At 40.4% G+C, this 72,089-nt stretch overlaps 2 pseudogenes; one reads left to right on the top strand and one right to left on the bottom strand.

Moving 5' to 3' along the window:
- Positions 1 to 7,495: 7,495 nt before the first annotated feature.
- Positions 7,496 to 8,356, bottom strand: LOC117721081 (ADP-ribosylation factor 1 pseudogene; annotated as a pseudogene).
- A 21,006-nt stretch (positions 8,357 to 29,362) lies between these two features.
- Positions 29,363 to 29,750, top strand: LOC117720458 (large ribosomal subunit protein eL42-like; annotated as a pseudogene).
- Positions 29,751 to 72,089: the final 42,339 nt, after the last annotated feature.

Genomic DNA, 72,089 nt, shown 5'->3' with positions numbered 1-72,089 from the left:
GACCAGATACATCCAAAATACCTCTGTCTTAAATTCCATTTTTTTTTCTAGGTAAGTCTTAATTGAAGAGAAGAATTCCTTGATTAAAACAGAACAAAACAAAAACTAACAACTTTGAAAACCAGTGGATTAGAAGATCCATCCCATTTGAATCTTCCCCTATTCTAGGCATTTGTTAGTAGAGGAGAATTGTGAACCTGAGCAAGCAGAGTTCTAATGGAAAAAAAAAAGCAGAAAGCTTGATAAGATCTTCCAGCAAATAGCTAGGGCCAGCTGCGTCTGCATTCTTTGATTGGCCAGTGACCCCACTGGGTCACAGCTGTAGAAGGACCTGACGTCATTCATTCACATGCAGATGCAATCCAACTGGATTAGTAGCCAGGGCTGAAAAAGTCTCCCTCAGGCTTCAGCCCCCATAGGATGAAGGAGCCCTTTAGGCTTGAGTTTTCTAATTGCTGTTTTGTACAGGTTTGGAGTATGGGGTTAATATTATTATTTTTTTAAAAAATGCTTTGAAATGCAAATGTGCTGTCAGTTATAGACTGTGTAGCCTGGCTCTAAATCTAAATCCTACTGTAGGAGAGAGTCTCATAAGTATACCTTTGTTGCAAAGAGCTCTGGGCAAACGAAAACCAAAACATTAAAAAAAAAAAAAAAGTGCAACACGAGGACCTATAGCAATTCTCTCTTGGAGAGTTGAAAGTCTTTCCTGAAAGTAGATAATTACCTGCTTACTGCTTCATCTGTTTGTATTGTGTTTTCTAAAGTGGTGGATGACCATATTACCTGTAGAAGTGAATGCACAGCTGGGTTACCCTTTGCATAATCCATTTCCAGCAGACCATCTCAAGGGAAAATTTTCTCAAGGAAAAAAATATGCAACGTCAGAAAAGAATCAGGAAGTAGTCTTAGATACACAAAAAATAATCAAAGAAAAATTGATTTATCTACTGTATACTCTGTCCTGATGTTTTCTTTATAATTCTCAGTATAGGACATAAATGATCATAAAGTCCCTGTCTTAGTTAGGGTCTTACTGCTGTGAACAGACACCATGACCACCAAGACCACCAAGTCTTATAAAGAACAATGTTTAATTGGGGCTGGCTTCCAGGTCCAGAGGTTCAGTCCACTATCATCAAGGTGGGAGCATGGTAGCATCTAAGCAGAGCTGAGAGTTCTACATCTTCATCTGAAGGATGCTAGTGGAAGACTGACATCCACGAAGCTAAGGTGAGAGTCTTAAACCCACGCCCACAATGACACACCTACTCCAACAAGGCCACACCTCCAAATAGTTCCACTCCCTGAGCCAAGCATATACAAACCATCACAGTCCTCAAAGAGTGATCATACCTACTCCGTCTCTTGCCTCTCTCGATCATGACTGTGAAAGAGGAAGTCTATAGGCAAGCCTTCAAAATTCAGAATCAGTGCTTTTAACTCTATTAGTTTGTATTTAATGAAAGGGTCTGACTATGTAGCCCCGGCTTGCCTAGAACTCATAGATATCTGCCTATATTTGCCTCTTGACAATTGGGAGAGTTGGTGTCTTTAAAGAAGACTTTACGTATGGTTCTCTTGAGGACAAGGGAGGGATGTGCAGTATAAAATGGTGTCCCTTTAAAAAATCCTAATGGGATATATGATTTGGCACATAGAAGGGATTGGAAACAACATTATAATTTAGCATTTAGGAATAGCCTGATAAGCTTCAAAGTAATTCTGAGTAACTTCAGAGTGTCCATAGCCAAGCCTGAGCTCCATCATGGTGGTACATTTTACAGATATAGTTCCATGGCTAAAGTGAATACTTATAAAGATGTTGGACCTTATGCACTACCTTATTGTCCAGGTCCATCTTCAGCCCCAAAAGCATGCATGGGGGAGGTTGGGAGAGGGGGGAGTGGCTACACTCTGAATTTACAGAATGGTCACTAATGACTTTCATGACTCCTACAGCACCAAGCCAGATGTTAAGTGGAACCCATGGCCCTGGCTGCAAAGCCCAGGACATCTCATCTATCATCTTGTCTTCAGGTCTGAACAGATTCAAGCTCCTTTGGCTTATGGGATGGTTGTGACTTGTCATCTAGGAGCGTGTGAGGGTCAGTCAGATCATCCAAGGTTTTTCCCTCTTCAAGGGCTTCAGTGTTTGACCTTTCACAACCTAATATTGACAGGCTAAAGAATTGAACAGATTACTAATATTCTAATTGTTTATGAAGACTCAGGACAGCATATACACCTCTCTCCCTGGGCCATACTCTCTGTCCCAGAGAACCTTGAAATGGGCTCAAGTCAGTAGCTGCACTTTCATGTGGGTGGGAAACCACTCTGCAACCCTTCCTTCCTTCAGTCTCTGGAGACGGGTGGCCCATGATACTATATGAACAGTGCCACAGCCTTTTCTACTTAAGTCTATTTGCTGTAAAAATAAAGCAGCTTGAGGAAATGATTACAAATCCTAACAAGGGAAGAGAGAACATGTACAGACTTGACTCTATTGGGATGGCATGTTTCTCATTTATACCTCGGCAAACACGACACTCTTTCTTGTTAAAGCAGGTATCCACTTGATTCTCGGCCTCTCTGGTCTCTGGTCTCTGTCTCTGTCTCTGTCTCTGTCTCTGTCTGCTACTCTCTTGCACACATACATTCATTAAATGTTGCTGATGGGCTATTCAGCACATGGTTGGAGTCCCTTCTCATCACAATATTCTCTGAATCCACAGGAGATACTCTGGCATTGTTTCGGGAGGAAAGGATCCGAAAGGTAAATTAAATAAATAAATAAATAAAACAAAACAAACCATCAAAAACCCCCATTGTTTTGGCCTTCAGGAGAGTGACTGTGGTTGCCTCATACCTTCCAGCTGTGGTTCATACATTCTAGCTGTGGAATATGTGTTCTGGACTCCTAAGATGTTGAGTGGGCTGGAAATCACTGAGAGAAGTTGAGGACTGGGAACTCTGAATGAACATTTTGACTTCGGTAGTACGTTTTCAGATTTATTTATGTGACATGATTCAAAAAATTATACTTATGCTACTAATTGTATGGAAATATTTGTACGGCTTAACAATTCAGTTGATTTGGTTTTAATGGAATACACACCCCCCTATCTTGGGGAACCTGTTTTCTCAGCAGGAGTGTGGCTGACATATAGTACCAAAAGTACTGCCAGAGAAGCTCAAACTTACAATAGAGGATGCTAAATACTGTGTGTGCGTTTGTGTGTGTGTGTGTGATGGTTAAAATTTTCTCTCAATACATTCCCAGTTGCCACAAATAGATACATGCATATGCAGATACACACTTACCTCTTGGGTTAATTTACCTCATTTAGATCTTGGCTTTTCACCATTTCTTGCTGCCACTGTTGGGTTGGTCCCTTGAACCTGTGTGATTCCCATTAGCTGCATCCCCATAGCGTCTACCCAGCAGGAGCATCTATTATTTTATCAGCCGTATTCAACTTTACAAAAAGATCTGTTTCGATGTGGGCTGATACTCCATGTACTGATTTCAGACCAAACCCCGCTGCTCTCCCAGCTTTTTCTTTCCTTATGCCTGAATGCAGAACCCCAGAAAGCAGGAGATGAATGGAAATGCAAGGAGCCTCTCAGCTCCAGTAAATGCAACAATTGCTTCACAAATCTCATTTGTACGGAGGTTGGGAAGAAACAGTGACAGTAGGCCCCTGGTGTGGAAATGTGAATGTATTGTAGCAAATGCCTTTTCTATGACAAGGGAGCTGGACTGGGGCTGCTGGGTGTGGCAGCCTGCCTGTTCAACTGCTTCAGTGTCTGCCCCTCTCAGGTCCTAGTATGGGTGTGTTGCGAAGTTGAGCTGTTAACTCATGTTCTAATTCTTTATGCAGGGCTCAGAGGAGCACACAGAGTTTTCCATTCTTCATTGTTTACATTTCATGTTTACATCTTGTCAGAGAGCAGAACATGCTTGGCTACATCATGTTTTCCAATTGATCAGTGGCTTTAAAATGAAATAATAAATTAGCTAAAAAAAATTTTTTTTGAGGTAGACTATCATACATCCCATGATAGCTTCCAACTCCAATGTGGCTAAAAGATGATCTTGAACTCCTAACTCTCTGCCTCACCTCTCCAGTGTTGGGATTTACAGATGTGCACTGTCATTCTTGTTTTTGTGGCAGTAGTATACCTAGTTTCTGTGGTAGTAGAGATTGACCACAGGGCTTTGTGCATGCTGGGCACATGTTCTAACAACTAAGGTATGTCCATAGCCCTCAAATAATTTGAACAATTAAATGAAAAAACTCTGTTCACTGCTTCTTAGTTACCTAATGATGACTCTTGGCCAGAAGTTGTAATTGACTATTACAGATCCCCGCCATAGGAGCTTACAGGCTAGATTTCAACCATGTGCGTTCTTAATTGTTTTAAGTCTAAGTCTGCTTAGTTCTCTCTATCTCTCAGACAATCCTAAGATGTAGGTTTCTGGAAAGCGTTCTGGGATGAAAGTGGAGAAAGCTTAGCTGTTTTTGTTTGTTTGTTTGTTTGTTTTTGTTTTTTTTTCCCACCTTCTTCTTCTGTGTTCGAGAGTCCCAGAGTGGAGAGAAGCAGGGCTAGTTCAGCTCCTTCATCTAAGCCCACGTGGCACACTGCCTGCAGGCTTGTTTGGAGTCTAGGTATCTGCACTTCTTCATTTTGGTAAATTTAAAACTTACCAACATTTAAAATGAATTAAATATATTGCTACTGTGGGATTTTCTAGGACTCACCTTCAGCAGGTTTCAGTTCAATCTTGTACATTTTATGAAGGACAAGCTTATTCTTGGTCTGATTTCCCCTCTCTCTTTCAGTTATGCCCTTTAATTCATTTGTCATCATTTAAAGCCATTTTAAAAACTTCACATAAGGTAAAAATGTCAAGATCTTAAGCATACATGCAATTCAATGTTTTTACATACGTCTAAACACATGTAACTATGATATAGAACAAGAAACAGACATTTCCACTTTCCTAGTAAATTCTGACATTCTTATCCTCAAAGTTACAGCTATTCTGGCCTTTATCAGCTATTCTATTTTGTTTGTTTTTGAATTTCTGTGGGTAAAGTCATACAGTCATTTATATCTAGTTTCTTTTATCCAATGAATCCTGAGATATAACAACTGGTTGTTTTGTTTTCTTTGATTTGTTTTTTTTTTTTTTTTTGTTTTTGTTTGGCAAATATCCCAAGATTTATTGAGTATGTTATGTATCTATCAACTAAGGAGAATGTTTGAGAAAAACTATAGCCAAAATGAAATTCATTGAAAAATTCAAGATAAGATGAAGAAAGAAAAGAGGGCTAGAAAGATGACTCAATTGTTAAAGTGCTTGCCACACAAGCATTAAGACCTAAGCTTGGGGGGAAAAAAGACCAGCTGGCGTTGGTGGTGTGTATGCAGATACTTGAACTGCACCTTGCTGGCCAAAGTTTATGAATTGCATTTTCAATGAGTAACCCTACCTCAAAAAGAGATGAAGCCACAAGACAAGAATACCTGCTGTGGGATAGTGTCTTGTATGCATAGCAGGGACACCACATCCACGAAATCTCAATGGTATGGCTTCCTAGACAAGTTTTGAATAATGGCACCACCAGTCATCATGCTAGTATACATGCCAGAAATTTTACAGGCCTCCACTCCTTTGATGAAGAGCTTCAGATAACCAAAGGTTGGAGAGAGAGAGAGAGAGAGAGAGAGAGAGAGAGAGAGAGAGAGAGAGAAGAGAGAAGAGAGAGAGAGAGAGAGAGAGGGAGAGAGAGAGAGAGAGAGAGAGAGAGAGAGAGAATTTGCTCTGGGAAAGAGCCCCTAGAGAAGTTATCTAGTCCTGAGTGGTCATCTCTAAATACATGTACAGATGTGCAACACTATCTGAACTCAGAAGGGTGTGTGTATGTAGCAATAATATTTATACAAGAGGCCATAGGTTTGAGAGGGAGCTGCAGTGAGGGATGGAAATGGTTTAAATAGAGTTTTCATGTATAAAATTCTCAAAATTTTAAATAAAATATATGAATAAGTAAGGTGAAAAATACTCGAGGTAGCCAACCAACAATCGTTTATGGCTTGCACTCTCAGGTGCATATATGTGCACATCTTGCATGCACACACATGCACATGTACCAAACATAAATATACACATCATATGCATAAACATCTGATGTATGCAGTGGCAGGCCTAACACAATGAATCTGGAAGAGAGGACATATACAGACATATTCTGTGATGTTGCTCAAACTTTACTGTACATATGTGTCACCTGCGGATCTTTTAGTTTTAGTTTTTCAGCCAACTGTGGATGGCACCATCCCTTGGCAGGTGGCCCAGGGCTGTATAAGAAAGTTGGCTAGGTATGAGTCCAAGAGAGAAAGGCAGAGAATGTGCCAGCAAATAGTGTTCCTCCATGGCTCCTGCCCTGACTTCCTTCGATGATGGATTGTGATCTGAAAGGATAAGTCTTTTGTTCCAAATTGTTTTGGCCAGAGTGTTTTATGTTTGCAACACACAGGAGGAAAACTAAACATAACTCAACATGTTAGGGATGTTTGGAGGACAGTCCAGTTGCATGTCTTTTAACTTCGATATCAGAATCCAGTGATTTGATCACCACTATTCCAGTGTGTTATTTACATTTCCCTATTCATTTACTTTTTTTTTTTTGATTACTAATTGTGTATTGAAAGCAGTAAGAGGTTCCACGACACCAAATAAACCAGTTCTGAGATTTCCCCAAGATAAATTTAACAGCTCCAGCTTCTTCAGTGTTTATCAAAATACAAAAGAAAAAAGTAGAGGTCGTCTTTCGATGGCAAATCGGACCCTTGCAGGCTGAGGGAGGAAGCTACTTCACACATGGAGATGGGGGTGCTCCAGGATGTGGGTCTGTAATGGGCCGACCCTCCCACCTTGCACGCACTCCTGCTGATGAGACCCAGGCCTCCTGCCGATGTGTCCAAGTGGGCCCAAGAGTAAGCTGGGTATGCAGGCTGCCACTGGGCCCGACCACACACCAAGTACAAGCCAGGCCCTGCAGCCCACAATGGCTCCCAGCCCACCCCTAGATGACCGTGTGAGCACAAGTACAAGCACAATGCTATGGAATGCAGGTGACCCAAAGACAGCGAGTCATGGGGTCTCTACTGTGACCATGCAGCGGATGGTGGTTTGTTCGTTACCTTCTCTCCTGTTCCCTCAGGGAAACAGGTGATCTGATAACTAGCATTCAGACCATTAACTGCAAAACCTACACTAGGCATAGTCTCCGTTCTGTGTGTTCAAGTGTTCTTGTCCTGTATTTTTAACTATTTTTAAAAAATGCACTGAGTTTGGGTTAAAAACCAACCACCAAATGGATACCGACACCAGTCTATAGCCCAATGGCTCCCGGAGGCCAGGTGCCCCTACACCCAAAGCCCTTCTCAGTACTGACAGTGAGTTGATTCTCTTTTTACAATAAAAAAGCTAAGTAATATTGCATAGGAGTACCAGAAACTGCCTCAGTGGAAACAGAAACTATTTACATTAAATAAAAACCTGGCTGCAGGCTGCGTCTGCACATGTACAGCACGGTGCGATGCACACTGTGACCAACCCATGGAGACAGCTTCTGGCACTCAGGACCACAGAGTCGCACCTTTGCCACATGAGAGGAAAGCTGAGGGCGGAGAAGAGGAAGTGAGGGGGAGGGAGGGATCTGGTTCACTTCTGGTTCCAGAGCTGATTAGACAGCCAGTCTAGTTCTTCATAGAGCCCGTCCCCGCTGGTGGCACAGGTACCCTGAATGTACCAGTTCCTGTGGCACAGAGAGTGCAGCCCCAGCTTGTCTGTGATTTCGGCCACATTCATGGCATTGGGGAGGTCCTGCTTGTTGGCAAACACCAAGAGAACGGCATCTCGGAGTTCATCTTCAGCTAACATCCTCATGAGCTCTTCACGGGCCTCGTTCACACGCTCTTTGTCATTGCTGTCCACTACGAAGATCAAGCCTTGGGTATACTGGAAGTAGTGGCGCCACAGAGGCCGGATCTTGTCCTGGCCACCCACATCCCACACAATAAAGCTGATATTCTTGTATCCAACAGTCTCCACGTTGAAACCAATGGTGGGAATGGTGGTCACAATTTCGCCCAGCTTCAGTTTGTATAGAATTGTTGTCTTCCCTGCAGCATCCAGGCCCACCATGAGAATGCGCATTTCTTTTTTGCCAAAAAGGCCCTTGAAGAGGTTTGCAAAGATATTCCCCATGCTTGTGGACAGGTGGAAGCGATACTGGCCAAAGACCTCCAGCGGCTGCTCCCAGCCAGGCGTTGGTTTCGCTCCCACCTTCATTTACTTTCATCAATACATTTAAGGTCTTTCTAAGTTTTCAAGTTGCTGTCTTGAGTATTTTTTTTTAAGTTTTAATAATTCCCATTTCCACTTTCACATGTAAAGTATTTATTTTCTTATAAGGTTTAGTTTATATGAGGCATAGTCATGTTGCAATCCTTCTGCTATTATTTCTCTAGAAAAAAACCCTTCACCTCACCTTCATCCTTAAAGAACAGTTTTGTTGGGTATAATACTTAGGTTGGTAGAATTTTTCTTTTTTTTTCCCCTAGCACCTAGGATCTATCATCTCATTGCTTTATAGTCTGTACAATTTCTACTCAGGGATCTGATGATAGTCTTATGGTTCTCTCTGTGTTTTCCTCTACCTCTTTGCCTGGCTTTCTGTTTCTCTTCTCTCCCCCTCTCTTCCTAACTCTCTCCACTTTCAGAGTCCCAAAATAGATGTATCATTCTAGTGAATGGTGTCCAACAAACCTTTAAGTCTTTATCTTTTAAAACCATACTGGGCTTAATATTTACCAATAGCCTAGCTTTGAATTCCCTGAACCTTTTTTCTGTTTGATCCTGTCTGTTATTAAACACCTCTACTAAGTTTTTCATTTTACTTATTGCATTTTTGGGCTAATTATTTCAGTTCAACACTTTTAAAGTTTTTCTGTTTCATTGCTTAAATGTTCGCTTTGTCTCTGGATTATAATCTTGACCAAAGTGCATTTCTAGGAGCTTTTGAATTCATCATCAGATAAGTTATTTACTTCTGGTCCACTAGGGTTAGTTTTTAGGGATATATTTTGTATTTTTATGGAACATTCTTTACTGATTCTTCATTTTGTTTGTTCTTCGTATTGTGTTTCTGTATTAAACAACCATTTCTCTTAGTCCACATGGACTGTTTGGGACTAGAAAGATGTCACCTATCAGTTGTGAGGAATCTATTAAACATTTGCACAAGTCCCACACATTTTATTTGTCATTTGTGACTCGTAGGCCTTTAGAGTATGCTCTGTCACAGTTATGTTCTTATAAGTAAGACTGACACTATTCTTTAAGAAGCCTCCCAATGAGTTGGATCATTGAATATGTGGAATATATTTTTATACGTCCAAAGTAGAAGCTGAGAACTGGGGTTTTCACCCAATCACTTAAATGAGCTCAGGAGTGAAATCATTATGATGATTGATAGCCTAGTTTGTCATTTTCATCCTCATTTGTTTGAGGCAGTTAGACATGCCATGCCATGTAAGTGCTCCAAGACAAGCTAGGCAGAAGCTAGACCTCAGGCAGACCTTGGAGGAGTTGGAACATTGGGCATATAGTAGGTTTTGTTTCCTTTTGTCTTAGTTAGGTGATAAGACATCATTGCAGCAGAATATTTTCCCCACTACATTTTACATTAAGCTCAGCATTTTGAGAGGAGCTAATGTGGGAAGAGGAAGGAGAGGAAGAGGAGAAGGAAGAGGAGGAACTAGGAGGAACAGGAGAGATGGAGCAGCCATGGAGAACCACGCATGCATCAAGAACAGTCCTGGGTAACAAATTTTATCTAAGGTTAGATATTGGAAAACAACTCTAACTAATTGTGTGGGCAAATTGTTAATTGAGCATTTCTAAATACATAAAGCCTTTGGATAATCTTTAACCATTAGAGTCTCATTTCTACCAGGTACTGTGTGGATGGCAGGCATTGTCTGGGGTTCAGCCAAGCTTTGAGGAGACAGCGTGGTGAATTGGCAGAGCCAGCCACCATGATGGCTTCTCATGGGTGCCAGGGCCAGCGCTTCTGGCCGGTCTGAGCCACAGCAGCAGCAAGAGCACTCCGCTGCTCTTGGCCTCAGGCTTTGTCTAGTCGGGAACATGGCGGCCCTATAAGAACAAGCCAGATAGGGTGCTGCTATTTATTAAATATTACCTTCAACACATCATGACCAAAGTAACTTATAGAAGGAAGGGTTTACTTTGGTTCTGTGGTTCCAACATGGCAGGGAGGCATTGCAACAAACACTGGGCATGGTTGCAGGAACAAGTGAGAGCTCAACATCTTGAGCCACAGGCAGAGAGAGCATACTCTCTCTTTAAATTCTCAAATCCTGTCCCAAGTGAGGTATACTTCAAGCAAGGTGACATCTCTCAAACACAGCCACCAACTGGGATTAAGCATTACAAATGCTAGAGTCTGTAGGGAACCACCACATTCCATTCTCTGGCCCCCATAGACTTGTGGAATATCACAATATATTTAGTTCAGCTTCGGCACCCTCATAGACTTTTAGACTCCTTAAAAGTCTAAAGCCCAATATCTCTTCTGAGATTCATGGCAATCTTTAATTGTAACTCCCTGTAAAATTAAATTACACACATCCAACATATAGTTGGCTCTGCCTTTCCAGATCTTTACCTGTGATACACTTTTTTTCTTCTTGGGATGGTTTTACCCCTGTGTACAGGTCTCCTTGGCATATATCTCAGGGTTCTGGCAGCTCCAATACCCTGGTGTCTCCAACACAACTCAGGCTTTATTTTTTGAGCTTCACAAACCAGGACCTCTGAGGACCTCCAGGCAGGGAGTCCCTGCCACATGTCTTGCCTCGGCTGCTCACTTGAATCTCAGAGAAAAATCCCATGAACTATTTACTCTTGTACTCTTCATTGCCAGGTCCAGCATGGCCACAGAAGGGACAGTGTTCCAGGAAGGAAGAACATGTCTTGTGTTCTTCTGCAAAATGGTAATGCTGTAACCTTCAGGACAACCCTTAAGGCCATGGGAAAGAATTCTGACAACATGAGTTCAAGAATATATAAATCAGTCTAAGGACATACAACCACTATATTTACTATGCCTTAAGTAGCTCAATGGTTGGGTACTTCCAAACCTCCCCATGGCACACACTCCCCTCCTCTCCCTTCTGCTATTCCTAAGTTAACACTTTCTAAATCTATATTTTATCTTTGCTACCCTGTTTCCTTCTGGGTAGCTCTCCCATGGGACTGATTTCCCTTTGCACCCACATTTGACTGTCTCATCCTCCTGCTCCTTCACAGCATGGTCTGTCCTGCACCCCTCTCATGGTGGACTTCTTTCTTCCTCTCCCCTGATTCTTGCCCAAGAATCCTAAAAGTTTCCCCTCTGTCTCCCTGCCCAACCATTGGCCATTGGCAACTCTATTTCCCAAACAGAGCCAACTGGGGGCAGGCTTCCTTTAGCCTACATGTGGGACATTGTAAACAGGTTTTTGGGTAACAATTAGCATGAGAACACAAGCCACACCAAGAGGCAGCTGCACTAATGAGCCAACTTTGTCAGAAAGAAATTAAGGAAAGAGATAAAGAGATTTAGGGAGTGGCAATCACAGGGCAAGATCTCACCCAGCTAAGTTTATTGTTTGTGTTTACAATTGAACAAAGAATAGTTTGGATTTTTAATCTGGAATGAACTACAATCCAGAAATGGAGGACACACTTGTGATCCAGATCTTGAGGCTGGAAGACATAAGCTTTTGATCTGGACCTTGAGGAACAGTGGCCATGGAACACTTAGGCCCAGGCATGGTGGTACATACATTTAATCCCAGGAGTCAAAGGAAGCAGATTTTTCTGTTCCAGGCTAGCCTGGGACAGAGCAAGTTCTGGGGAAAAAGAAAAAAAAAAAAAAAAAAAAGCATAAATCTAGGCGTGTTGGTACTTGCCTTTAATCCCAGAATTCAGAAGACAGAGCCACGAAGATCTGAGTTTAAGGTCTGTTTACAGTGAGGGTTCCAGGATAGTCAAGCTTAGGCAGTGAAGGAGTTGGAAAACAGAAAGCTGGTGGTAATAGAACGATGGGGAAATGTTCCAAATCCAGCAAACAGCAGAATTTGGCAGCTTTGGCCACAAGGCTCTGTCTTTGGAGTCAAGGAGCTAAGGTCATAAAATGTTGATTTGTGAGATAATCAAAAGGGAACCTGGGGTAAATGATTAAATTGACATGCAATTCCTAAAGAATTCCTAAGGAAGTAGTTTATGCAAAAGAAAAGACTGGGCTTTGGTCTGAGAGAGAGAGAGAGAGAGAGAGAGAGAGAGAGAGAGAGAGAGAGAGAGAGAGAGAGATCTCAAGCAGAGAGCTACCTGGAACAGAACACAGAGCTGTCAGCTTGCATCTTCACTGATTTTAAGTTGTTTATCCACTGCTCCCAAACAGTCCTTCCTCAAGTCCTTGGCACATCATGACTCTAAACACCAAGCAGAAGACGCTGCTAGGTTCCACTGTCCACTTGGGATGAACCCTGAACCCCCTGGATCACATTTGTGGTAACTTTTGATTTTTTTTTGTTCCTTTCTTGGAGCAGGACATCCATTAGGCCTTTTCCTTTACAAGTTGGAAGCTTAGCTGCGTGAGGTCTTGACTGAGGGTGTCCTTCCCTTTATTCCACTGCACTTTAGACCTCATTTTGTAAGAAAAACACCCTCCTAGGGAGAGGGACTCCCTACTGCCCCTTTGCACACCAAAGCCTCCTTTCTGCCCCTTTGTGCACCAAAGACCTCTTCCTACGGAAGAGAGGGCCATCAATGAATTCAAAGGTATCTTCGTGCCAAAGAGAGGGTGTAAGGAGCAGGCCCTTAACAGGACCGACTCCATCTTGTAATAGGAAAGAGAACAAGTTTTGAAGTGAAGTTGTTTTGAAGTGCTGAGATAACCAGAAGTTGTTTTGAAACCTTATGAAGGAGGGCAATGAGCGTTCATGGTTTTATATCATAAGTCTGAGCATAAGCCCATGGATGTTGGGCAGTTGACTGACAAAAAGCCTTCATTGGCTCAAGGAGATTGGGTACGTTTCAGGTGAGAAGGGAATTGTCTATCTTTTTGAACTATGGAAAATGAAGGTTTTTTTTTTTTTTTTTTTTAATGCTAGAATTTATCTGGGATGCATGAGATAAAACTGATATTGAGGAACACAGAGCAGAGAGAAGGAAAAACCTGGATCATGATGCATCTTTGTTTAGATTGTCTTAAGCCGTTTCTACCTTTGGTGTTCTAGTTGTATGAGGCCATTAGCCAGGGTTGGTGGGTATCAAAAAGGCTTGGTACCTGGGGGGGTTCTCAAAGGCTGTTTTTCTTCTAAAGAATAATGAATGAATGGGTAATGGCAGTAGTAGTTATAATTAACTAACACATTATCTAACTTTTGGTTGCGGCGTTTCACTTACATATCCTGGTGTTGATACTATGATAACTTGAGACAAATATTATTTTTATATTCATGTACAGATGAACTAAATATTTTTTTGTCCTTTCACCAAACATGCCAAAGGGAAAAGAACTGCATTTTCTAAGTCTCTATAGGAGAACAGAGTTGAGGAGTATTAGTGAAATGGTTTAATACCCTGAGCTAACCATCTGTGAATTTTTGCTTTTTGTTCTCAATCAAATGTTAGAAATTGAACTACACATGTTTCCATCCCAAACACTACAAACCATTCAAACAAAATGCTCTCTATTATCCTGGGTCCAGATGCAAGAGGTCCATGGTAGTCAATGCTCTGTAATTAAATGAGATTTCAGGCCGAGCTTCTAATCCCCTGAGACACAGAATACGCAGCTGTACTAATAACTCGGCTGATTATATGGAAGGCCAGCCGAGTCCTTATTCCTTTATGTACATGTGTGCATACACATGCGCACATGCGTTCCCGTTTATGTTTTTAAAGCCAACAACAATCGAAACACACGGTTCTCATTCTGTCTTTAAATATGGGAAATAATATTAGATTAAGTTAATGTAATCACTAACATCATGTTCTGTAAATTGAAAACTAATGCGGCTTTGTCCCCCAGACTGCTGGAGAAACCAGTATTTGCAGAACACCCAGATCTATACTTTTCAATGATAAAAATATATGTAGCCCACTCAGAACAAGGTGTATGAGTTATGATTTTATTGTGTTTGATTTATAGGCTTCCTCAATCCTTATTAAATTTAAGATTTTACAATTGAGGAAAGGCCTTAAAGAAAACAGATTCTGTGGTTAAAGATGCATCCCACATGTGCTGGCTTGGCAATTTAAAAGGCAGGAACACGCCTCCGTGTGCCTCCATGGCACGGCCAAACACTCTAATCACATGGCTGAGGTTAGTAGGGCTGAAATGGAAGGTACCAGCATTTGGAAGACATGCTGAGAGAAATGACATTTTTTTTTTTTGAAGTCTGATGTTAATGTCAAAGTCTACTCCAGGATGAAAATCCAATTCAGAAAAGCCTCGAAGCATTATATGAAAGTTTGTCTTTTCCATAATTTTTTTGAGGTACTGAGGATTCAACCAAGAGGCTGACACATATTGAATACCCCTAGCTTGTGTCTGCACTGAAAATATATTCAGAGCACCATGCCCAAACCTCTCAAGAGATGGGCGGAGCCTTGATGAGGTGCAGCTAGAGAAAGATGGTGCAGAGGCAGACACTGTCAGCCTAGAATTAGAGGAGAACAACTTTGTCCTCGGGCCTCTGGTCACCAACAAGTATCCATGTTCTAGCTCTGGTACACTGAAGGATGGAAACACCCCTTCAGCTTGTTCAAGCATCCCCCACAAATCTTTATCCGAGTCTAGGCCTTGTCTACTTGGGTGATGTTTCTGGGGACCCTAAGGGATTGTCTCCACACACTTCTGCATCTTTGTTTTTGTTCAATCAGTGATTGCGTTCCATCCTGCCTTCTATACTGCACAGCCAGGGACAGGCAGCTTCAATCTCTATTTCTTTTTCTTTTTTTCTTTTTTTGGTCTTTTCTCTCATCTTAAATTGTCTTCGGTTCTTCATTTTCCCCACCTACTTTACCACAGTCGCCAGACCTTGTTGAGTCTCCCTTTTCAATATCTCTTGAAACCATTGTGCCTTTCTATTCCAACAGTTTTCTATGAGCCTAGGTCAAGTCCAGGCCTTGCTAACTGAATTATTTCTCCGACTCAAGTCTTGTCCCACCATCTCCTAACTTATCTAGTTTTTACTCTGCAGCCAGAATGATGGTTTTACAATGCTGAGAACCATACTCCCTGCCCAACCCTTTAGTACCTTCTCCGTTCTAAGCACTTTAGCATGGCTCACTGTGTTCTGTGAGCATCTTTCCCCTTCTGTCTTGCCCCATGCTTTACACACCAGACATCATTCCTGCTTCCTCCAGGGATGAAAGCCCTCTTGGGGCTTTGTCTATGCCTCCTAGTAGTCTGCTTAAACCTTCTCTATGTTAATTCCTCCTGATGCTATGTTCAACTTAGATACCGTTTTGGCCTGGATCTCTTCCTCTCTTCACCTCGTCTTGCCCTTCTCTTGCTTCAAATTTTATCTTTTCTTTGTACAGCTCTTAGCCATTGTTATAATGAATCCCCCCCCCCCCAACAGTCTTCTTTCCATTCTGAGATTAGAAACTCCTCAAGAATAAAGACTTTTCTTATCTCCTCTCTTTTACAACATTATTACCTTGTTCCAGGCCTGACATAGCAAAGGTCACTTAACAATCAGTGAATAAACCTTTATTCTTGTGTCTTCCATACATCTTGACTCAGTGCCTTGCACACAGGAGACATCCAGTACCATTTTGATGAGTCTGACTTAACCGACATACTGTCCAAATTGTTGAATAGAAAGCCAAGGTCTTTCATGGGAGAATAACACAGTTGGCTGGTTTATTTACTGAAATAAATCCGACTGACTGGTCTGTGACATTTGACCATGGAGATGATAGAATCAGCAGATCACGTTATGGTTGCTATTATCATTTTTTTTTTTCAGGCAATGATGTAGAACCTCTATGTGGCAACTTCATCAATTGCCTCAAAACTGTCTGTTAACGAATTTCTCAAGAATAAGTGACCGTATGATAATTATATTAACAGCAAGTGTTATATTCTTTGCGTTGCCAGTTATTTACTCCTCACAGTGGCCCTGTGAAGAAGCTACTTCACTTCAGTTTTCCTGTGCAGTAGCTAAGGCAAAGCGACGTTAAATACTGCTCAAAGTCACACAACTGGAGAGTGGCAGAGCTAGAATCTGAACCTCTGTGGACTTTCTTCGGGTCCTTCTTGTTTCACTGCGATTCTGCAGTGGAGATTGTGAATTTCTGAGCTACACAAGAGCCTCGGAAGTCTTGTGAGGGCAGTGTGTATAGTGCTACAGAAACAAGGTCAGCCTCCTGTCATACCTGCTGGACTTGATTTTAATAAAGCGCTGTGAGCAAGGCATGAGAGAAGTGGGAGCAATTTGGAAATAAATTACTTCCATTATGCTGCAGGATCTCCTATGTACTGTGGCATTTAGGAATTATTCACAGATGTATGTTTACAGTTAAAAAATCAACTATACTGTGCTCAATTATATGAGGGGAAAACTCTAGTAAACAGTTTATAATTGGATTGAAATTAAGATAAATTTAGGATAATGAAGGAAAATGTCTTAACAGCAAGATTTATAGACTGTGTGCAAAACTCCCATTGGAAGTGAAAGAAACCCAGTATTTTGAGATGCAAAATTTACATGCGCATGAGGAAAATAGATTATGTGTTCAATCAATTTCCATGTAGTCATGAAATTCTTTTGAAATCACTTAGGGTATAGACGTGGGTTATTCAGGAGACAGATAGGAATGTTTGCTCTTATAATGTCCTAAGCTAGTTGCTAAAAAGAGATTTAAAATTCTATGAAATTCAGTTAGAGGCTTCAGTAACTTATAGTCTACTTGACTGTAGGTCAGATCTGTTAAAAGAATATTAGATGTGGGCATACTATGTTCATAAATTGAGAGAACTGGTTACAACATATTCTTCTGGAAAGATAGAAGACTTAGTAAAGGAAGGCATGGGGTCCCAGAAGCTTATAGATTTTCAAAGAAGAGAGACATGGTGTATTTTTCTCCTCCTCCAATCCTAGGTTTTAAATGTAACCACACATTTATGGGACATAATATATGAAACTTTAAATTAGATTGTTTTAAATATTAGCAAGATGGAGTAAGTATTTTCTTCTTTCTGCTCTTTTGTTTTAATTGAAAATAGATTTTTTCATAAAACATATTCTGATTATGGTTTCCCCTTCTCCTTCTCCCTCCATTTCCTCCTCACTTTCTCTCCCATCTGTATCCACACCCTTTCTTTAGAAAACAAACAGGCATCTAAAAATAATAATAAGGGGCTGGAGAGAGGGCTCAGTGATTAAGGGCACTGACTGCTCTTCCAGAGGTCCTGAGTTCGATTCTCGGCAAGCACATGATGGTTCACAACCATCTGTAATGGGATCTGATTCCCTCTGGTATGTCTGAAGAGAGTGACGGTATACTCACATACATAAAATAAATAAATCTTTAAAAAATAATAAGATATGATGAGGTCGTTTGAAAATATTAATTTAATATTTAAGGTAAAATACTATTTGAAAATATTAACAAGAAGGAGTAGGTATTTTCTTAAACATTCTACCCGTAAAATCACATAAATGATTTGAGTTAGACCTTGCAATAGTCTCAGCTCCTGCTTCTTAGTGTGGTTTGTGAAATACCAGGTGTAAAAATAATTCTTGGGGGTTTTATATGTTCCCTTTGCTCCCAAATAACCACAAGGTATTTCTATGCTCGCGTTAGCCTGTTTTAGCTCTCAAGTAAGTGACACAGAGAGCTTCAAGCACTAATCACTGGGCAGATTCTGATGTATTCTAACCCTTTAGGCTCCTTACCCGACCAAGTGGCCCTTTGCCTGCATCTCAGTCTTGTTGTGGTTTTCTCTGGTCCATGTGTGTCATCATGGCTGCCTTCTCAGTTGAGATCTTGTGGCAAATCCTCTTGGTGTTTCCATGGGTTTCTCCATGCCTTCTCCTCCCCACTCTCCCTCTCATCTGATCTCTCTAGGATGCCATGACTGGGATCAAAGTCTGCTGTATTTCTTCTGCCTAGCTAATTGTCTGATCAGCTCTTTTATTGACCGATCAGAAGTGATGGAAAACAATTTTTACATAACACTGAGACCAGAGATGCTTGGCTATGCTGTCATCCAGACTATAACCAGATGTCTGAGCATAGAAATCAGTATGGAAATACACAGTGCACAAAACCATCCCCTAAGAACCAGGATCAGCATCCCTTACATCAAGGTGCAACTCCTTTATGAAAGCTTCTTCATCTGTAACCTACATATTCCCCACTTATGGATACAGTATTAGTAATGACAACTGAGGATATCATAGTAATATGTGTATATGAATGTTTTATGATTTTTCTAAAACCTGTCGAGTCGTTCTTTGTGTCAACAAGACCGCAGGCTAATTTGGAAAATTAGGAGCATAGGATTTAATAATAAATCAATGGAACAGGAGATTTTGTGTCTTTACAACAAACTGGTACTGTGGTGTCCACCTATTTCTCTAGCACATTTTCCCCATCTGCTTCCCTCCCCAGACTATCTTCTGATGAATTGGTTTTCTTGCCATTTAACTAAAATGTAAGCTTTTCTGTCTCTACTGATTTCTATGAGACATTTTTTAAAATCCTTTTAGATTTATTTATTTTTATTATATGTGTAGAAGTATTTTGCCTGTAAGTAGGTATGTGTAGGACCATCCTTGGGCTGGTGGTCCTGAGTTTTATAAGAAAGCAGGCTGACCAAGCTATGTGAAGCAAACCAGTAGTAAGCAGCATCCCTCTATGGCTTCTGCATCAGCTCCTGCCTCCAGGTTTCTGCCCTGTTTGAGTTTCTGTCCTGAATCCCTTTGATGATGAGCATCAATGTGGAAGTGGAAGCTTCCATTGTAAGGAAATAAACACCTTTCCTCCCCAGTTTGCTTTTTTTTGGTAATGGTGTTTTGTTGCTGCAATAGAAACCATAAGACACTGTAACTATATCAAGAGAATAAATGTTTTAACACCTCTTGGAGTTCGTGTGCTTGCAAAACAATTGCTGAATGGATGCAGTATTTGCAAATATAGTCATATTGTTTATTTAATCTACACTACATAGTGAAGTAAATGCTAAGAGAGAAACAAGTCTTAGACTGTTGTCTGTAAGGCATACAAAAGGTTTATACATGAGCTCGAAAACATGCACAGAAGGGGTGGAGGAGGAGAGAGGCCACATAACCCTCATGTATTTAACATGACTTCTCCATAAAATGAGTTTGTTCAGGTGTCAGATGGTCTCTTTGCTGAGTACTGCTCAGACAGTTATGAAATATGATCAAGACTAACACAATGTGGGTATGTTTTAAGGTGACTTTCTAGTCTCTGTGGGAATCTATGACAGTGGGTTTTGTGTGTGTGTGTGTGTCAAGGTTGAACTCTGTATTGTAATGCCTTTATTTATTCTGTGTTTCTTCTCTCTATATTCATGTGCTACTGATAACATCTGAAGACTCATTTGTGATGTGGGTTCTATGAGTGTGAAGATCTTTTTCTTAGCTCTTGGTGGACTTGGGAGCAGATACCAAGGTCATATCACCAAAGCAATCCAAGCCACTGGCTTCCAAATTTGATTTCTTAATCAGAAGAAGAAGAAGAAGAAGAAGAAGGAAGAGGAGGAGGAGGAGGAAGAGGAGGAGGAGGAGGAGGAGGAGGAGGAGGAGGAGGAGGAGGAAATGCAGATGAGGAATAAGCAGAGTTAATATAGCTTTATTAAAGAACAGTGAGAAAGAAATGCTGAGAGTAGAAGGGGACTACAGGGAAGGAAGACCTCCATGCTGCACTGTCCAGTGGGCGTTTCATGGACCTTAAGTAGGAATTGGATGGAGAATGAGGTAGTCTTTATTGCAACTAGTTATTTTGGGGACCATCCAAGTGGAGTCAATAAAGACCCACCTGAGTAAAGATGTTCTTCACTCAGGATCCTTCATCCCAACCAAAGAGTTTACTCATTCATTCATGGGAGATGCTATGTGTGCCACAGGACTAGATTGTGATCCTTTTCAGGCCCTGCTCTTACTGCCTAGAGAAGGCTTCACTCTCATCTCTGTAAAAAGGCCCCTATGTATTGTTACAGATTTTTTTTTATCAAAGACTCCTCAATTTGGGGGCAAATGGATCGACGGGTAAAATTAATTCTACCAAGTCTTACTGGGAATTATTAGTTAACTCTTTTCAATTGTTACAAGTATTCGTTGAGTTTTTAACAGACTAATATTGATCTAGAGAAATAAAATTTGAAAAAAAAAAAAACTTGCAGGAAAAAGAAGTTTAAGGAGATAGAAACTAGATTCAATATGATGTGTGGCCAGATTTTTTTCTTTTGTGTTAATGAACTTTTGAACAAGTAAGAGAGAAGACCATTAAAAATATCTCTATGTGTATAATTTAAGTCTTGACTCTTTCAGATGCAAGAAACTTATTTTATACAATTAAAATTGTTGTAATGTCACTTAGGTTGACTTTAGTTGGCTGGACTGTTTCATATACTACAAATTTGTAAAATAATATTATAAGTTGAAATGTATACACCCAATGTGTTGACATATACTTGAAATACTAGCATGTTTGAGGTGGTCACAAAGGGCAATCAGGAGTTCAAGGCCAGCCTTAGCTACACAGTGAGTTTGAAGCCAGCCTGGGCTACATGAAACCTTTCAAAAGAACCAAAACAATAAAAAAAATTTAAGTGTGCCTATGATAATGTCTGAACCTGAGTTTAAGAAATGTGATATTATAAAGCTAGCACTTGTGACACTTCTACTAGCTAGGTGTGTGACCCTGGGCAGGCCACTCTACCTGCTAGGTGTGTGACCCTGGGCAGGCCATTTCACCCGCTAGTCTGTGCCATTCTGGTAAGATGAAGGGATGCATTGGACTAGACAAAATTATGTACAAGTTTCCTTCTTATTATAAATTTTATGATTTTATTATCTGTGCTTTAAAATTATTTGGAATATTACCAGATTATTTCCTTATGTAAATATAGGTAAAATACTGCTTAAAAATGTTTCCCTCACAAAATTACTATCAGCAAGATCTGCCATAAATTCTTCCTAAGTTCTTTGCTCACTAATCCTTAGACCACCGTGTATCGTGGCTTATTAGTAAGCTGAGTGCTAATGACAGACTGCTGTTCTAAGAGAGTCAGGGCTCTGAGAGCCAAAGATGCAACCAGAGTCCTGAGCAAGCATAGCTGAGTCAGTTATTATTATAAAGGCATAATTGTTTTTTATTTGGATCATTTTTTTTTTTACTGTGGGTGAAGGGGGAGGGAAGTTGCATACAAAGGTACCATATATCCAAGTTTCTGAAGCAGAGTTTTTAGATTACTTTTTCAATGTAAACAGTGTACATTAAACATCACAAGAAATTGTTTTCTGCAAATTCTCTAGTATAGAAAGTTTTGTAGAAGAAAAATTATTGTGTTTAGAGGTCTAAAAGTTTATGTTTTCATATTATAAAATGAATTTGTATTTAAACAAAAATTTAAAGTTTGGAATCCTCTAAACATTTTTGTATCTTTAATTGTTATTGTTAAATCGTGTAAAAGTTCTCAATAAAAAAATCTCTATGCATGTAAGTTTTATTTGCACGTGAACTGTAGAAAATGGACAAAATGATAATAAGCTACCGAACAAAAAGCAGCGACAAGAGGAACAGCATGTACTCTGTTCTGTTGATGATAAAATTATGGACATAAGCTATAACAATGACTGAAAATGATATATACACGTTAAAAATGACTTTAAATGCATAATTGAGCTAGGAGCTTAGAGCGAAGCAGGCATCTAGAGAGGCGAAGAAGCATCGGAGTAGGTGTTTTTTCTATGTGCCTACAGCTCTACAGCTCATTTTTCCAAACATCTCTAATGAGAGATGAGTTACAAAGTCAAAGGCAAACCTATGGTGAGAAATGAGATTAGGTCTGAACCCTAAATCCATGGGGAACTCTTAGAGGAAAAAAAGTGGAGAGATTTGCTACCCATGAACATGATATCTATCATAGTTATGTATTGTAGGGAAAGAGGTGTCTTCTAAACCTTTGCATCCAGAAGCCTGTCCTCAGGTGGATTGGGAAATGTTTCCTGGACTACTTAAGATAAGAACTTACTTCGAAATGTGAGTCAGGCAGTGGCCAGTATGAACTGCTTGAACCAACTCCTTTGAGTTGCCCCCTGACCTCTACCCGTACAATGTGCCACAGGCAACTCTAACACCCCAGCAAGATAAATAAAAGCAAAACAAGAAGATACCTCCAGTTGGTATGAATATCCCATAAGTAAGCCCCTAATTATAACAAAACATTCGAAATACTTCAGTAAATCTTAATGAATCTCAGATGTAGGACAGAGTAATCCATACATGTTTATGTGAATTTCCTGAGGAGATACAATTGTCTATTCACCCCGGGTGGGGCACTAACAACACATCAAAATAATGATCTGATAAGAGTCTATCTTGGAAAAGCACTGAGTTTATTGGGCTCACTTGTAGGTTAAGGGTGACAGCTATGCCATGGAGAGCCCACTCCAGCTGGATTACAACTCACAAACACTGCATCCCTGGAGCTTCCTGCACAGCTGGACTGTTAGTGCATTTCTCTCCAGCGGAGGTATAGCTCGGGGAGGCCTCTTGTGAATCTTGTAAGCTAAAGTTCTCTGTGACTAAGTTATTGTCCCCTTTCTGAATCTTAAGACTAGTGCGGTTGATACATATGTTGGAATACTTTTAGTCATGAAGAATGAAGTTAGACTTTTGCAGGACAACTGGTACAATGGGGGATAGCCACACTAAGCTAATTAAGTCAGTCTCAGAAAGACAGTATTACATGTTGCATTTGCTAAGATCAAGAACTTAGGACAAGCCCAGCAAAGTGGTGCAACCCCCCTTTTCCAGCACTCAAGAGGTAGAGGCAGGCAGATCTTATGAGTCTGAGGAGATGCTGGTCTACATGGCAGGTCCCAGACCAGTCAAGGCTATGTATTGTGAGAGTCTGTTGCAAACAAAGAAAAACCCAAACAATAACAAAATCTTTAGGACAAGTCCACGTGTGGATGCCTGCTTGTAATTCTTGTACTGGGGAGGCTGAGGCAGGAGAATTTTGATTTTAAAGCCAGTGTGATTGGCACAACAAAAACAAAAATCCATGAAACAACCTTAGGATGGATGAACACACGGAGTGGAAGGAGTTTGTGTTTTCTGCTGATTCAAACAGAAAAGATGTCATTGTCCAGAACGAGCTTGCAGATACCTATTCCCTCTCTGAGTGTTCCTTCCAAACACTTTCAGTAGCATGGGCCTCTGTGCCAAGAACTGTTGCTACAGAAGGATTAGATTAAACAATAATACAAGGAAGAGATTCAGGCCAGACCACGCTTCCGTATGAAAATGTACCATCTTATATTAGTGGGCTCAGTAGGCTGGTCGGGGCCTTAGAGAGTTACATAACCCAACTCAATTGTCACACGCTGTTTCATCCAGAAGAGACCCTGCACAGGTTCAGCCTGCATCTGAAGAAGCCCAAGGCTTGTTAGCATTGTGATTGCTCATGGTTTTAATCCTCCGGCACAAAATTTGTTGTAAATAATGTTTTGCAAAAGGGCAGCAACAGATAATGTTAACAATTGTGTCAGTAGTCCCTGGACAGGCTGTGAATTTATGCATATGACATGAATAGAGTATGCCAGGCTATCCCAAATGTGTGGTAGGTATGAGGTAGTATGACTCTTCAGTACAGAAATGTCATTTCTCTAGTTAATATTGGTTTTGTCTGGGTGTCTCATATGAGAATACAGTTAAGGTCCACTGCTTTTTAACTAGTCAGGATCCTTAATTTCCTTCAGGGGATATAGTCCCTAGCAGCTCAGTTGAAGAAGATCCAACCCCAGGCTCAGTCTCATCTTCAGTAGTGAGCCTGTTGCCCAGATGAGCACAAAGGAAAGAGGAGGATGCTAGCAGAGAATCCCGGCTCCCTGTATCTCAGGGCTCCCCTGTTTGGTTACCCTCATCACATGGTCCTCACAGCACCCTTGCTGCATCTCCATTTGAGTCCCATGGCCAGAGATCTGTCTCAAACCCAACCCAAACCTGAGCTGCTGAGTCCCTGTTATTATGTAGTCCAGGGATCCCACAGATAGCAGGAGCCTGGTGTTTTGAGGGATGGCTGGCAGCTTGGCTCCTGCTGGTCCTGGCAGCTGTTATGGCTAGAGATTGCAGTGTGATGCAAAGGGAGCCATTTGACAGTGTTTGCACCTTATCATTTCCAAGGAATCTCTGCTCTTGAGACAATCAGTGCTCTCAGCTGTCTGTCAGGTTCATGCACTTTTTACTGTAAACATAGCCAAGCACTGAGCTGAGGAAACTCACCACAAACAATATTATTTGTGGAGCTCACTTTCTCCGTCTCTGTACCTTTCTGTTACTCTTTCTTACCCTGTCAGTTTGGGGACATCACTGGCCCCAAGGAACCAGCTCTTTAAAGCACTTTATAATTTTGCTTTGGAGCTACTGGGCAGCCTCTGTTTGGTAAGTTCACTGTTTGATGGTGAATGGTGAATAAGTCACTTCCTGTGGGCTATCACTATCCTGTCCTGCTCTAAGGTCAAAAGCAGTACCTTTTGATGACAGTCCATCTTGCCTATACCCATATTTTGTGTGGCAAGGAGACTGGACGGGCACTCTGAACAAACAGATGTGAAGGGATTAAGAAGGGTAGTTTTCTTCATTACAAATTGTTACATAAAATATACTGTGTGGAAGAGTGCTCGCATAACATAAGGAAGGTCTGGGGTTTTACTTCTGTACTGCAAAATAGTACAGGATATGATGATGATATGTGTATAATTGTATAAGATATATAATAAAATATATAAATATAAAATATATCTCATCTTATTTTCCTGCTCCGATAATGATACCCTTAAAATAAGAGAAAAAAAAAAAACCACATACAAAGCTATGTTTTTTTGTTTTTTTTTCTTCAATTTTCATAAAAGACCCTGTTTTGGGGAGAAAAAAGGAATGCAATAGAGGAAATCCTACTTTGGCCCCCCTGTGCACAATGGGGGGGGTGTCAGGGGAAGAGAGTGAAGTGGAGAGAGAAGAGAGGGACAATTGGTATTGAGGTACAGATATGATATGATATGCAAGTCTAGAGGCTAAACATGAAGTACTAAAATTGTGAAATGTTTCCAGGCATCCTAAATGACTTTTTTTTTGAGTTGGGAAACATGGGAACCAAGAATAAGCAGGGAAACCTGGAAGAAAGGAGTCTTAGTGTAACTGAGAAACAAGTCATTGTTATCGTGGAGTCTATTGCATTCCTCCTATTTCAAAGGAAGACTTTTGAACTGTTTGTATCTTCTCTTAACTCAACCCTGCATGCCTTCCAAGGCAATTCCATAACCCACTGTCCCCCTGAACTTTGGAATCAGTTAAGCTGTTGTTTTTAAGATACTTTCTTCTTCACACTTCAGGGGAGGTCGAGGCATTTCCCTTCTGCCTCAAGGAACGAGAGTGCGCAGAAGAGTCAGTCTTGACCACACTTTATCTGAATGCCAGATCCTGACAAAGAGGTCCATGTTGGTGTGCTGCAGTAAATATCCCCGTGTGATGATGAGATGCAGGGTCCTCTGAGCTCTCTTCTGCCTAGCTCTCCAGAAGCATTGTAATGCTTCTGATCCTCATTACAGATTCCAGAAGAATCTGCAGGTCGTTAGAGTGGAATGAATATGTCCTTCTAGATTTTCTATACCCTGTGTGGTGATTTGAATGAGACTGACCGTTTCTTATATATTTGAATACTCCATCTTTAGTTTAGGGCAAACTTTGATGTTTCAAAAGCCCATCCATCCAATACCCAGTAAGCACTCTGCCCCTACTAGTGGATAGGAAAGTGAGTTCCCAGCTATTACTCCAGCACCACAGTTTGGCTGCCTGATGCTATGCTCCCTGCTGTGATGGTCATAGACTCTCAGGAACTGTAAGCCCCCAGTAAACTCTTTCTTCTGAAAGGTGCTTTGGTCATGTGTCTCTTCACAGCAATAGAAAAGTAACTAAGATGCTTTGTTTTCATATATGTGAATATGCCTTATATATAATAAATCTATCTTGCCTTGTTTATAATATTACATGTGGAAAGAGACCCCAAATGACTTTCTACCCAGTGCAGGGATGCCTATGGATAAGCACCCAGTCTCAGAAAATGGCTTTTTAAAAAAATACTCTAGGGCATATGTGGCTCAGTCATGTGACCCAGTCATGGCATTTGATAATCACATTATCATTAGGAAGAGACAAGCAGAAACTAAGCATATTTGCAATCAAAATAATCAAAGAAATAAAAACACAGAACCGTATCCAAGACACACAGTTAGACATCAAGACGAACGGTGAGAATGAGTAAGATAGACTTTTTGTCCTCATGGGGCCTGTTTACCAACAACCAGCCTGGTTTTTGTTCTGAATGAAGGACTGATGATTGAACATTTAGCAAGAGAGGGCACTAGGCCATTGGAATAGATTACTCTCCTCAGGCAAATTATCTACTAATTGTAGGTACATGTTTACAATGAAGGGGTTAGAGATAAATGCCCCTAGACACTGTTGAAGTGAATGCTACAGTTTGGTTAATTTCCCTCATGCTATTCAGTGGAATTGACTGGGGATACTGTGGACTAAAATAAATTCTGTAGACTTGCTATTTCCTTTAAAATTTGAATGTGAGGTTTTAATTGGAATTTAAAGACATCACTTTATTATTCCACCTGATCAATAACCCTATGGGGAATGTAGCATTCACTTGTATTTTTTTTAACGTGTATCTGCTCATGGTCCTAGGGATTGACTCTAGTCCCTGTGCCTATTATGTAAGCTGTAGTTCTCCTCCCCAGCCTTATTCCTTTTTGAAAGAAGTGGGCGAGTTGAAGCTTGGAGAGGCTTTGTATCTCGATTTAGGTAACACAGACAGAACCGATAGCAATATGACCGTGTCCACGTATGAAGTTGCTGTTATCTCAAGCTGTTCTGACAGGTAAAAACTCTGTTCTTCATCACTTTAGGAGGAGAGTGACTCAATTGCCATGGAGCCCGTGATGATTATATACATCAGGACAGGCAAGAGTCTGATGCAGTAACACCAGCCCATCAAATCTTAGCATCAAAACACATTCGTTTCTCATTCGCCCCGTGTGTCCATCTTATACCATCTAGAGACACCCTTGGACTTTGCTTTCTCAGTGCAGCCAAGATGATGCTCTTGAGCTCTATTTTCCTGCATCTTTCTCCACAGTGCTGAGATTATAGGTGTGCACCACTGTACCTAGCTAATGGCTAATGGTACAGAGCATTGACATGGGTGCTGCCTGCTAGCCAGACCGGTACTCTCCTTTTTCAAGACAGGGTTTCTCTGTGTAGACTGTCTCAGAATGCACTCTGTAGACCAGGCTGGCCCCGAACTCACAGAATTCCACTGGTGTCTGCCTCCCAAGTGCTGGGATTAAAGGTGTGCACCACCACCGCTCAGCAGACCAATACAGTCTTCACATTCAGCTTTGAGATCCATCAAATATGCAGAAAAAAGTAATGTTTTGCTAGTTTAAACATTTCAATCAAATTACTTGTAGGATAAAAATCATTTTTGTCCTACTAATAATTTAAAAATATCAGAATGATATTTATTCCTCTGCATGAGTTTTGTATCAATATTATAACAGGTTACTACAAGCCAAAAAAGCAAAATACCAAATGTAAATCTGAAAGTCACAGTAGAGGCATCACAGTGTTATTGTTTATTGTTCTGCAATTTTGGTCCCCATGGCAAAGATTCAGAGTTGACTTCTTCCTATTTCTCCTTTTGAAGTAGACACCTGCTTGCTGGCCGATCCAAGTTCAATCCATCATGACTCTGGCATTGGGTATACTGACATTTACTGGTCCTTTGGCTGATCTGGGGGCTTGCACTGATGATTTCAGAGTCGTCCAGGTCGGTGTGCCGGGTTTTCTTATTCTGGGTCATTCTCCATCATGACATTCTTCCCTTGCCTTTGTCCTCCTTGTATAGCAAAGACTGCACAGACATGAGGGTCCCGCTGAGAAAGCTGAAGGTACTGTCCCAGAAATTTCAGGGTGTCAAGAGTGGAAGGAGTTGGGACTCATCTATGGGTTATTCTCTGTCTGTGTCTGTCTGCCTGCCTCTGCCTCTGCCTCTGCCTCTGCCTCTGCCTCTGCCTCTGCCTCTGCCTCTGCCTCTGCCTCTGCCTCTGCCTCTGCCTCTGCCTCTGCCTCTGCCTCTGCCTCTGCCTCTCTCTCTGTCTGTCTCTCTGTCTCTGTCTCTGCCTCTGTCTCTGCCTCTGTCTCTGTCTCTCTCTCTCTCTCTCTCTCTCTCTCTCTCTCTCACACACACACACACACACACTCTTTATTTATTAGACACAACCTTATGGATATCCAAGTCTGGTGTCATCTATTCTTGCATCAAGACCAGGGGCATGGAGTCAGACTTGAGCATATGTATACTAGCAGCTGCTGAAACAGAAGGCCGTGGAGGAGGCCACCTGTATCTACAAACTGCCCCGGGAGGGGTGCGGGGCCCTTGCAGTTGTTCTCCTTCAGAGAAGGGAGTCCGACTGGCTTTGCACCATTGTTCTAATGAAGCTCTTCTGTGTTCCAGGAAGGGAGGCCCCCTGAGGGGACTGCATGCATGGAATGCCCACCTTCTGTTCTAACTTACCTATTATTAGTTGACATAGATGTTGACATTATTTATTGGATATGGTATTATGTTTGGATACAAATATATGTTGGTTAAGGATCAAAGCAGGGTAATTACCATTTTCCATCTCACTCAATGACTTTACGTGTTCGGTGCCTTCAGCCTTCCAGCTCTAGCTACTTGTGGATGTATTGTTATATGTGATAGGTTATAGTTGATCTACTATGCTGTAAAACATCCAAACAACTTTTCTTCTTCTAATTGTAGTTTATAAAAGAGAATTCTAAAGAAATCCCCAAAGTACAGCCAGAGAAAAGACAGTATCATCAAGAAATGATGGTAAGCTTTTCTGAGCTGATAGCTCTCCTGCGAACATGATGAACGTTCCTAAGACCCACCGGACATTCTGCAAGAAATGTGGGAGGCACCAACCCCTCAAGGTGACCCAGTATAAGAAGGGCAAGGATTCTTTGTATTCCCAGGGAAAGCGGCGTTATGACAGGAAACAGAGTGACCATGGTGAGCAGACTAAGCCTATTTTCCCGAAACAAGGCTAAAACTACAAAGAAGCTTGCGCTGAGACTGGAGTGCATTGAGTCTAACTGCAGATCTCAGAGGATGCTGGCTATTATTAAGAGGTGCAAGCATTTTGAACTGGGAGATGACAACAAGAGAACGGGCCAAGTGACCCAGTTCTATGCCGATTTTTGTTATGAAGACAATAAAATCTTGACCTTTCCCAAAAAGAATGATGTTAAGTAACAGCAACTAGATATTCACATGTATGAGAATTAAATTAGACCTGCATCTATCACCTAGTACCAAAACCCCCAACCAACCAAAGAAGCCCCTCTAAATGTATCAAGGACCTCAATGTGAAACCAGGAATGTTAAAATTGCTACAAGAAAACAACATACGTAGAGTCCACTTGATATAGGTGTAAGAAAGGATGTTTCGATAAGACTCTATTTGCCTAGGAATTAAAGTCAATAATTGACAAGTGGGACCTCATGACATTAAAAAGAAAGGAAACATCAAATGAAGAGGAAGCCTTTTCCAGAGAGATAATATCTGACAGACAATATCCAGAATATATAAAATGCTCAAAAAAGCAAAGTCAAGAAAATAAATAATTCAATTAAAAGTGGGCTGTCAATCTGAACAGAGTTCTTTGAAAAAGAAATAAAAATAACTGATATATATGTATATATATATATATATATATATATATATATATATATATATATATATATTTAAATGTTCATCTTTAGGAATTCCTGAAATGTTTCTGAGTGGTGGTGGTGCATGTCTTTAGTCCCATCTCTTGGGAAGCAGAGGCAGGCAGATCTCTATGAGTTTGGGGCGAGCCTGGTCTACAGAGTGAGTTCCAGGACAGCCAGGGCTACACAGAGAAACTCTGTCTCAAAACAACAATAACAATGATAACAACAATAACAACAACAAAACAAATACAACACAAAAATGAGAGAAATGCAAATTTAAATAAAATGCGTCTGACAGAATGACTATGATCAAGAAAGCAACCAACTACAAAAACTGGCGAGAATATGTGGGAAGGGGCACTTCATTCATTGTTGCTGGGATTGCAAACTGTTGTAGCCACTATAAATGTTTTGCAGCCATTTTAATATTTTCAAACTGTATCCAACTTTGTCAGACACTTTCATAAATAGGCCCAGTATTTTAGGCAAACGATCACTGACAGTACACAGGAACTTCCGATTGTCCTTGGATAATTGACAACCTCAGTCAGAAAGCCACTGTAAAAGCCAGAGATTTCATTTGACACTGTGAACAGGGAAAGGGCTTGAGTCAATCCTGGCATTTCACATTCTGGCTGTAGTTTAACAACTTTTCACAAGCCAATCCTATCTTTCAGGAAATGAAATAAAAATGGCAGAATGATCAGCGTAGAGATGCAGTCTTTAGACAAAGAATCGCTGCTTTCCCAGGTATGCCATCTCAGTGACGTCACCAAAATGTCCAGCTTGCCTGGAGTGCTGGTGAAGCTAACTGTAAGGAAGTAGGGGTCAGTAGATCTCTGGTTGATTGGGAGTTTGTTCTTGATAGAGTGAGAGGGAGACATAGAAATGAAGTTTTCAGTTTTTCCACATCACAAGTGGCTTTGTGCCAAAGTGGCTGAATGGCTCAACATCCTGGGTTCCAAGACGAATCTTTAAAGATTAGCCAGGAAAGATGGTTTCCCCACACCAATCCAGACTGAGATACGCTTTTGTTAGGTGACACTTAATACCTTCCCACAGAAAATAATGAGGTGCTTCCGATGCTAACAGCCTACCTTAATTAAGTCAAACAAAACTCTGTACTTTTGTAAAACTTAATAAAAACAGTATTTAAGTTGTTCAGTTAACCGCAAAAGTACAGTTATTATAAACAAACCCACTTTGCTAGGTTCTCCTGGACCTCAGCCTTCAACAGTCTGGTCTGCTTTGGTCTCTTCATTTTCTACAGAGTTGCCACCATCCATAGGTTACCAGCATTTGCTTTTCCCTTTGGTTTCTATTACTCTGATAAAGCCCATGGCCAAAGCGAGTTGGGGGGGAAAGGGTTAATTTGGCATGTGATACCGAATCCTGTCAAGATATTTTCCTCACTGACTATACGTTAGAATATTACTTCGTCTCAGCTAATTAAAACATAACTGTGCACCTGGCGGTGAAGAGCTTCAATCCCAGCTAAGAGGGAGGGAGAGAGGGAGGGAGGGAGGCAGTAGGATTCCAAATTCAAGTTCTGTTTAGATAGCAGGAAATTTTTCATGGCCTGATCAGACAATTTTATAATACTTTGTCTCGAAATGAGAGCTAGGGAGTGCACTACAGTGCTACAAGGCTTACATAGCAAGCGTGAGACCCAAATCCATAAGGAACCATGGCCTAAACCACAAGTGATTGAACTTCAAGGATCCATAGAAATGGAGAGCTGGGGGGGTAATGTTGCTGTCCTATCGGACAGTCTCCTCTGAGGAGTCCTGGCTCTTGAGGGCACAGTGTACTCCAAGAAGAGGGATGGAGCCTCAGAAGCATACTTTCGTCTATTTCATAACTTTCCTAGTGCTTATTAGAGTTGACTTCACTCTTTCTCCTAGGATGTTTTCTAAACCAAGATCACCTACAAACACGATCACACACAGTTTAGGTGTAGTGTTACAGACATGGTGACTTACAGTACAGATATATTACCCCAAGTCCTCCAGGTGTTGGAGGAGGTCAGCTGAATATGCGGTCACGATGAAATCCCCCCCCCCAAAAAAAAAAAAAGAGTATTGTTCAGTGCTTACAGGAAAGGCTTTCTGCTTGAGGGAAGGCACACGCAAATCAAACAAATGTAAACACGAGTCTGAAACCATTCATCTCTGAAAAGAAAATAGAAGCTGATATTTTCCTTTCTACCAAGCAGCACTAGTCATGTGGCCCTCACCAAAGTCCTGCCCCTATCTTTCGTGGTTTACTGTAGTCACACACAGATCGATTATGGCCAAGGGCAGAGTTCCACACCAAATGTTATGTACTAGCCTGTTTTACTCTTTGGGGCATAGAGAAAAAAAAGAAATGGCAGTTATCTAATAACCAAAGTAAAAAGAAGTTGGCCCCAGCCACGCTTTGGAGCTTGAGGGTTTTGATTGCCCTGGATTTCTGCTTACTGAGACAGGCTACAGACATAGTCTCCATGTGGAGCCTGAGTGGTCCTTGGTCCCAATGGCAATGCTCCGAGCGAGGGCAGCATCTACAAATTTGGAAATGACACGGTTGTCCAGGCTGCCTTGGAACTCAATGGATGCCTCTGCCTCAGCATCTCCCGAAACTGGATGGGTAGAGGTTTTCAGAGGCACTGTTCTCAGTGCTGTTCAGGAAAACACACAAATCACTGTTTTCGTTCTGTATAATAATCCTGCTTACTGCTTTTCTTCATTCCTGCTGGTTAGCATCCCTTGCTTTGTTGTAGCTATTAACCAAAGCAACCAACATTTTTGACATCGGCTTGTGTTAGCTGGAATCATCTGAAGCACTTTGGACTACAGGTTTAGAATTTGAGAATCACCTGAGAATCACCCGGGATGCCCTCGTAATGATGCTGATGCCCATGTTCACCTGAGACGAATCAAACACGTAGTTTGGTGGTGAGGTATGTATCAGTTTCCTAGGCTGTTACAGCACAATATCACAAACAAGATAGCTTATATCAATAGAATGTATTTTCCCGGCACCATAATGCCAGACATCTTTTGTTTGTTTAATTTTTGTTTTGTTTTTTTCAACACAGGGTTTCTCTGCATAGCTCTGGCTGTCCTGGAACTCACAGAGATGCTCCAGCCTCTGGCTCTCAGTGCTAGGATTAGTGCACGGGCCACCACTTCCCAGTTTATCCATCTCATTCCCATCTCCACCTCCATAGGAGGTTCCTGTCAATTTGATGCCATGTCTATGTCTATTCTTAAGGACATCAAATTGGATTTATCTCACCTTATTTCACTAAGCCCTCCTCTTTATCTCTCAGTTCATCTGAAAACTTATTTTCCAGGCAAGGTCTCATTCTGCAGGGCCAGGTAGACGTGAACTCGACCAGGGTCAGAAAGGGAAAGTATTCAAACTGCGCCCAGTCCCCCTTGGTGGCAGGATTCCTGTGCTGCCCGGCTTCCATGAAGAATCTGGCACAGAACACTGGATGGACAAAGCCCTGCTTGCTCTGTAACTTCACAGTCTGCCCAGCAGACAGAGAAGCATGCCCCCGTCCCATCTTAAAAGCTTGTTAAAGCTAAGTGCAGATCTCAGGACTTTAAAGTGTTTATCTGTGAGTCTCGCTCAGCCCTAAATTAAAGACCTTGTCCTCAAGCAACTGGAGATACTGGAGGTATTTCTTTGTAGGAAGACCCACTTTTTGTTCCCCAGGGCTTTTTTATAGGGAACGCACCTATAAAGAGTCCAGATTATACACTTGGAAAAGCTTTCAATGATAAGAAACAATGTTTTTAAACTTCCCATTATGAACTAGAAATAATATTTTCACTGAAACAAAAATGCTAAATTACTAAAGTACCTCCCTAGGGTTTTGAATCTCGTGGAGTAGAAATGACTGTTTTCCAAGAACGAGGACCAAAGAGATGTCTCTTTAAAATGTCTGTGATGCAAAGCAGGATGCAGGATGCCTGCTGTCTGTCTAGACTTGCAGTTATAGAGACTTGTATTCATGAGGTGGTGTGTGTGTGTGTGGGGGGGCTGACAAACAGACAACAGGGCTAAGCCAAATATAGTCATGGATGAGACTCTGTAATCTAGATTATAAATCAGTGAGAATTCACAGAATGATCAAGGTTCATTTTGGTCATGGTGGCTTCAGAGGCTCACAGCCAGAATTGTCCAGTGGGTTTATTCTGCTATGCCTATATCGGGTATTGGGGTCAGTGTCATAAGCAGAGTTCTATGGCTGATTTGCGATCCCTGTAGTAGAACTGTATGTAGGACTATGTGTGTTAATTAAAGCGCTCAGAATTAGGAGCGCTTAATTCTGGTCTCAATGCCACTGTAAATGACCTTAGAGTTTCCTTAAAGTTTTTAATTGTGCTGACAGATGAGTTACTAGTGCAATTAGTAGTATTTGATTTTGTGTGCGGGCTTTGTATTGTTCTTTTTAAAAAAAAAATAAAGCTGAGATTTGGCCACTTGTTTAGGCTTTTTTGGAAGAACTTTTCCATTCATGTAGTTCTGGTTTTGATAAACATTATGGTTGTGATTTCTTTCTTACAAAAATCAGGAATTATCATTACTTAGCAAAATGCTAAGTGTTTTTACAGCACTTATGATGATCTTGAGATCTTTATAATTACATGCTCAACAATTCTAATAATTTCTAGTCTTCTTCTTAAACTAGTGTCAGTGATAGCTTCTCACCCTGGCAGTGTTTCAGTCTTCCCTTCAAGTGTCTTCTCTGCTAATGAAGTGCCGAGAGACTGAAATTGTCAGCCTATTTCTGTGTATGCTCTGTGCATGTGTGTATGCTGTGTGTGTGTGTGTGCTGTGTGTGTGTGCTGTGTGTGTATGCTCTATGTGTATGTCTGTGCCTGTGTGTGTCTGTGTGTGCTGTGTATGCTGTGCATGCTGTGTGTGTGTCTGTGCCTGTGTGTGTATGCTCTGTGTGCTGGTGTGTGTGTGTGTGGGGGGGTGTATGCTCTGTGTGTATGCTCTCTTTGTGTGTATATGCTATGTGTGTGTATATATGTGTGTATGCTCTGTGTGTGTGTCTGTGTCTCTGTGTGTTTGTGTGTGTGTATGCCCTATATGTGTGTATGCTGTATGTGTGTATGCTGTGTGTGTATATGCTGTGTGTGTGTGGGGGGGGTGGTATTATTCACATGCATGTGGAACGGAACTCAGAGAATCTCAGGTGTTGGTCAGGCATTGTCTACCTCTTTTTGTTTTTGAGACAGGGACTCTCACTGACCAGAGCTCTCCAAGTAAACTAGACTAGCTGGCCAGCAAGCCTGAGGCGGTCTTCCTGTCTCTGCCTCCCCAGCACTGGGATTCCAAGCTTGTGTTACCACATCTGACTTTCCTCTGTAGGTTTAGGAATCAGACTCCTGTCCTTATAGTCGTGAGACAAGTACCGTGTGGACTGAGCCATACGGCTGCAGGTATGTTTTCCTTTTCTCCAGTCTTTGTGTCAGGGAAGAGATGCTTCCTGACTGACCTGTCTTCCTTTGCTCGCTGCCAGCTGCCCAGCTGCCAGCTGCCCAGTTCCTCTTTGAAGCTCTTCAGTTCAGTATGAATCAGGCACACAGACCCCTGGGGTCTAATTCTGTGGAGGGCAAAAGTTCAGAGAGTGACTTCTTAACTGTAGAGGAAACTCATATTTATGGAGAATCAGGCAATGCAAAGGAATTTCATATTAGTTCTTTTAATGCTCATCACTGTCCCCGATAGAGATGAGCTAACAAGCAAGAGAGTCTACGATGATCCATGCATACAGATGTCATTTGTCCTTTTGAAATATTCCTTTGAATTGCTCTCAGTGTTTATACATAGTTTTTCTTTGAGACTCAGTTTTCCCCAGTGCAGGAGATTGGATCCAGGGTATTTGCATACTGCAGGCAAGAGGACTATCACTAAGTTCATAGTCCAGGTCAAAATACTTTCAAAAAAAAAAAAAAGAAGCAACATGCGTAACATAAAACTTACTATGTTAACTATTTTAAACATACAGTTCAATAAGCAAACTCTATACTCCTGTGAAGTGACAGGGCTTCATCTCCAGAGTGTGTGTCATGTCTCACTCAAACTGTGTATGTTAATCAGCAGCTGCCAATTCCCCTGGTAGCTACTGTTCTATGTATCTTTCTGACTTTAAATATTGCAAGTACCACATATAAGAGAAACCATACAACACTAGTCTTTGTGGGTTTGGCTTATTTAATTGTGGTGCTGGGAATTAAATCCAGGCCTTAGACATGCTAGACAAGCCCTTTACTATGTAGTCCCACCCAGACCATTGTTTTACTAAGTTTAACATCTTCAAGACTTATCCTTGTTATATGACGTGTCAGAGTACCATGTCTTTTTGAGCGTGAAGAGTGTTTGTTATTTTGAGGTTATAATTACATTTCCTGTTCCCTTTCCTCCCTCCAAACCCTCTTGCACACCCTCCTTTCTTTCCTTTAAATTAATGACATACTTTTTCACTAATTGTTTTTGCACACAATAACGTATGTTTCTAAGTGTAACCTATTAACAACACTTTATTATATATAAAACCACATTTCATTTATTCATTAATTTGCTGATGGACCTTTTGGTTTCCACCTCTTGGTTGTCACAAGGTTGTGACAGACAGGAACACCTGTTCAGGTCCTACTTTCAATTCTTTGGGGGGAATATACCCAATATACCCAAAAGTACATAAGTATATCCTATAAATCACTGGACAGTTTTCATTTAAATTCTCTCTCTCTCTCTCTCTCTCTCTCTCTCTCTCTCTCTCTCTCTCTCTCTGAAACATGTGAGCACTTGCATGCCATGGCATGGACATAGAGATCCTAAGACATCATTATAAAGTTGGTTCTCTCCAATCACCTTATATGGGTCCTGAGGCACAAACTCAGGTCACTAGGTTTGGGCAGCAAGAATTTTTACTTGCTAAGTCATTTCCCTGGCCCAGAATGTTTTGATTTTTAAATATGAGCTAACGTATACAGCTTTAATATTTTGTTTTTTCCTTAGCAAAGCACACAAGGGGAGATTAAAGACAATATTTATTGATCAGATTTGTTCTTTGGCAATTTCAGTGAATTCTGTTACTCTTACCTCCAACGTCGTTTTAAACAGTGCGTTTATTATCTGCTAATGTCCCTATTTCTCCCGGTGCCGGCATGTATCTCCCACTTTCCTAAGCTTGAGAACATCACACCACTCCGGACTCTGCTACTCATTGTTCCCTGCTTTTGGTTTGCCACATGCCATTGCTATTGGCTAGGTTCCTTTCATTAATCCACGAAGAACTCAGCTGAGCTCTGATCACTGTAGATCACGTCAATAGCTCGATGACATGGTTTGTAATTGTAAATTGCACCACCAACTTTCCAATATTATTATCAGAATGTTTTTCTTAAAACATCAAGTGAAAAAGTATTTATTTTAAAAGTTTTCATGAGTATATATTGTGAAAACATGTGTGTGTGTGGTGTGTGATTTTATGTATCTATTTTAAAATCTAGGAACCACAAATGAAAGAAAACAAATGCCATTTGTCTTTCTGAGACATAACTCTCTGCATCTCTAGTTGTAGCCATTTTCCTGTGAACGACTTATCTTCATTCTTCCTAAAGGCTGAAAATGTTCCATTGTAAAATAACAGATCTGTGGAGCAACATTTTACTCCACAGAATATACAGTGTCTTTAGTTCAGGACTCTTGCCTGCCTTCAGAGGCAGTGTGAAGCCTCCTTGGCCACACAGAGGCACCAGTATTTTATGTTTGCTTTCTGCATTTTTTTTTTCATTCCAGAGATCCTAAACCTTTTCCAAGCAATTTCTACCTTTGTTATTCACGCACTTTATCCCCAAGTTGAAGCATTTCCCATCCCTCTCCATAACAGTCTACAGTCTCCATTGATCTCTTACATGTTTTAGTTTGCTTCCTCTATCACATACACAGTTCTTGAGGACAGAGTCTCTGACCTGCAATTTCTATAGATTCTGGGAAGTTACTAGAGGGGTGAGTCATGAAAACAAGAAGAAGAAGAAGAAGAAGAAGAAGAAGAAGAAGAAGAAGAAGAAGAACAACAACAACAACAACAACAACAACAACAAAAAAAAAAAAAAAAAAAACACCCAGAACACTCAGTAACCACAAATTTCCAAATGTGGAAAAAAAATTTTAATCAGTGCTGTAGGAAGAAACTGCTTTTACCTAAAAAGAAAGCCCTCATGGTATTTGTCAAATACCAGAACAGCAAGGGCACAGCCATTTATAATAATAGTTCCTCATGAATCTTTTACATGGTCATGTGCACACTTGGACCAGTGAATATTTAAGATGAAATGCTACCCAGGTGAGTCTGTTTCTCATCTTATGTAATTCTCAAAATATGTGAAGCATTCTGGAAGTGTTGCATTCTGGAAGTGTCGCTGCTCCTCGGAGGGCCCCATTGCTGTCTGCATTGAAACACATTGCTCTGCGATGCAGGAAGGGCTCTTGATCTGGTTGAGTTTGGGGGCTATTTTCAGAGTAAGCTTTTAAGTCGGGTTAATACACACAAAATGTCCCCCTTGAGCAGAAGTTAAGAAGGACAGTTTCACACCTTTTAATAGTTTCACGAATGGATAACTTGACACTAAGCTGGGAAGAGCAAATCACTCTGCTGTGATGCAGATGTGACATTTCAAAAGTGAGCTCTGGGATTGGTCCTGGCAACCGATTAGGTGTGGGGTTAGAGGTGCAGTATTGATGGAGGCATGGTTAAAGACAGTCATCGGAGGTCACAGCAATGAGAGCTACAGGGATGGAAACTGTAAGGAGATGGAGAGAAGCGCAAAGAGAGGAGACGAGGACAGAAGAAAAGGAGAGAGGGAGGGAGGGGAGAGGAGGAGAGGGGAAGAAAGAAAAAGGGAGGGGGAGGGGAAGAGAGGAGGAGATTCTTTGGAGAAATATTGCAATATTATTAAAGGCCATAGGGATATTGTGAAATTTTATAATATGTATATTAATTAAAGGCTGGTAGGGTTTGGGGTTATATATAATAAATAAATTAGGTTATACAGCCAGATTACCTCATTCCCCCCTCCTATTCATAGACATAAGGTGAGATAGCTTTTCTACAAGCATATACCACGTTCAAGATCAATGAGACCAAGGGCAGCCTGTATCTGGTTCTCTTCATGTTTCCTGTCTTAGTGATTCCAGTGAATACTCAGGACTTTGATTTAAAGCTATATTCTCTTAATTCCAACTAGGGGAATGCATCTGAGAGTGATACCAATGAGTATTTGAGGATGCCGGCGACTAAAGTGCCATGGACCCTCTATTGCAATGGCAAAAGTGAACACATAAAATGCCAACCGCTGCCCCAATGTGCGGTTAGCACTGCCACAGTACTGTTGCCCCAGGATGCCCTGAATAAACCATTGTTGTGGCTTCCCTGACAGACAGCTTGTCGGGAAATGATCAGTATTGGCCCTGATTTCGGGCTAATTTCATGGATGTTTTCCAGTTTCCATGATCTTCCGTTCCCATTTTCCAAACAAAAGTGCTTCTGAAAATTTCTGTTTAACATCTTTCACTTTGAATAAAGAGAACACAAAACATTCCCCTCGCAGCTGGTCTTGGTGAAATTACTTCTCTGGAGGGCCCGGCAGATGAGGGGTCTTGTTAGAGCGGCACCAGGCAGAAGGTCTGATTCTGTATCAAAACCCAGGCTGAGACCTGCAACCTGAGCTCCGTCGCTCAACGCCCTCTCCACCTACACCACACACACACACACACACACACACACACACACACACACACACACACACACACACGTACGTCTAAATGAACACAGATGGCTGGCACACAGACTAGGCATCGAGGAAAACAGCCGCAGGCCTCTCTGGTTGCTGTCATTTTGCTCGGCAAATAGAGTGGCTTCAAGATGCTGGTGTCTCTGAATCTGAGATCAATCTGGAGTGGCTATTCAGCCACTTCCTGTTGAGACACACAGAGGAATCATCAGAAAGATGATCAGATCCTGAGTCAACTTAAATCAAACATTTCTTTAACTGACAAGTTTACTGTTGTATTTAGTGGAAGCTATACTGTATATAATAGAATCCACATCAAATCCGAATGGACAGCTTGGTTTGTCTGTTTTTTTGTTTTTTGTTTTTGTTTTTTTTTTTTTTTCCTGCAGAGTTGATCTGCATCAGCTCATCTATTTGCTTCTCTGTGTGAAACAGATTAACTTTTAAACATAATGAAAAAGAGGATAAAAGCAAATTTTACCAATGTTAAAAACCAACTGAAATCTTTAGGCCCTACTTCCAATCAAACAGAACACGTGTCTTTCTCTGTTTATTTTTAGATAAGACATGCAAACAATTACCTGGATATGGAAGGCATAATTATGGAAACGTTGATATCTGAAAGGTTATTATTGATTTATAGACTCTTTAGTTTAATAGAAGACAGAATTAGGAATAAGAAATAATATGGTTTCTTCAGGAAGAATAAATGTCTATATGGGAAAATGTAAAATTTCTTTGTAAGCCTCACAATGAAGTGATTATATTCCAAGGGTAATTTTTGTTAAGTATGAATTCCTCAGTTTCCCTTCACGATTTTTACTTCTCTGTGTGCAGAATAAACATTGCATAAACATGTTTAATTGTTTAGGCAAAAGATTTAGTGTAATTCACACCATTCATGTGTATACGATAGTTCTGTCTTTTACAGACACATACCCCCAACAAGCTTACTGAGTTTTGAACAATGTGATCATGCTTCATATAAGCATGTAGACGTGTAGAAATTTAACCCTTGTTTGTACCATTTTTCTGTGCATTGGCTTCACACGTATATTAAACTATCCTTGCAATGCCAGCATATAAGAGAACTTTACTTTCAACCTTTAGAGGTTGCATGGTGTTAATAGCCAGAGTACAACAACAACAGTAACAACAACAAAATCAAATTTTCTTCTTTTAGGAAAACCTTTAATTAACTAAGTCATTCACAAAAGACATAATTGTGTCTTATCTAAAATTTTAAATTATATAAAAGCTTTAAAATTTGTAGCTTTTACACAAAATTGGCCCAGAGCCAAGAATCCAAAAGCTAAATGTTTTCAGAAGGGAAACACACACACACACACCTAACAAACATAATCCATGCCTAGATATTTAGGAATGTACTTAATAACACACATGAGCCTGTACATTCTGTAATATGTTGTATTTTTTATTTCTTTAAATTTATCTTCAGATGTGAAAAATTTTATCCCTAAAACTAGCTTTTGGAAATAATAGCTGAAGCTTTCAACTTCTGGCAAGGATGGAGCAAGAAAGAGTGGATTCAATACCCCACCTTGAGCATCTAGGTGGCTGTCATTTCCCGAGAGAAGGGAAGCAAAGAAAGTGAGTCCTATGATTACAGCGGCTTAATGACCGGAGTGTGTCAGGGCTGAATGTGTAGACGAGCAGCCTAACGTTGTGGTCCAGCTGAGAGAGGCAGAATTGGCGTTTGTGGAGGCCAAGACACTTAGAATTTGATGGACAGAGTTTTGGAAAGAAAGCTTTACTGGCGTGGGGTGGGGGGGAAGGGGAGAGAGAGAGAGAGAGAGAGAGAGAGAGAGAGAGAGAGAGAAGGAGAGATAGACAGAGGCACACAGAGACACATGGAGACAGATACAGAGAGACAGAGATGCATAGAGAAACAGAGACACACAGAGAAAGCAAGGAAGAAATGGGATATGAGAGAGAAGAGAAAAGGCAAAGTCAAAAGAGAGAGAGTGTGATGTTTCTTATAAATGTTAATTGTATTCTAAATAAATATTTATCTCCTTTCCATTTATTTCTGTATTAAGTATGTAATCTGTTTCCTATATTTAAAGGGCACTATTATGAAGAAGTGGGTATCTAGAAAGTTGTATATTGAAGTGGTGTCCACAAGTTTCTGGCTGAGAATTGATTTGCACACACAGGAGAGTAAATGAATGATGCATGGGAAAGGACCACTGGAAAGAATTCGTGAAACAAACAGGATGGAGCAGTTCATATTCCTACCAGCCATGGTGGAAAAAGTCAGCACAAGTCTACACAGGTAGACTGAATTAGCTATAGTCTGAAGCCTCTTCAGATGTACCCTAGCACTGTTGAAAAGCAAGCTTTGAGGTATCTAAATTTATTCCGGGTAACCCAAAGGTGTGGCAAATCAAAACCCAACATCAATTAAATGAAATTTACAACACCCATCAGCTAATGACAAAGTTTATAATGTAAAAGAAAAGTGTCATTGGTATATTATTCTGTTCCTGCTGCTATATACAAATATTTATGGTGTGCATTTTATTTTACTCATAGTTTTGCTGAATATCCATGAACAAGAAGTCACATTATCTTTCTTTTTTCTCCTTTCTGTGGGAAGCGGCTCCGCTCTCGCCATTACAAGGTGGCGCTTGGCATAGGCATTGCTTGAGAGAAAAGACAACTCCATATATGGAGTTGTATGCATGCGCTGAGAGGTGTGGTTACCCGATCACCCCACCTCGCATCATTGAATGGCCAATCACCAGTGACTTCGTGACAGTTGCTGATAGGATCAAGGCAATGCTTATAAGGGGCTGCGGGAGCTGGGGAGAGAGACAAGGAAGAGAGAGAGAAGCTTGCTGTACAGGGATAGCTGAATAAACTGCTTGAAGAACATGGTTGCCGTTGCCTTATTCTGCGGGTGGGACGTGGGTAGTGACACCTTTCTTTCTTTCTTTCTTTCTTTCTTTCTTTCTTTCTTTCTTTCTTTCTTTCTTTCCTTCCTTCCTTCCTTCCTTCCTTCCTTCTTTCTTTCTTTCTTTCTTTCTTTCTTTTGATAAAGGGTTTTTCTGTGTAGCTTGACTGTATTGGAACTCACTTTGTAGATCAGACTAGTCTCAAACTCAGAGATCTGCCTGCCTGCCTCTGCCTCCTAAGTGTTGGTTTTAAAGACATGAGACACCACTGTCCACCTGGGCAGAGGCATTTTTGTTCTTTTTATAAGAACCAACTGGCGTCCTGCAAAAACTATATTACTTCATTCTGAGAGCAACATTTCAAATATCTAAGATATCTTCCATTAGGTCTTGGCTTTAAACTTCTAGCAATTGAACGTTTGGGGAAAACTCCAAACTACATCTAAATTATAGCACTGTGTATGCAAAAAGCAGCAACAAAATACGACCAAGAGTCAGGAGAGTATCAACTAGTAGAAAAAGACTAGAAAACAGCCAAGAAGACAGAATTAACAAACAAAGACTATAGTAGACAACTACTATCCTCGCCACAGGTTCAGAGATGTAGAGGAACGCATAAGCACCAAGAGGAAAGAACAGTAAAGACCCAAAAGGAACTCTTAGAGACAAAAAAAAAAGTACATCTGCTGCAAAGCATGATAGCTAAAGCTTACTGAGCATTTATAAGGCGCCTGGTGCTGGACCGAATGTTTCATACACAACCTCTCAATTAACTCCCAAGGCTTTTCCATAAAGGTGCCTTCACAGACAAAGAGCCTTGGAGGAAGGATAAACAATTGAACAAAACCAAGACAGAATTTGCAACCAAATAGTAGTCTGCCTTCAAGGCTCATGCTTTTAAGCGGCATTCCATACTGCTTGTACTTCTGTCTGCAATAAAACGTAAGTCAGGCCGAAGACCCAGCCTCGTCTGAGGATGCTGACTGGAATGTTTAAAGGATCTTGTGAAGACTGACAATCCATGCACGTGAACCCGTGTGCATAGCAAACGCTCTGGATGTAGATCAGAGAGGATTTTCTGAGATTGTTGTGAGCTCCGAGATGAAGAATGATTGAACTTATTTCTATCCTGCTGTTCTCTCAGAAAGCCGTGATGGAGATGAATTGAAGGGAAGTTGTAACTTAATGGCGAAAAGAAATGATGTGAGATTTTTCCTGCTGCTAAACTATGCTACAACTGCTACTTCAAGTGCGTAATAATACAAATGACATTAATTGGGCAAAGTTACTGGTTGTCATGTGTCGTGCCCAGTGCTAGAACACATGTATTAGCACATTTAATTCTTAAAATGACCCTTGGAGGTAGTTTTTACTCTCTGTAGAGTTGACCAGAGGAAGGCCATGCCTGAAGTTACATGAACAAAGGTCAAACAAAATACTCCTTACATGGTATTCTCTTGATGAATAAGTTTAATAATATTTTGTTTCCCATTGTAAGTTTTATATATGTTTGTTTTAATATTTTTCCAATGTATGAATTTGCAAGAAAATTATTCAAATGAAACAGTCTTAACTACAACTCTACATAAAGAATAAAAGCACATAGATTTAAAAAAAAATCTGAAATGTGAGTACGAAGGGGTAATCATAGTTATTCTCAAGAGTAGCTTGACTTCTGTTTATGCTAAGATGAAAATGTTTTACCTCCATAATTCCCAGAGCACATAATTATGTTAAAGACAGTTTTCCTAAGTAGTCCATACATTTATTGTCTTTCAAGAAAGACTCTCAGGCAACAAGAACAGTTTGAGGTTTTCACTCCTTGCAAGTAAAATGCAAAGTCTAGTTGAGTAACCCTGTCTCTTACAGAGGAAGTCTGGAATAAGATCAAATAGATCCATGCTCTGAAAGCCTGCAACCCACTCACATCATTCACATAGGGCAAGGAGCCTCATGCTGGGTCCCAGTTGGATGAATGTGGCTCATGGTAGGTGAGAACTGTGTGAGAAGCTCTCCTATGTGTTGAATGAGTCAAGTCAATTCTTTTTCAGTAGGAATTTATGGAATGGGATGTTGGGCACATTTGCAGTTAAAGATGGAACTTCAAAGTTCCAGGGGCCATCCTCACTGTCTAAGCCAAGTGCTTTTTAATAAATAAACATACAAGGCTATTGTGCCTATTTAGTTTCAGTGCTACAGTGGGGAAAAAAAAAGTCTGTTGTATGAATAGACAGACACTGGGCATGGAGAACAGAAGTGTACCTGACTCGTTGCTTGCTACACTCCCTTGTCAGTTACAGGCACTACTGCCCCACAATTCTGATTTCACAGGCTTGAAAAAAGCTTTCCAAAAATGGTGAGCCACTATTGATCAAGTAGAATTAACAACAAAGGACAAACCACCATTGACCATCACCATCAAGACATAAGGGAATTGTTTCATGATAAATAAGCTGTAAGAAAACAATCTTTTGGCCTTTAAAAGGTGTTGAAACTGAATAGTTTTATGTTTGTGAAAGAAAACTCCTTCCATTTTTTTTTTCTGGGTCATGAGAATCTTGTCAGGTTGAGAGCCTTTCGCAAACACAAATCTGAAAGCCACTTCTCATGATGCTCGTGAGCATCTATAATAAACAACAGAGGCTTAAGAATGAAGGGACAATGGCCAGGAGGGAATGATGCAGTGTTTACAAAGGGAACTCTGAGCCTGCTATCAGGCTTTCGTCTCTTTGGTGATCTATATCATCAAAAGTAGGTACTGTTCACTGTTAGCTGAGTCCTCTTTGGGTGTGAAGTGTTGCAACATGCTGTAATGCTTTGGTTTAATGATACATTATTTGTGTTCTCTGTGATGTTAAAAAGATAGGCCAATGTGCCCTATCGATGTCACATTATTAATTCCAAATTATGAAGTCTATATAGAGTTCACTTGCTTTGATTATGCTATAATTTGGATAGAATGTTTGAGAATAATAAAAGATGATCTCTCCCCCCAGGAAACCACACATATGCATACAAATATCTTGCATTATTCCAAGGGGAACCCTGAGACCTATTAAACAGATCACTAAATAGAGTAGAGGCATGTTAAGGTTAAAATTTAGAAAATGGGGCTGCGCGGGCTGACCATCTAAGCGACGGCAGCTCTGCCTAGCTCAGGCCAACATGCTCCGGTGGCCAGAAGCCTAGTGCGCCTCAGCTGGAAAGGACCAGAGACTATGTGCACCACAACTATACCCATGAAATGCTAGCGTGGGAGATGGCTCTTCCAATCTACCATGCTGTCTCCACAAGGCTAAGCTGAGCCCAGACCATCCCTCCATCCACATGGTATCCAGTAGAAATGAAACTCTAATGCTTAGAATATCCAAAGGCTTTATATAATTAGAAATGCTCTAAAAACAATATGCCCACACAATTAGAGTTGTAACCCAATATCTAACCTTATGATATAAATTGTTACCCAGGACCATCCTGGACACAAGCATGGTTCTCCATGGCTCCTACATCTCCCTCTCGCTCCTCCTCTTCCTCTCCTCTTCCTTCTTCTGACTCCTCACTCTGCCTACCTCTCATACAGCCCAATTGCTGAGCTTTATACAAATATAGTGGGACAATATCCCACTACAGAGGCATCTGCCTTACTGTACCAAGAGACTTGTTGTATAAACCATTATTATTCTAAGGCAGCCATGCATCCCTAAAGTGTCTTTTTTAAAATGCAATATCCAGGAAGCCCTTAGTTATTATCCTGTGCCAGTCTCCTCTCGTATTCCCTAACTTATAGTCATACCCTGAAAGTTAGATATTCATCTTGGCCCATTTTCATTCCCAGTTCCTTGCCAGGTCTGAACTGCAGTTGGCTGTGATCCTGAAACTCCACCTAACTCTTACCATATTTTCCTTACCTTCTCCATTCACTTGCCAAAGGTTTCTCTTCAGCTTCAACTGGATTGTGCAAAACAACAGCCTTTCTGTTAGAAAATTCCAAAGAATCAAGATGTTGCCATCAGCTTACTTCCCAGATTATTGCTACCTAAAGACCATTGGCATGGTGCTTCTATTGTGAGGCCAGACTTCTTGGATCTCATTAGGAGTTACAATAATACTGTGGGTATTCTAAGATTAAGTATGGTTCATGTAAGATCTTTTATGTCCTCTCAGGTCCTGGACTACTGTTTTCTCCATCTTTCTTGATGTCTAAATTGTCTCACAATGTGTAAAAGATAAGAACAACAGCTAGATTTGTTACTGGGTCTTCCTATGTGGATGGAAAGAAATGGCTAAGGTAGGTGTTAAAATGTTTACTGATGTCATTTGGTAATATTAATTTCTAGTCAGCAGGGATGCAATCGAAGAAACATTTGGCTAGCTGTCATTAACTCATTGATTCAACACAGTGTTTTTAGTGCATAGAGCTTTCACAGAACTATTTTTTTTTAAAGTTAACTATTAGTTTGTAGTTGATAAATTCCTTAAGTTAATTGATGGTAACTATAGTCTCTGTTGTTAGAGAAGATTAGAAACTATCCAAATGTGGTAGACATTGGTCATACCAAGCTGTTTTAATCAGAATTTATTAGATATTTAGTAAGTACATAGCAAACACTCAATAAATGTCAATTATTATCATTATCCTTAACATTACCATGTGTAACAAACACACTAAAAGCTTTACTTAATCTTCAGAAAGCCTCTCTGAGGCAAGGCATATTACCTTCAGTTCAATTTTGGCAAACTACTTAGAGCCACTGGTAAGCCATGGGGTTTTGTTTGTTTGTTTGTTTGTTTGTTTTTTGTTTTGTTTTTTATCACTGGTTCCAGGGCCTGTGCTGTGGTATAAATCACTATTGCATTACTGCCGTGAAAAAAACTCTCAAAACACATACATTTTAAAACAAGACTTTTGGTCACTGTTTCTGTTTCGAAAGCTATGGTTTAAAACAGTAATTAAGACTAAAGGTCCTGAAAAGAAACAGTCTGGGTTTGAACCCAGAGTCTGTCCCTTATAAAACATATGACTTTGAATACGTGACTTAGGTTTTCTTGGCCTTAGTTTTCCATTCATAAAATGGATCATGACAGTCATCACCCTGGTTTGTTATGGAAGTTAACATGTGTAAGATATTTAGACTATGGCCAAGCAGATGTTACCATTACTTAAGTTGTCTCAGCTTTCTGATCTCCACTCCATTATGTTCGAAGGAAAGAGTAAACTCCAGGCCAGCAGCAAAGTTCTCTTGCCAATGATTCCATGCTCAAATCCATTATCAAACCGTTGTCACTCAACACATGCTCGAGTTCCTCCTATGTGTTAGGCGTGTGCTCAGCCATAGCCGTCTTGTTCTGGGGTAGGGGCCAAGTGAATGTAGAGCAATTATATAACCTCAGCACAAGAAGCATTCTTTACTGAGTGACTCATTCTGTCGTAGGCCCAGAAATGGCTTCTATTTTTCACTTTCTTCTGAGCCCTTCCAGAGTTTAAGACCTAGCAACAAGAGCCCCTTACTGATAGATTGGCGAGGTCTTCTAACCCTAAGCGTTGCCCAAATGCTGAATCAAACAAGCCTGCACAGTTGACAATAGAATATGTTAGACATTATTTCTCTACTGGAAGCATAATTTCATCTTTAGATAAAATGGACCTCTAAAATGGCTACTATCAAATCACTTATTAGAGACATGTCTATTGAGTGAAACATTAAACTCTTTTATCCCCAGTATAACCTCCAAGGACCAACAAGCAACATTCTGTCTCAGTGGATAGTTACCTCCATCCTTGAATAGTGAGTAGTTAGAACTCTATGTCCATTTGAAAGTAATAACAGGCTTGACGTTAAAAAAAAAAAAAAAGAAAGAAAGAAAGAACATTCTCTCTCGTGAAAGTTCTTCTTGTTGATTGCCAGAATCACTACCATCATTCTTTGCTCCGTAGGCAAAGAGCTCTGGTTACTGGTCACAAGGGAAAATGGATTAGTCTAGGGAAGCATACCGTGTCTGTTTTCATCCTGAAGACCAAGTGTTATGGATTGAGTGACTCACCGGGACAGACACATCCTTGGGATGGGCTAGCCAAAGCAAATATCCAATGATGTTTCTATTCGTCTTTTACATGTCTGGTATGCTAAAATAACACAAGACTTCCTAAACATATCTTAGCCTCATTTTTCAGCAACAGAGGGACTATTACCAAACCAGAGTCTTCATGATGAATTAGAAAATTCCAGTACCAGTAGATAGTCTTATACTATCTGCTTTTACCTTAGAATTCCCTTAACTGAAGACTACTGTTGTTATGGCGGTGTGAACTCTGAAGGCAATGGTTGTCATGGTGTGCAGGGTTAGGGTTCACTAAAAATGCTTCTTTGGCAAGGACACTAAGGTAAGAGACTGGTTACAAGCAGAGCCCAGAAACCGTGGGTACTATCCACCCAGACACTGTAGTGCTGCCCAAGTATCAGATTCACAGCGGTACCCACAACTGCTAATTTCCTGTTAGGTTTTTTTGTGAAACCTATAGTACATGTTCTCAGTTTTTCTCATTTTTCCCCTTACACCCGAGTTTTTCAAAGTTTCAGGGAAAGGGAATCCCTTTTATGACATTTTAGGATAGAGTACATGCTTTGTCCTCAGAAATGCACACATACAAAGACCGAGTATAACTTTCTTGGGCATTTGTAGGAATTTTGCAGTCCATGTTAGCACTCTCTGGGTTTCAAACATCACAAGTCTGCTGTCTGAATAGGTATATGTCCTGGGATTTGTTTTAATGACTGTCAAGTCTTATGCTTTTTCTAAGCTGGCTCTTTTTCTTCTTGAATCTGCAATTCCTATCTTCAAAGACTATAATCAGAGTCTGTGAGAAATGCAAAGCTTGGGATTTGAATTCCACTCTGATTTCTCACATATATATATTTTTAAAGCATGGGGCATTTTTACCATGTATGAAAACAGAATGGTCTAACAACTCCCCGACACAATGCATCTGAGAACTGTGTCTGCAAGTATCCGCTCATCAGCTCAGGGCCGCCAGCCTTGTTTCAATTTTACCAAAATTCAAATGCTAAAGGAAAGAAAGTCCAAGTTGATTTATTATGATAATGGCCATATAAAACATTAGCTGTAGCTAGTGATGCTATTGAGAACCATATGGTCAGCAATTCTCCAAGATCAAGTAGTGTCTTCCCATATTTGAGAGAAAAGTTTATCAAGTGTGTTAACTCTTGTATACTATTGGAAGTGCTGTACCTTGGTCTAAATATTGAAAAAAAATGACAAAATATGTTGAATATAGACAGCATATTTAAGAAAAACATTTATTAAATGAATCTGATTGTTTTTAATTTATGTCATAGTCTTGTAAAGAATTCAATGTGTTTTAAAGGACTTCTCAGTGTTAAATATTGGTTAGGATAACTTTGTTAAAATTGAGGCATAAACTTTACATTCATTTCAGAAGACTGCCTACCTCTTAGAAAGAGGAAGACTAGGCAGTGGCTTGGACTTCAGTGACACCTTTTGTGTTTTCTTAAGAGAAGAATACTGAAAAAGGCAAAACAAAAGACAGAGAAGAGCTCTTTGAGAACACAGATCACAGAAAGCCATTTAATTCATCCTATTTGCTGAGTGCCAAAGTGGTCTGTGATTTTATGTTTCAGCCTGCCTGCTCCATTTTTTAAAGTAGAGATTATATATATATATTCTCAAGGATGTGTGCAAACGTGTATGTTTACACAATTGAGCTTACTAAACTGCTCAGTGTCTCAAAAACATGGCATCTCACATTTATTATCAAAAGCACACTGTGTTTTTGCAGCAGTATTCGGGTCAAGAAAACATGGATCTTTATTTTGGCCAATCGTATTTTATTGAGGTAAAAATTACTGAGTGCTAACTGTACCCTTAGTCACTCCATGTATAACTATCGGAACTTGAAAGGAACAAAAAATACAATTCCAAACAACACATTCTGGTCAAAGTAACTGTTCTCCAGCTTTCTCCTCTCTGTTTGTTTGCCAACATGACCTAGGAAAACACCAAGCTTTGTCCAAGCAATTAGACTCTTCTTAGCCCTTTTATAGGTCAGTGCTGGGCTGTTTCAGTGACCCACACTTTTAAAGGCGAAGGATGGTAACTATATGGCCCTGCACGGATGGCACTCCTCATTGTAGATTGGCCTTCTCCACTTTCTGTTGTATTGTTATGACTAGTACTTTACATGATCCAAAAGACCATTGCAGTGGACCAGACTCTTCTCCATGAACACTACACCATGGCAGGGATAGAGAGGTGTTTCATTCTCAAGAAAATTCATGGATCACAAGAATGTTGCTGCATTCTCAGTCTTCTCAGTGGGGTAGGATGGACTGATAACAGCTTTCAATTCACTGAAGACTTGTCCTGCAGACACAGGGACCCCTCTGTCCTCCTAGGGTGTTTCTTTTTTGGCTTTTGTGTCCTCCAGCATGCTTACATTGCATATCTCAGAGGAATATTTTTTGGTGGTAAGCCTTTATGTTTGGGGACTAGAGAGATGGCTTAGTGGTTAAGAGCACTGGCTGCCCTTCCAAAGGAGCAGGGTTCCCAGCACCCTGCCATGTGGCAGCTTATGAACTGTAACTCCAGTTTCAGGTGACATAAACCCTCACGCAGACATCCATGTAGGCAAAACACCAATGCATATAAAAATAAAAATAAATAAATAAATAATATAGCTTTCATGTGTAACTCAAAGCTGGTGAAACTGCTAAAAAGAATGTAGGAAAGAATTAGAGTGAGACTATAGTTAGAAAATAAGTGAAATAAAAATTTTTAAAAACCCACTAAGATTAAGAATAAGAGGAGAAATTTGGTGAGATAGAGACATGGAAACTAGAAAGGAATAGGCATTTATTGTCTGCATGTTTGAAAAGGTGAAAACATATTTATGCACTGTTCATGTGATAAAAATTTAATGCAACTTAGAAGAAATAGAAAAGATGAAGAAAAAGGCAAAAAAAAAAAAAAAGCAGAAGGAAAAGGAGGTGAGGCAATGGTGTCATGGCTGAACATAGTAATGTACGTTAGTGGCAGGAGGAAGCAGTTTAGGGTCAGAAAGAACAATGCAATTACAAAATACTACATTCATGTGTACATGGCCCAAGTGATAAAGCCAGGAATAAAATCCAGATTTCCTGATTCCTGGCCCTGTGCCTTATGTATTAAATCATGTTGCCTCTGCTGTGAGATAATCATCTTGCATCTGGAACATAAATACAGTCAATTCAAATATGCATCTTGATCTTATCATGTGGTTAGCAAGCCACACTGTTATTACCGTCAGTGAGACTGCAGCCCATTAATACCGCGTTCAGATTTTGGCTACGGATCTAGTGGGAGAGTTAAGGTGGATAAATACATTAGAGAAAGAGACCAAAGAGGATTGTCCCCAGTCAAAATACCATAAGGCTAATGGGGAGCTCCCAGGTAGTGCTACTATAGAGAATCTCCAGGGAGCTAAAGGGAATACTGGGGACTATTATTTTCTATCAAGATGTGTTCAGCCTTTGTAACTGTAAATCAAGTGGGATTGTTTTTTTTAAAGATTTATTTATTTATTTATTTATTTATTTATTTATTTAATGTATATGTATAGCTGTCTCCAGACACACCAGAAGAGGGCATCAGATTGCATTGCAGATGGTTGTGAGCCACCATGTGGTTGCTGGGAATTGAACTCAGGACCTCTGGAAGAGGTTAGGTTGGAGGTGTTACAGAGGCTGCCACTTTGAAGGTTTGTGGGTCATACACAGAATCTGTAGAAAGAGGTGGCATTACGTCCAGATCAGTCAGCTCCCTACACCTAGGAACAACCTAGAAGATGGATTACAGATCAATGGAGCCAGGAGATCAGTGAGTTAAGAGACCATTACTCTTTCTCATTGGCTTCTCTTTAGGTCTTTCCTGGTGTGAAAGCCACACATTATCTAATGTGAACCCAGTTTCACAAAACCTCCTTTCTAATGGGGAGTCTCAAAATAAGCTAAAATGCATACAAGTCGCCCAGGTAGCCTGTTAAGTTCCAAATTTTTATTTAGTGTTAGCTCTGGATTCTGTATTTCTGAAGCTCAAAAACTCCTGGAAGGGCGGTTTGAATAGTCAGGCTCTAACATCCTAGATTCTCAGCAACTATTTCATCACCATAACTCATTATAAACTGTTGAGGAGTCATAACAGTGGGAGACTGAACTCTTGGGGCATGAAGTTATTCCTACTTTTCCCACAACCAAACCCCTGCCTCCCAGACCAAGATCATCATTAGGGTTCCTTGGCAGAAAAATGAAGTTGGCTTTATTAGTGTGGACTAGAGAGTAAAGTGCTTGATGGTAGGGGCTGTAGTACAGGAGAGATACAACAGAGGTCCCTTGATGTGGAGTTACATGAACATATATAGCACAGTATTTATGGGCTAAGCGAGACACACCTGAAGTTTGTTGGGATTCATCTGAGATCTGTAGCAATTTCAAAAAAAAAAAACAAAAAAACAAATTAACTAGTACAAATGAAGTAAATGAGCCCCTACCACCTGCTTACTCCACCTTAGGCTACAGGTAGTCTGTGAGCAGGCTTAGATCAATTAGTCAATGTAATTGAAGCCAAATGTAATTAATTATATAATTTGGGGCTGCTTGAGCTTAATTTCACTAAATTACATTATAAAACAGGGGCATTATGAGGGATTAGTAAGAAAAGAGAAACAGGCTCAAGCAAAACTTCCCCAGGAGCCATGATGTATGTATGATTTCTTGACCTGCTTCTGTTAGGAAGCGATGCCTTCAATTCTCCACCATTATTGATAAAACACATGTTCTGCTTATTTTTATGATGAAGTAGAAATGCACAAAAGGCCTGATGGGATGAGCAGATGGGAGAGAAAGGACAGGTGAGTCAGAAAGGGTGCTCACATTTTTGGTATTTAATCAATAAGAAACCCAGACCAGAAATATGATAGATAAGCAAGGAAGCCTAAGAATGAAACTATAACTTCATTCACTGATGTCTGAGCAACAATGCTGGTTGAAGTCTTTAACTTCAGAATTTCTATTAATATGGCCTTTTTGGAAATGGATTTTTTTTTTTGTAGGTGATCAAGTAAAGAGGAAATCACTAGGATGAACCAAAAGCCAAGATAACGTTATTTTCACACAAATGGAAAATTTGAACTTGGAGAAGGAGGATGTGAGGAAAACAGGTAAATAATACAAAAGCAATAATCCCTGAGTTCCCCAAAGCTAGGAAAGATAACCCCCATTGAGTGAGTAAATAAGGATCTGAGTGTGGTGTGTCCAGACAGTGAAATATTATTCAGCATTAAAAAGAAAGAGCAACCAAGCCATTAAAGCCATGGAAGACATTTAATGCCATATTACTAAGTGAAAGAAACCGATCAAAACAGTATGCATTCTGTAGAGTTCAACTGTGTGATACTCTAGAAGTGGGTGAACCATGGATACAGTGAAAGTTTAGGAAAAAGGTTTCTATAGACTCATGTGGTGGTTTTAATAGGCTTGGCCCACAGAGTAGTACTGTTAGGACATGTGGTCTGGCTGGAGAACGTGTGTCACTGTAGGGATGAGCTTTGAGACCCTCCTCCTAGCCACATGGTTGACAATCTTCTGGCTGCCATTGGAACAAAGCATCTTCTTCTCCAGCACCATGCTTGCCTGGATGCTGTCATGTTTCCTGCCTTGAGGATAATGGACTGAATCTCTGAACCCAAATTAAATGTTGTCCTGTAAAAGAGTTGCCTTGGTCATGGTGTCTCTTCACAGCAATAGAATCCTAAGACAACTGAGAAGAGGGAAGGACAAATATTTCCAGCAAGTATTTTTTTGAGTATTGAAAATATTCTTGATAAGGTGAGGATGGATATGTACCATTATACATCCTTGTCCAAATCCATAGGATGACCAATACCAAGAGGAAATCCTCATGTAATTATGACTTTGGTTAGAGATTTATCCATGTATGTCTAGTAATTGTAACAGAGGTTCCACTTTGGTAGGAGTTGTTCTAAAGGGGGAGACTGCTTACATGAAGGTAAGAAGATTATGGAAGTTTCCATACTTCACCCTCAATTTTGCTGTAACTATGAGAGAGGTCCAAAAAGGCAAATCTTTTAAAACATTGAGAGGTTGCACTCCAGCTGTATTTTTCCTTTCTTCAAACTCATTTCAACATTTATGATGTATTTCTTTTCATTTGTGTTAACCTGAAAGCTGAAGATTTAGAATCTCAATGTTTTTAACCTGTATATCTGTGGCTACTAGATATTGAAAAAGTTTTTGTATTTCTAAACACCTCAAATTCTATTATATGAATGACCTATTCTTGGCCTTTGATCTCCCCTGATAGTTGTTGATTTGTGCTAACAGGGTGTTTCGTATGTTCAAGATAGCAACAAATGGTTATACTGAACAAATTTCTAATACCATTCTATATGATCATTGCTCCTGTGCCACATATCCTAATGCATTGTCACTTAAATATAGTATAGATAACTTAGACATTTTGAAATGTAAGCAGACATGACTTGGCATACATTTAGAATATGTGTGTCCAAATTCTCAGTGCAGAATGAAAAGATGATACCACAGTTGTATGGACTGGCAGATTTTACTACATGATGAAAGTAACATTCTGAACGGAAAGAATACACTTGCTGTGCTCGTGTACAATGATAGAGCATACAATAAACATGTAGGATAAAAAGTTCAGTGTTTGGGTTTGACACAAATCATAGTTTACTTAGTTTTATAGATCATGTGAATAATCCATTCTCATTGAATACATATATGAAGATATGTGTAGAGAGGGAGTCACAGCATAGTCTCCTTATTCCATGTTGGGAATGAATGTCTTTCCAGTGTCACCACTTAGCGATGAGCATAAGTTACAATCACCTTTACAATATGCTGGAAGCTTGTAGACTAAAGCATGCTTTAACATGTGAACTTCATATATGTATACATATATGTATATTATATACTATGATGATAAAAGTGTCACAGTGACTATTAACAAAAAAAATATGTTATCATTAAATCAAGATAAGAGATTTACAGTCAATATGTGAGTACCTGCTAGTGTGAACATCTGGTCTAGTGTCTGTATCTCTACTAAATAGAGGCAGGACTATAACCACTGCCAGTAAAATATACCCCAAGTTCATGCACTTTGCTTTCATAATTGTTATGTAATTTTTAGTTAATAATGTAGTTTCATGAGCAGCTTGACCCACTGGGAAGATAATTCTCTACTAGCCAATAAAAATATTCTGATCAACCTGATACATGAAGTTTAATACCACCTCCCCTCCCCACAATATGTCCCAATAGCAACTAATTTGTTCTGTAGGATAATGTTCAGGCTATATATGCAACGGCCTACATGGGTGATTATGTGCTCCTGTGCTAGATTTGTCTCCACCATATTATATTCTGAATAGATTGTCAGTAGCTATTGCTGACATTCCATGTAACACATGTAACACAGGAGTTGGCCATTATTGTGACAGAAAGTAGAGAGAAGAAAGTTGGGTAGCCAATGATAGTGTAGACAAGGCATTTAATAATCAAAATAACAAAATATCAAAAATATTAACAAAAATATCAAAAAATAACAAAATAACAAAAGCATCCACATATTTTTTTTTTGGGGGGGGGGGGGTTCGAGACAGGGTTTCTCTGTGTAGTCCTGGCTATCCTGGAACTCACTCTGTAGACCAGGTTGGCCTCGAACTCAGAAATCCACCTGCCTCTGCCTCCCAAGTGCTAGGATTAAAGGCGTGCGCCACCACTGCCAGGCCACATATTTTTTATGAGTAAGAAATGATTCTTGGTCTCACCTGCTTTGGTGCTCTGTAAGCAGTTTTAGAAGAACTAACCAAATGTGGCTGAACAGCAAATCTCTATATCTGAGGGACATTATCTTAGGCCTATGCCTTCAACAAATGTCCCCTTTAGTTCTAAAGATGCTATGATCAATTGGCATAGTGGAATTATTTACAAGTAGAGGCAAATTAGGGTTTTTGAAGTTATTTTACATAAGAAACACTAGTGATTGGTGAAGACAAGGAAAAAAACATTCTGGAAGTCTATAAGGGCCGTGAAATACACGGATGTGGAGAACATCAGTGATTCGACAAAGTATTTTTGAGTAGTTACTTTTTGAAGTACTTGGAATATTGTAGCTACAATAAAATCCCAACTCTGTCCTCTCTTAGAACTTAATTCAAGAAGGAGGAGAGAAGCAATGAAGAGCAAACAAATGAAGTAAGTAAGTTACATGATACTTTAGGTAGTACATGCTATAGGCAAAGGAATTATATGGCAATATAAGGGGATCCAGAAATGTAGTGAAGGTGGGCAGGTTGAGAATTTTAAATAGGGTAGGGATGGGATTAGGGCTCCTTAAAAGATGAGGCTGGAGGAGTGAATATTCAAAGCAAGTGAAGGAATGAGCTGCCTGGGTATTCTAGGCAGAGAGCTATCATACAAGACTCTCCTTCCATCTTAGATTGTTATAAAGATTCCAGAATTCAAATGAAAACCAAAACTCTGTCCTGGAAATAACCCCAAAGCCTTTGTATGCTGGCTAAAACTCTACATGAGTACAACGGCATATCCCGTAAACAGTTCTTCCCAGAGCTGTACATCACAGGCAGACCAAAAAGAGCAAGCTTCTGTTCTTGGTGGTAGCTAGCAAATCAGACTGTCTTTCAGTCATGTGCTTGCAAGGAAAGGGGGCAGGTGGGAAGAAATCTTTTGATGGTCTTTGTAATCATCAGCCTGGCCTCTATCCGATGTGAACTGATGTTCCTGTGCCTCTTGTGCTGGCAAGACGATCCTGTTAGGCAAGACTTTGATGCATTCCAAGGCATGCAACTTTAGGAACCAGAAAGAAAATGTTATAATGATATCATTGGAGGAAACCACAACTGAAGGAGGAGTCAGAGATGAACAGATGAAGTCAGAGAATGCTACGGGTCCCTCATCATTCCATATTCTTTTTTAGAGCAGGGCTGGGTGGCATGCAAACCCAGATCAAGCCTGATATTTCACTGTGTAAGTGTCTGTGTGTGTGTGTATGAGAGAGATAGAGATGGAGAGAAAGAGAAAGAGAGAGAGAGAGAGAGAGACAGACAGACAGACACACACACACACACACACACAGAGAGAGAGAGACAGAGACTTCCTGTGGGATACAAAGTCAGCTGGGGGCTCAGTCTCTTCACCTGTAGCACTAGGAATGAACATCTGCCTGACCTATTTCATAGAGCTTTTGTGATAACCAGATGAGCCCAGAGTATAATCTGCTCTGTGGTAATCAAATGCTATCCAAACAGGAAGGGTTATTCTCAAGGCTTTTATTCTCTTCAAACAGCTGATCTAACACTTGACTCCTTGGAGTTCACATCCAGAAATATTCTTCATGTTCAAGACCAAGACACCTAAGTCATGTGGTTTACTATCCTGTCAACCCTGACAAAGGCTGAAACGGCCAAAAGGAAGGTAGAAGGTTCAGAAGAAAATTTAGTCTGGTGGTAAAGATTAGGGGAGACCAAAGAAGAAAATCTATACTCTGATTTTGACTTTGGACATAAGTTGGAGGGTGACATGTCTACATTTGGTGGAAGTTATTCAGCATAAGCTTCAGGATTTTATCTGTCTGTGGCTAAGAAGAAGGGAGGGGACAGGATGCTGGGTTCACCTATACCCTAACTCTCCTGCCCTGGCTACTTCTCAGTTTTGAGTTTGACCAGCTGACCTAGGGTGGTGGCTTGCTTCTCTCACCTACTGATTTTCCTGTGAGCCCCCTAATTATCCAGATTAGACCTTGCCAGGCACTTAATTTAAAATTTAATCTATCAACCAAACAATTTATTTTGCTGTAAAACCTCACAAAGCATATGGAGGGACTTGTCCCTTGGTTTAAAATTTTAAGCTACTTTGAGTCCATGCTCACAGAGAGTGTCTCTGATTATTTCCTAGGAGGGGTTACAGTCTCTTATGGACTATTCCTATTTCCAGCCTCAGTCAGACCTCTCAGAAAACACTCCTTCCAGCTTTTATCAGCTTAAACCTGGCACTGACATGTGGTCCGTGAAAGGATGAAGGTTGTTATTCAACGCCTCTGGCATATCATGGTAAGATGAAAAATGCAAGTTTGCTACTTAAAGGGGAACTGTCAGTCCGAGGTCATTATTCTATAGCAGACCATGGTACAAGCCACACCACAAATGCCCATTCTGGGTGTGGGACAAGCATCTGGTTAGTGTCTCCATTTAGGAGAAGCAGAGAACAGCATTTCCTCCAAATACCAGATCAATCATTTAGGGGCAATTCATCTTCTATAAAAACAATCTCGAGTTCAGGACTAATAAGACCACAGCTGCCTCTTTATGGTTGAGTTCCCCACACACAACTCGGCACCACATTCTAGGTCAGGTCACAACTGCGTAACAGGCTTCAAACTTGGCAGTTTCATGTTCTCCTGTCTTTTCCTTGCCCAACCCACACCGAATTACATGCTGACCAAAGCTTCCCCAGAGCCCCATGGAATGAAGATTTGGCTTCACATATCCTGTGCAGCCCCAAATGGAGGCCTATCTGGGCAAGCTAAGTTTTTCCATTTCACTGCCATGCGTTTCCCAGAATACTGTGCAGAATTGAGGCTGCCTGTCTCCACCAATGGTAGAAACACAGATAGGAGAGTTTCAAGGAATGTATCCAGATGGCCCTTTGACTATAGAGTTACCCAAAATTCAAGAATGAAATGAGAGTCAATTGTTTACATCATCAGCTTGAACCATACAGAGTACAGAGGGGAAAGAGATCTTAGGGAAAGAGAAGAAAGAAATAAATAAAACGTGGTCTTTGTTTCCCCTCTTTTCAAAATCAATTTCACCAAATTGTTAATTATCCCTGAAAAGGATGTCGAGCACAGTAAGAAGGAAGTGGATGTTAGCATTTCGGATATCCTGGCATGTGTCATGTGCAGTGTCTGGGACATCCAAGATGACACAGACTGACATGTGGCCCCAGGCACATGCTCCAGATTACCGTTATATTTGCGTGACTGATCCACTCCTGGCATATAAATCCCTGACCTCTGGGTAGTGGGGGATTAAAATATCAGTCACGGCCTTCAGACTGTTGTCTTTGTGTAGATGGATATTAGTGTCTCTTGTTTGCCTTTCTCTTCCTAAACTTTCGAGTTTGGTCCGACCAGTTAATGATTCCATCACCTAGTGGGTTCTGATCTGAGGAACAGGTCATTGGAATTCACTGATCATCTTTCTTTTATCTCTTGGTGTTCATATTAGCACTCCACTTTGGGTTTGTTGTCGGGGATGTACACATATACAGAACTGAACACAGTTCCTTGTGGAAAATCAGTGCACAGTAAACAGGGTTGAAATGTGCAGTCCAATCCTTTCATCTCATCTTTATGATGAACTCATCCTAATATTGTTCAGATTCCTTTGTGTAATGATGGAGTGGCTCAGCAATCTGACATTGCCCCAAGGATGCTTTCATTCAAATTTTTGATTGAATGAAAGGATTCTGAACAAGAAGATGAGAAGGGTTGAGCTATGTAATATTTTACTGAGTGACTTCAGATTTTCCTTTACTCTTGGGGATTTTGTTTACAAGAATATTAACGTTGATTTGACATAGATTTCTTGAAATTTGGAAACTAGCAGAATGGAAGAAAGCATTATTCTAACTATCAAATACATCTCTGTGTTGTGGGTAAGGTGGCTGGGAATACTGAAAGTTTCTCCAGGCAGGAAGTTAGGCACAGCGGCTGTGGCTACATCGGCTCATTAAAGGCCTTCTCCATGGTTTCTCACGGCTCGGTCCCAATGACATGAGAAAGTCCTTGGGTTTCCAAAACGGCTTTATTGGCATGATGGATGATGGTTGAATCTGGATGTGCACTCCCCCACCCCCAAACTTAGGGCAGACCTGAGTTAAATAGGGAGGGAGACAGGGGAAGGTGCTGGGGAAGAATGCTTAATTGGCTCTGCCCTCTGGCCTTCAGGCATCTCATTAGTATGTAAATCTCCCTAGGGTCTGAGGCCTGTAGTCACACCCTCTACCTGTGCTCTTTGGGTAGGGCTGCATTGCCCTGAACAATACAGGTCAATGGTGTTAGGAGCCTGGATTCTGGGAGCACAGCAGAATAGATGCCCATCCCTTACAGGCAATGGACACCTGTTGGGTGTCCAGGCTTTCCAGCCAGTGCTTCAACCAAAACCAAGACCCCTTTCACGGTCCTATACTGTGTGATAAATATGTGGACATTTTTGTGCACTAGATGGAGCAGGGTGTGGCTGGAGGGCATTAAGGGCTACAAAACATCATGATCTAAAACCTACAGAACTTCACCAGAGACGTACATGATGCCTCACAGATTATAAAGGAAAAGACTGTGCTTGTCTGAGGAAGTCCAAGGCTGCTTCACAAAGCAACATATCCCTCCTTTCCCAAAATATTATGGCTAGCACTTCTCTGTCCTTCCTCCATGTCTTGGAGTTCTAACCATCAGCTTCTGTCAATCTTCCCCTTTTCTGACCACAGTCATTGACCAGCTCCTGGCCTTGACCGTCTCCAGTGGCTACCTTCTTCATTCTGTTGCCAGCTCCCAGCCTCAAAACCTCAGCCATGGCATTAAGACCCTGTTAGTTTCATTCACCGTCACTGACTCATCCACCCACTGACGCTGTCAGACCCCATCGTTCACTCCACTTGGAACGGTTCCACTTATTGCATGTTGTGAGCCATGTTTGTAATCCCAGGCCGAGGTGGGGCCATTACAGGCTTCAGGCCATTTTGTCACAGTGAGATTCTATCCCAGAAGGACTGAAGGATGGAAAGAGGACGGGAGGAGAGGGCAACCTCAACACTGTATCCCTAGACATTCTCTGGGAATATCTCCTATTTATCTTCTTTAACTTAGTTAAACTGTTCTTTGTCTCATTGTGGCTTTCGTTTTGTACCGTGTCCTTTATAGTCTCTGCTAGTATTTTAGCTTTAGTAATCTTCTCCCCTGATACAGGAAAAGATCTCACCTCTGGATTCATGGAAAATATAGACCACAGCTGTTCAATAGGGTTTCCTGTGGTGATGCCAATGGTCTCTATCTATGGAGTGAGGCAGGTACAGGAATTAAAGACTTAAAATGTAGCTACTGAGACAGAGGTTATTTTCAATTCTAAGTAATTTTTCTCGATTTAAATTAAGTAGCAACACGTATCTCATGACTGCTCTAATGTACACTGTTCATATATACCATAATGTCCACTATGGAATATGACTGTTATAGGTCATTTCAAGTTCTCTAGTAGGCACATAATAAGTAAAAAGAAATTATTTCTATACCGTTAATAACACCATTTTATATAATTAATATATAATTATTATTATATTAAATGCTATTTTACACTAACTTTTTCGTTTCAATTTTGAGACAAAGTTTGCGTAGCCTTACTTGCCCTCAAATGAAAATGAATTCTTCCTAACTCTATCTATGGAGTGCTGAGATTATAGGTATAAGCCACCATTCTTGGCTCATGCCAAAATTTTAATATCTGTCATGTAGAGTTTCATAGGAAATATTTGACCTGTGCTAAATTTATATAAAATTTATAGTTGAAGGCATACCATATGCTTTTCCATATTTAAAGTTTTTCCCTAGCTAGAGTAAGTATCAGTTTTCTATTTTAAGTTTAATTAAAACTGAAGTTTGAAGTGTATGTTCTCAGTCATAATGACTTCATTTCAAGTGGTCAAAGGCTATCTTGAGCCAGCTCTTTGCTTTGTTAGCCTGCACAGGGACCACGCCCCTTACCTACAACCTCTGCCAACCTCAGGAAGTCTGTTGACTTTATTACCTGGCTCCTCATTCTTATTGATGGCTCCTGGTCGGGCTTCCATTCATTCATTCATTTATTTATTTATTTATTTATTTATTTTTATGTCAGTAGTGTCAGCTTCCTTTGAGAACTTGATAGAAAACGAATCCTCTGGCCACATTCCAGGGCTACCACACCAGATATCCTGATTTAATGAGTTGCTAGATATGAAATTGCTGCCTGCCACAATTTGAGACTCACGGGTCTATAGAAAAGTGCGCTTGAGAGAACGAGACCCACACTGTATGAGGGACTCCCTCTGGACAGGGTGAGGACACAAGGTGTGAGGAGAGAAGGGTAGAAGGAAGGCTTTCCCAGAGGGAATCTGGGATTATCAGAATCCTTGGTCCTTGGCCTCTCTCTAGATCTGCTTGCTCTCTCTCTCTCTCTTTTTCTTTCTCCCTTCTCTTCCTCTCTTGCAGTCTCCCCTCATCTACACCTCTCCCTTCATGGCCAGGTTCATTCTGGACCCTTCCAGATGCCTCTGGCTGTTCTTTTCCTCATATCTACAATAAAACCCTTCTCCTTAACCACACCTTGGAGTGGTTGGAGGAAAATGTCCCCATTTTCATTCTCTTAATGGTTGAATTATTCAGTTAGTATGAAAGAAGGAAGGGACTTTATAATACACTGATAGGCTACCTGCTGCTTGCTCCTTGGGTCCTTGAGTTCAATGTCCTTAGAAATTGGTAAAATGTTGTAACTCTCCAGATGATCCAATGAAACACACAACTTAAAAGATTTTAGTACCATTTAAAGTTTTGTAGTCATCACCTCAATCGATTTCAAATAATTTTTATCATTTTCCTCTTAAAACACATTACATGTCATTAACATTTTTATTATTTACATTTTATTGCTAGCAACTTAGACAATATATCCCTAAGCTTTATACATTTGGATAAAACATATTTTGCGGATATTCACATTATTTTTTACAATATTAGAGTCAAAATAGGACTCTCTGAGTCCTAGGTCTCCCCATGGGACTGAAACATTGTTTTTAAGGTTTTAAATATGTACAGTATGCAAACTTTCAACGGATGATAGCTAAAACTGATTTTGATTGGGAGATGAAACAGATTCTCGATATAAAAAAAAAAATCTCTTCTTGTACCCAACTACCAATAAACGGGGCTCTGAATTTGTGTCGGAGAGCAGAGACCCTGAGGTCTCTATCTCAATGAAGACTTCCCCCCAACACCAGACCAGGAAGAAAAGCAATGGGGTCCTGAAGCAGAAGCAGCTCTTGTCTCAGCCCCTGGGGCTGTGTGTTCTAGAAGCAGGCAAGGGGAAAGAAGCCCCTCAGACAAACAATGGACTAATGCTTAACTCAGCCTTGAGGGCAACCTTCCAAACACAGCCTCTCTTGATCTCCCTGGGCCAGAGAGTGATAAAATGGTTTGTGGGCTCTGCTGGTGCCACAGGGATAAGAGACTGCATGTGACCCCCACCACTCCCTACTCCTCTCAGAGGCAGGCTTTGTTCTTCCCGGCCTGGGGGGTTTGTGTTCTGTGGGAGGCTAGGACAGTTTTTGTTATCAGATAGACTTATCAGTTTCAGAGACAATCATCCTCAGCTTCACACACAAAAAGTTATTTCCCCCTCCCCCCATTCCCTCCTTTGCTCTATAACTGTAAGGTTTAAAGGGAAAGGAGGGAGATGTGGGTAAGTAGGCGACCAAGCATCCTCCATGGCGCCATGACGGTGTTTCCAAAGCTGGGCACATAAAGAAATGCATTTCCCCAGAGTGTGCAAGAAAGTCAGCACAGGATGTCACTTAGTCTTGAGAGGATAATAGATATTTGGGATAGGGAGAAGAAAACCGCAAGCAAATGAAATTTTTTCAAAAAGGGGTTGGGGGTAGGGGGGAACTATCCCTTGCTAATAACATGCTCCTTCTTAATATAGGGATACATATGTTAATGAAGCCAGTGAATTCTAAGTCTGATGTAAAAGTTAAAAAGAAGAAAAGACAGAAAAAGTAAAAAGAAAGAAAAGAAACTCTGTGGCAAAGGTCCCTGGGTAAATGATGTCATTTTCAATTTCTCCCATTCTTTTGATTTAGAGCAGGCCTGGGGTCTGAAATTCACACCAGCTCTTTATGCACAGGGGTCCCGGTTGCTAGGGCCCAGGCTCCGGGTACAGGGACTTGGGCTTCCTGTGTGATTTCACCAATGCTGCCCTGCTTTGTCTCACATTTAAAATAATTTGCCAGGTAAAAATAAACTTCTCAGACTCACAGAGTGTTTTTTTTTTTTTTTTTTTAAATGTACATAACAATCCAATCCGTGTAAGTTTGGAATTGACAGAGAAAGTGCAGCCAAGGCTAATTAAATTACTCAGCGTGTGTTTGAATGGAGGGTCCACGAGCGAGTTTATTAATTCGCATCATTATCGTCATTATTCCCACTACTGGCAAATTGTGCTTTCCATGAGATAGCAGAATGCGATGGGCTGAGAGTGTTCAGTTACATCTTGCTTAGCATTTGGTTCTCCCATGACTAGCATTCTTAGAAAGCAAGCCTCATTTGCAGTAAGTTATACATCCCCAGGCAGCCTGTCCGAGCTATTTTTGTTACTCTTTGGAAATAATTAAAATCTACAAGGGCTTTGCGTTTTCCTTCTGCTTTTGCCAATAACTCACAAAATGAGTATGCACGGTTCACGCATCACTTCTCAGTAAGGTGATTTTTTTTTTCTATGTTTAGCTCATTCAGCAGCCTGAAATCCCAGAACTCAGGAGGCTGAGGCAGGAGAATCCTGAGTTTGAGGTAAGTCAGGGCTGTGCGATGAGATCCTGTGTCAATTGAAACCAGAAACAAAAACCAAACCCTTCTTAAGAAATACAAAACCCCAACTAAAACAAAACAAAATGCAGATTGTCAAATCAAAGACCTCCGAGATCCCTGCATTCCCCTTAGACATTAGAGCTCATGGAGAAGGTCTGTCATTCAACTTCCCCAGTCTGTCCGCTGTCACCAGAACCTTCTGTAGAAAACCTTGAACTACATACCTCTTGACAAACTATGAAACTATACTCTAACATATATTCCCATACTAGAGAAATTTAACATGGGCTTTCCAGTGCCTAAATAAAATTCAGAAAAATAAGTGAAACATCCATTTCCATGAAGCCTGCTGTTGCAGCTCGCCTAGGAGGAAAGAAAGAAGTGTGTGGACAATCATTAGGTGACAAACCTCATGTCGTAGGACACAGTAACCCTTTGCCTTAGGTTCAAGATCAAGTTGCACAAAGAGTCTTCAGGCTACAGCAGGCTGTAGATACTTCAATCTTTCCCCAGTTGCTGTTTTGTAAGAGAAAGGAAAAAAAGGTAAATGATTGTATAAAATAACTTTTTAAAATTAACATGTTATTTGTAAGCTAAATGCCAGTGTAGAGTCTACCTTTTTCCTTATTATATAGGTTTCCTTTAATTTTATACTGTGCCAAAGAAGCACAGGTCAGCAACACCTATGTGTAAGTATTTAGTTGATTTAGGTATGATGTTCTTCTGCCATGAAGAAGACATTTCCCTTTTGTCACAAGCAGGTTTCGGTGAGGTTGTAGTATCCTTGAGGGGCGAGGAGAAACAGATCCTTCTCCACTCAGGGATTGTATGCTGGATTGACTGTGAGATTATCAGCTCCATGAGAGGGAAGAGAGTACGCCAGAGACGGAGGGTTTGACATTCAATTGCTCTTTAATGATGCACAACAAACAATATATTATCACCAATGCTAAGGCGATTGCCACAACAAGGTATTGCCACATTTCTTATTCATTCCACGTATCATCTCTATCAAACACAAATAATAAATTGCTAATTACCAAAGAAATAAGCATAGCAACAAGTACATCGTTCATTCATGGGTTATATGACCTGAGTCCTTATGATGGTTTTGGTTTCAGGTCCGGAGTCCGGGAAGGTGGTCGGGGAGGGGGGGGAGGGGGGGGCTGTGGCTTCCAGCTATTTTGACCTCGTAGGGTGCTTGACCGCGAAGGTGGGAGCGTAACTGATGCTGTCGGTCTCTCGGTTGTTATAGAATCTCAATCATCAGATGTTGAGGAGGTGTGGTCGGAGGATCACGTTAGGCAGTCATGGCTACCAGTGTGTGATGTTGTGCTCTGGTCAGGCTCCTCTTTTTATGCCCGATTTGATGTCACTGCTGACGTGCGCGACTGATAACCATTCGGGTCTGGTTAGCACCGGGCTCTGACTCCGTTACAGCTGGTTATCACACTTACTCAAAACAACTTGCTTTTGTGCACAAATATTTTGATTCATAAGGTTTCAAAACAACTTCTGGTTACCACATCACTTCAAAACAACTTCACTTCAAAACTTGTTTTCTTTCCTATTACAAGATGGAGTTGGTCCTGTTACGGGCCTGCTCCTTGCACCTTTAAGTTTGTTGAGGATCATTGCTGTTGTGGGGAGCAGAGTCTTGTTATATATCCCTGGCTAGCTGGAACTTCTGGGTGATCATTCTGCCTCTGCCTCCCAAATGTTAGGACACTAGGTATGGGCCACTGTATCATCCTCATGTGTATGTGGCTTGAGTGCATATATGTATGTGTACACACATGAAAGCTAGAAGTCATGATTAGGCATCTCTTTGAATCACTCTTCATCTTATTTCTTGACAAATCTCTCACTGATCCCGAGTCATAATCTTTTAGTTAGACTGACTGGGGAGCAAGTCCAGTGATCTTCCTGTCTCTGTTTCCTTTTTGTTGGGTTCCTGATGTCTGCATTGTGGGTGCATGTGTAGAATGTTGGGTGTCTTCCTCTATTGTTTTCCACCATTTTGTTTGGTTGGTTTTGAGATAAAGTCTGAATCTAAACCTGTTTCCACTACGCTGGTTACCCAGCATCAGCCTGTCTCTGTCCTCCAACCCCAGGGTTATGGGAATGTGTGATCATACCTAGTTTTTAATTGGCTGGTGAAGACTCAAACTCAGATCCTTTTGCTTGTATTGCAAGCTCTCCTACCCACTGAGTTATTTCCTTAGCCCTCAAGCTAGGGTTTAATGTGTAGGGATTGGACTCAGGGCCTCCTGCTTACACAACAGATTTACTGACTGACGCACCACCTCAGCAACCCAGTTTGCTCTTTTAATTCTGAATCATAAACTAAATCAATTATTGTTCCCTTGCTCTGGGTATATGTGCAAAGTAGACTTTTCAATAGTTACCAGTGTGGACAGGTTCTCTGTTCAGTGAGTAAAAACTAAATACTCACATTGCTGACTTTTTTCTTTTTCTTTTTCTTCTTCTTTTTTTTTTTTTTTTTTTTGATAAACAAGAAATGGACACTCTTGGGAAGAGACTTCTCAGCTGGGATTATTCTGAGCATGGAAATATAACATTTCTAAAAAGGACTATCTTTTCACAGAAATAGTTTTCCGGGTGTTTTACACTCTCTTCAGCCGTCTTTAGGGAGATACAAATGAGACATTTTTTTTTTTCATATATAGTAACTGTGATACTTTTCTAAAAACAAACACACAAGACTACAGGTTTAAAAATCCCTTCTGTGAGGTGTGCCGGAAGAGCCTTCACGGTGGTACTAATGCATTCTGAATTACTGTGGGGGAGCTCCAGGAATCCCTAATTCCTGGCATAAAAATAGGTTTTTTACTTCCTTCCCAAAACACTTTGCAGAAGAGGGTGCCTAACTAATGCAAAAAACCTCTCTTGAATATCTCTGGCTATGGGAGGATGTCACAGAAAAAAATCCATTTGTTTTAGGGTTAGTTTTAGGGTGGTTACTCTTTCTGGCTGTAGCTGGTTTTACAGGTGCAGCCTGTTAAGAAGGATAGGCTGGGGTCCTTATGAGATAACCCCTGGGGCTGAGGGGCCAGACGGTAAGCAAAGGCCTAAACTCACCTAGGCAGAGAGAGCTAACAATGGGTGAAGGTGAAAGTGGTCAGGCAATCAGCATAAACTTGCGAGTACATGGAAAAATAGTTGATGTTTCTGCTCAAGGTTGAGGGATGATGTGATAGAAGGCAGAACCTGGAGGAACAGAACTTGTCCACATCCAATGCAGGCACAGCAGTACAGATGTTTTGTCACAAGAACTTGGAAACTGAAACCAGTTAGATGAAAAACACAAGGAGTGTGAAGATTTTAAGTAGTAGCTTTGAGATGTCTTCCTATGAAGCCAAAAGAGTATGTTCTAGCGTGGAGCCTGATGGATCAATGAAGGAGAAAAATCTATAAAAGAGGTGGCTTGGGAGTAATAAGCCACACCATTGCAATGTCAGGATGCTAATGGGGGCAGCAGGGTGCAAAAATATAAATGATTCCCAGTCTCAATATCTTTTTTTTTCTTGGTAGTAAGCAACATAGCATGGCATTCTTGAATAAATAGCATTCTCTTGAATTTGACTGGCAAATTTGGCCAATCTGAAGAGAAATCAGTATATCATAGAGCCTGTAGGCTGTCTAGAAGAGATGCAGAATAGTTAAGTGCAATGGACAAGAACAAGAAGAGAATGATCTATGTGGAAGAGAGTGGAGTAAAATGAGTCTTTATTCTGCTAAGTCGACCTGTGTCTTAACATGGTACATATTAAAGGAAGGGGAAGGCGAATCTTTACTCAGTACTTAATTTAATCTTAGGTACAGTGCTAGAAGTTTACAATAAGCATTAGCGTACTCTGGATCTCTGTCACTGGATTTTGTTAACAGGGAGAGGAAGAGGATCTGTCTTCCTAGGTATTTTGGAGTTAAAAGACATGTTGGATTCTCCAAGAGTTCCATGCAATTGAAAGGAAGGGGATGCTTCCAAATTCATTCTACTAGACCAGCATTATTCTGCTACCAATACCTGACAAAGACACACCAAAAAAAAAAAAAAAAAAACCAACCAACCAACCAAAAAAAAAAAACCCAGTAGACTGATATCTATGATGTACATAGTTACAAAAATCCTCAACAAAATACTTACAAATTGAATTCAATAGTTCATTAGAGATTCTCATACACGACAAGCACACTATCCATTCACCCTAGAGATGAATGGAGAGTTAAACATGCAAATATCAACAAATATACATACAGATATAAAATTTACATTTCTCATCTTATAGGTAAAGAAAAAGCATTTGATAAATTTCAACATCTATTCATGATAAAGGACCTGACAAGATTAGTTACAGAAAGAACATACACTAATATAATAAAGGTTATAAGTTAAAAAATCCTTAGAAAGCATATTGAGTGGGGAAAACCTGAGACTTCACAAACAAGTTATAGGTTTTTAGCCTTGTCCAGTATAGTAATATAAATTTAAGGGAGAGAAATTAATTAAGAGAAAGAAAAGGTATATAAACAAGAAAAAAGGAAAGAAAATTATCACTAATCACATACAATATGACTGTATATATAGAAAAACCTATAGTCGACCAAAAGACTATTAAATTAATTCAGTAAAGTAGCAGGTCCCATGATCAATATGCAAATGTCAATCATTTCTATACACCAATAATTGATTTTCTAAGAAAAATCATGATAACCTTGTGTGTAATAGCCACAATTCACACTTAATATATAATAAGATATTCTCAAAAACCAATAAAGAAAGTCATAAAACACTGAAGAAAAAAAGACACCTAGAGAGAGAAAGTCTCAATTGTTCATGGGCCAAAAGAATTAATTTTGCTAATGTGTTCATGATGCCAAAGTCAACCTACAATCAATAACAGTCTTCATCAAACACCAGTGATGCTCTTCTAGGAACTTTAAAAACCCTAAAATTCTTCAAGTTCATATTGAAGCACAACGTGCTTCAAATAACAAAGGAGCAGAGAAAAAAAGACCAAGCCTGGAGAGACATCACAAAGCTTGGTTTCAAAGCACATTACTGAGCGGTCCTAACACAACATGGCATTGACATAAAAACAGACACAAAGATCAACAGAGCAGACCAGAGGACCCAGAATTAAAGGACACATCTTTAGCCAACTGATCTTCAACAAAAATGTTAGATGCTGAAAAACCTCTGTTAAACCAAATTTAACACCCCTTCATGATGAAAACCCTGAAGGATTAGAAACACAGGGGACATACCTAAACATAGCAAGCTGATAGCCAACATCAAACTAAATGGAGAGAAACTAAAAGCAATTCTACTAAAATCAGAAGCAAGACAAGGATGTTCACTCTCTATCTGTTTAATATAGTAACTGAAGTTTTAGTTCTAGTTTAGTTGTCTAGTTCTGAAGCAATAAGACAACTAAAGGAGATCAAGGGGGCACAAATTGGAAAGAAAGAAGTCTCATTTTCAGATGATATGATAATATACATAAGCAACCCCAAAAATTCTACTAGGGAACTCAGCTGATAAACACCTTTAGGGAAGTGGCTGGTACAAGATTAACTTAAAAAAAAAAATCAGTAACCCTCCTACACACGAATGACAAATGGACTGAGAAAGGAATCAGAGAAACAACACCCTTCATAACCACAGATAATATAAAATATCTTGAGGTACCTCTAACTAAGCAAACAAATATATGATTAAAACTTCAAGTCTTTGAAAAAAGAAATTAAAGATGATAATAGAAAATGGGAAACTCTCCCATGCTCATGAATCAGTAAGATTAACCTAGTAAAAATTAAATTGGTTTTAATTAATTATTTAATAATTAAATAAATTATCATAGTAAGAGAGGCTAAGTAACGAGAAGGGCTTGGGTGAGAGAATGCATGGATCTCCCAGGGAAGGGAAAGTGGGATAAAATTTTTTTGGGTGGACTGGAGGTAGGCAGGAATAGGAACAGGAGGGATCAGGCCATGGGGGTGCCGAGACAGGGTGGGAGAGTACTGTAGAAGACAACTGGAATTGGGGGCAATGTAAAAACCTAGTTCAGTAGGAATTCACTGGAGTCTACGAGAGGGATCCCAGTGAAATCTAGTACTGGGGTATATGGAACCCAAACTTGCTGTATGCTATAACTAGGCAAGGCTTCTAACAGTTGGGCTAGAACATCAACCAAGCCACAAAACCTTCATCCTACACTCTGTCCTGGCTGAAAGATGTGCTGTGGCAATAGCACAGCAGACATTGTAAGAGTCTTATAGCCCACATCAATGAGATGGAGCCCATGCCCGAGACTGCCTGGATGACCAAGAAACAGAAACAGGACAGCTCAGAGACCCAGAATAAAACAAAGCATGACTGG

Source organism: Arvicanthis niloticus, chromosome 15, assembly GCF_011762505.2.
Source record: "Arvicanthis niloticus isolate mArvNil1 chromosome 15, mArvNil1.pat.X, whole genome shotgun sequence".
Lineage (NCBI taxonomy): Eukaryota > Metazoa > Chordata > Mammalia > Rodentia > Muridae > Arvicanthis > Arvicanthis niloticus.
The sequence above is the reverse complement of the archived record's forward strand: the minus strand, read 5'-3'. Positions and strand labels throughout refer to the sequence as shown.